Source organism: Prionailurus bengalensis, chromosome X (assembly GCF_016509475.1).
Source record: "Prionailurus bengalensis isolate Pbe53 chromosome X, Fcat_Pben_1.1_paternal_pri, whole genome shotgun sequence".
NCBI lineage: Eukaryota > Metazoa > Chordata > Mammalia > Carnivora > Felidae > Prionailurus > Prionailurus bengalensis.
Window position 1 is genome coordinate 57,607,491 of NC_057361.1, and position 67,730 is coordinate 57,675,220.

General features: G+C 42.9%; 1 protein-coding gene across 1 annotated transcript; it reads left to right on the forward strand.

Moving 5' to 3' along the window:
* The first annotated feature begins 22,509 nt into the window (after positions 1 to 22,509).
* IGBP1 (immunoglobulin binding protein 1) lies at positions 22,510 to 56,604 on the forward strand. The gene is made up of 6 exons (XM_043570223.1): positions 22,510 to 23,273; positions 23,657 to 23,950; positions 32,103 to 32,298; positions 39,881 to 39,960; positions 40,634 to 40,746; positions 56,113 to 56,604. The coding sequence occupies exons 1-6, from the start codon at positions 23,083 to 23,085 to the stop codon at positions 56,256 to 56,258; spliced, it is 1,020 nt and encodes a 339-aa protein (XP_043426158.1). The 5' UTR covers positions 22,510 to 23,082; the 3' UTR covers positions 56,259 to 56,604.
* Positions 56,605 to 67,730: the final 11,126 nt, after the last annotated feature.

Genomic DNA, 67,730 nt, shown 5'->3' on the forward strand with positions numbered 1-67,730 from the left:
ATATTTAATATACTAGGGAGTGGATGTTGGGGAGCACTCTAAGTATCCCATAGGACCCAGGAATTGATTGGCTCCATGTGTGTCTCTCCCTTTTAGCTATCATCACCTCCCTTTCCAGACTGCCTACAACATCGGATACATTTCTCTAGCTCTGTTTTCTTGCTGTCTCTGAAACAAACTCATAGGTATTTTAGGATTTAGAATATAGAGTCACTGATGGAAGGTGACAAAACACGAAACAAGTAATCCAGAGGCCCAAGAACTCTGCCCAGGTTCCCATGGCCATTGTCCATGGTCTATTAAACAAGTGCTTCTCAAACTTCAATGTGAATTGAATCACCTGAGGATCTTGTTAAACTGCAGATTCTGATTCAGGAGCCTGAGATTCTGCATTTAAACAAGCTTCCGGGTGCTATTGATGCTGCTGGTCCACAGATCAAAATCCTTATACAAATATCAGGGTTGTTGCTATGTTTGCAGTTATCACATTGTTCCATGGCAGAGTTGTAATAAGGGTTGCAAACTCAAATGCTTGTCAGGATTAATATAAATGGGCGAGGGAAGCCACTAACACAGTGAATTCTGAGCTGTTCGGATTGAGACCCAACCTAACAGCAAATACAGAGGGTAGACACCAGCAGCCACCAGTCTGGGAGCTCTATGAGTCTACATCCACACTGTGTGTATGTGTATATGTATTTAATTCTTTGTGAGAAGCCCCTCATCTTGATCTCAATTTGGCAAAGGCCCTAGGGGTTCTGAGAGGAGAATAAAAGGATAAACCATTTGCTCTTCAGGTGCCTCTGGACTCCTGGAACCTAGACATACCCCCTCATTTGTCCAAGTGAAGGTTTCTTGAGCACTTTCCTCAAATTTCTCTCATTGAAACAAAGGACTCATTTATCTTCATTCAACACAATTAGCAATGGGTATCTCTATTTCAAACTCCCCCCTCCCCTGTACGCACATGTTAAACAGAAGGTTTGCTGTGGTCAATTTTGGCCAGTAGACTATAGAACAGACCCCAGGTCAGAGGGGTAAGAAGTGAATTAGGTTAGGACTCTGAGCCACAGGAGAATCCTGCACATTAGTTCTCCCTCCAGAAAAGGGGGAAATATGAAAAGAGAGTGGTTGTAATGATGTGGACACTTGGTGATGGGAAAACATATTTTGCCAAGAGACTGTGTTCTAATTTTAGAAATCCAGTCCCAAGCCCAGTACTCTGTGTCTAGGTTTGGGGAGAGAAACTCATTTGAGAAGGGAAAAGATGGTTTCTCAAGCTGTCACTCAAGTCGGATCAAAGGATCACCGTGAACATTTGCCTTTGCTCTGATTTTTGTGACAACTTTGACTCTTCTTTAAACAAGCTTGTGATCTCTTTGGAAGAGATCTTAGAGTATGGCTTTTAGTCCAGTGTACCACTGTCCCCTCCCACTCAGCAACGCCCCAATGTCTTCTGTGTTCCTCAGGTGGCTTTTTTGAGTTGGCATTTATTTTCCCAAGTGATCTTTCTCCCCCAGACAAGAATTTTACCTGCCAGGGAAGCACTGTTCTTGGGCTCAGTTCATGGGTATGGGTCAATCTTCAATAAGCACAAGCCCTTTATTTCAGGGTCCATTATTTACTGTCAGAGTCAGGTGCTAGAAGTCACAATGCTAAGTGAAAGCACTGTTCTTCCACAAGAAACACATCCAATAAGAAAAATGACAGTAGGGAAAAAAGCCCAGGTATAATCACTGATAGGAAAGCCTACCTCAACTCCCTTGGGACCCTTGGGAAGTGGCATTAGAGAGTAAAACCCAGCTCACTCTACAGAAGAGATAGGATGTTGTGCTGTATTTTCTCAAACCTCTTTCATAATAAAAACACAAATACCTCCCCAAAAATTGTGCTAACTTTTAAAAGTGGGCAGTCCAACATTGCGCACAACCTGGGCACAGAGCCAGATGAGCCAGGAGTGGGAAACACCAAGGATCCCAAGGAGTGGAAAGGACTCCAAGAACACACTGTCTCCTCTGAGGGAAGGAGGAGCTGCTGGCAAGTCTCCAGAGCATTATCCCTTTCACACTATGCTCTGGACACGTGGAGGGAGTCTCACCACCCCCCCCAGAGACATCAAATGATATCCTTACAAGCCTTTGTCTTGGCACACTCCCTGGCAGATTGCACCTCTGTGCTAGATCAAGCCTGATTAGAATTTGAGGAGCCAAGTTCTCTGGCAGCTGGTCCTTCACAGGTGTGATGAGAATGGTGATGGCACCTCCAGCTGGGCTTGAAGTTAGGCCTCAGGATGGACAGCTAACAGGACCTAGTGAGGTCTGCTCCCAGATAAACTTCTGCTTGGTGGAACATCACAGCTGTCGCAGGGCCTGTCGAACTGCAGGAAAAGCTTGCTCTGAGAATCAATCCCATCAGGTTGGAGTTCCAACTCCCCCACTTTCTTTTCTTTTTTAAATGTTTATCTCTTTATTTTCAGAGAGAGAGAGAGAGAGAGAGAGAGAGACAGTGCATACAAGGGAGAGGCAGAGAGAGGGAGAGAGAGAAGCCGAAGCAGGCTCTGCACTGTCAGCACAGAGCCCGACATGGGACTCAATCTCACAAACCGTGAGATCATGACCTGAGCCAAAGTCAGGAGTCAGACAACCGACTGAGCCACTTGGGCACCTCTCAACATCCCCGCTTTCTAGTCCTGTGACCTTGGGCAAGTTACTTCACTACTCTGTGCCTCAGTTTCCCTACCCACAAAAACAAAGAGGTACTTACCTCTTAAGTGCACTGTGCGGATTTAATGAGGTATTTGTAAAGATAATTGACACAGAGCACGTGCTTAGTAAGTGTTCCTTACTTCCCCGTGGCTTGGCAGAATATGTTTACTAGGGTAAATTGAGATACACAAAGGCCAGCCTTATCCCCTGGAGTGGTGCCAGCTTGGAGGCTTCTAGGTGCTATGCCTAGGAAAGAAAAACAAGGTTAGAAAAAGGTTAGGTAAAGCTGCTCTCCACCTACCTGCCAGCTTGACAGTGTACTGTCCATCAGATACGTAGCTGATGTTCCTGAGCCATGGGCTTGCTTAGGCAGGGGATCATGTCTCTACACCAGGCTCACTGCAGTCTGGTCTTCTTGTGACTAAAAGCAGTTATTTGCAAGACAGTTTTTCTATGCGAAGCTAATCAGTCTGTGAAGTACTTTGAACTTCACTCCCTTCTACGATGAGCCCTTACAAATTCCCATCCCCTACCCTTCTTTCTCCTGGATAACTTCTCCTCCTACTAGCCTCGACCTTAATTATTAATTCTGCAGGGAAGTCTTCCAGACTAGTAAACTAGGCCAAGTACATGTACTTTGCCTGAACACTTTACACACCTGCAAATAATGAAATGATTGTGCATTTGTGTATCAAGGCTGTAATCCCCACTGCACTGGAAGCTCCTGAGAGAGGGACAAAGCTCTATAACCCCAGCACCTGGCACAGTGCCTGGCACATGGTACATGCTCAAATATTTGGTGACTGACTAGACGATCCCTGCAGTCCTCTCAGCCTTAGGATTCTAGGATCACCTAGGCAGGCTGTTCCTCTATAACCACCAATGGCATGGGCACAGCTGACCAGCCAGAGTCTAGTGTGAAAAGGGTTTGGGACACCCTGAAATGTGACACCTCTTTTTTTCTCTCCTTTCCTCTCCTCTCTCTTAATCTTGAGCAGCCATTCAGTCTCCACCACAGTGAAGAGAGAGAATTAGCCTGCAATCCCAGCAGCTCTTTTGGGTTCTGACAAAGAAGAACAAACCAGGATGAACATAGCGCCAGATCTGGGTGTTTCAGATCCCAGAACAAGGTCTTAAATCCTGGGTGACAAAGACTAACTGCCTCAGCCTGGAATACAGTCTGAGGCTGGCAGATGTGTAAGAGAGGCCTAGATCAGGGAGTCACGATAACTCAGACTCTGACTGCCAGCAGAAATGCGGTTTCTGTAGTCAGAGGTCAAGAAGCTTCCCTCCTGCTGAGTGCCGGAGAAGAGTCCCAGAATGAACGGGAAGTGCAAAGAGAGAGTCAGCCCTGAAGGAACCATCCATCAGAGGCTCAGATTGCAACTGCTCTTCTGTGCGTTGGCTTAAAAATCAAATTCCATTCTAGACAAATTTCCTTATTGCATGCAAGCTGCTCTAATTTCAAGAATGTCAAATACGCGGCCAAATGCAATTACATTTTAAGCACAGCACTCACTTGAAATATAGCACAAATTTCTAAACCAATTTTAATCACATTACAGAGAGGGCAGACATGCTCAGCAATCTGAAATTCCACCTTATCTAGAGAGCCTTTCCTGATTAGTTAGAAGAGAGGCCAATTTGCTGGCTCTGCCCTGCCTGTTCACACTCTGCTGTCAGGTATTCATTTATCCTTATTCTTGTACATAATGTAGATGTGTTTGTCGATTATTCATTCTGCCTCGCTTACCTGTTCACTCAGTTTATCACATGTCTTTTATGCCTGAAAAGTGCTTTGGCTATTTTCTTTCTGGGACCCCTTTGTGAGCATAGGCCTGGCCTTGGATTCCTCTCATGCAGGGCTCATCCCCACCCCACTCCTGTCCAGGTGCTTAATATGGGTCCTTTGAGAATGAAAGCTCAGGGAGCCATAGGCCAAGCCACTTGATTGTAGGGACAATATGTGGCAAGGAGTCCAAGCTCTCCCGGACTTCAGGCACAAGGGATATTTTTGTCTGGTCGGTGGGTCTAAGTGCCACAGTTTCACTCTGGTCTGGGAAACTGGCGTACTTTTTGCAGGCCAGCCTCACCAGAGATGCCTGCATGTATATTCTTGCCTTGGGGTGGCCGGAGAAAGGACTGTCTGACTGTTCCCTGTGATGCCCAGTCTATTGACCAAGACCTGAGGGAACTGCATTCAGGACGCAGCTGATAGGAGGGAGACAAGAATGTGGCTAGTTATAGGGTCTGGCCTTTGGAGTTTTTCTGGTTGGAAAATCTAGGAGCCTGATTATCTTTTCCCAAGAGGCTTCAGGGCCATCATTTGGGTGGGAAAGGGTTCCCGGTTCCACACATAGACAGCCTGAATCCCATGCTCACTTGCCCTTGGTGACTTAAGTGTCTCTCTCTCCCTTTCTCTCCGTCTCACTCATTTGCTCTTTTTGTATCTGACTATATATGTGTCTCAGTCTCCCTCTCCACTGTCTACATTTCTTTCTTTGCTCTTTCTCTCTCTCTGTGTGTGTGTGTGTGTGTCTTTCCCCTCTCTGGCTCTCTCTGTTTCTGTGTGTGTACATGTGTCTCTTTTTGTTTCTCTCTGCGGCTGTCTGTCTCTCTTCTGTCTCCCTCTCTCTGCCACCCCCACTCACTACTCCTCTTTCACTCACTCATCACTGCTCACTCCACATACCCAGACACAGAAACACCCATTTTGTCCCTTTGGCAAACACACATTTAAAAAGGTAATTAGAAATGAAGGGAAAGGAAGTGGCCCAGAGCACAGATGTCTGCTTCAGTCAGGATGCTCAACCAAGCCCCTTGACTATTCCTTTGGTGTGTGTTGAGGTCACAGGGCTCCAACCCCCCAAGGAACTATTGTCCTCCCAGAAACTGGTTCACTGGGATATCCGTGAGATGGATGACAACTTGCTGGGGCCTGTAGCATCAGATGGAGGAGCTGGGGGATGAATGAAGGTGGACTCCATGGAGTAGATTAATGACTTTTAAGGTCTGTCCCCGATGTGAGATTCTAGGATTCTGAGATTTTACACTTGTGATTTACTTGACCCTGAAATGACTAGACGGGGGTCAGTTCTAGGCTTCTTACATTAAGTATTACAAACTACATTTAAAGGAGAGTGAGTAGAATGGAACAAGGACTAGAGACCACATCACTGTCTCACAGCCAACATAAAATTAAATGCCTCTGTGTGCCAGACACTGGACAAAGCATTGGCCATATGGAGATTAATAAGGCACAGTCTTTTTGACTTCAAAGAGTGATCAAATCTAGACATACAAGTTTAATGATAATAACCCACATTTACTGAGTGCTTATAAATGTGCCACATACTGGTCTAAGTTTTTTCCATGTGTTATCTGGTTTAGTCCCCATTTTACAGATGAGGAAACTGACACACAGGTTACATTTGGTGACACTTCAGTACCATAAGGATTGATTGAAAGAGCTAGGGCTGCCTAGCCTGGAGGAGAGAGGATTCAAGGGAACGTGGGTCTTTTGTCTTCAGACTTCCATCAGAGTCCGAGAGAACAGACGTATTTGGAGGAGTTGCGACAAGATGGCGGCTTAGGAGGACGCTGGGCTCACCGCACGTCCTACTGATCACTTAGATTCCATCTACACCTGCCTAAATAACCCAGAAAACCGCCAGAGGATTAGCAGAACGGAGTCGCCGGAGCCAAACGCAGACGAGAGGCCCATGGAAGAGGGTAGGAAGGGCGGCGAGGCAGTGCGCGCTCCACGGACTGGCGGGAGGGAGCCGGAGCGGAGGGGCAGCTCGCCGGCCAAGCAGAGCCCCCGAGTCTGGCTGGCAAAAGCGGAGGGGCCTGACGGACTGTGTTCCCACAACAAGCGCGACTTAGCGTCTGGGAGGTCATAAGTTAACAGCTCTGCTCGGAAAGCGGGAAGGCTGGAGGACAAAGGGAGGGAGAGCTGCTGAGCCCCCTGACAACAGAGCTCAGTTTGGTGGGGAACAAAGGCGCTCGCCAGCGCCATCTCCCCCGCCCATCCCCCAGCCGAAATCCCAAAGGGAACCGGTTCCTGCCAGGGAACTTGCTCGCTCCACGCAAACACCCAACTCTGCGCTTCTGCGGAGCCAAACCTCCGGCAGCGGATCTGACTCCCTCCCGCTGCCACAGGGCCCCTCCTGAAGTGGATCACCTAAGGAGAAGCGATCTAAGCCTGCCCCTCCTGCCCCCGAGCACCTTGCCTACCCACCCCAGCTAATACGCCAGATCCCCAGCATCACAAGCCTGGCAGGGTGCAAGTAGCCCAGACGAGCCACACCACCCCACAGTGAATCCCACCCCTAGGAGAGGGGAAGAGAAGGCACACACCAGTCTGACTGTGGCCCCGGCGGTGGGCTGGGGGCAGACATCAGGTCCGATTGCGGCCCCAACAACCAACTCCAGTTATACACCACAGCACAGGGGAAGTGCCCTGCAGGTCCTCACCACGCCAGGGACTATCCAAAATGACCAAGCGGAAGAATTCCCCTCAGAAGAATCTCCAGGAAATAACAACAGCTAATGAGCTGATCAAAAAGGACTTAAATAACATAACAGAAAGTGAATTTAGAATAATAGTCATAAAATTAATCGCTGGGCTTGAAAACAGTATACAGGACAGCAGAGAATCTCTTGCTACAGAGATCAAGGGACTAAGGAACAGTCACGAGGAGCTGAAAAACGCTTTAAACGAAATGCATAACAAAATGGAAACCACCACAGCTCGGCTTGAAGAGGCAGAGGAGAGAATAGGTGAACTAGAAGATAAAGTTATGGAAAAAGAGGAAGCTGAGAAAAAGAGAGATAAAAAAATCCAGGAGTATGAGGGGAAAATTAGAGAACTAAGTGATACACTAAAAAGAAATAATATACGCATAATTGGTATCCCAGAGGAGGAAGAGAGAGGGAAAGGGGCTGAAGGGGTACTTGAAGAAATCATAGCTGAGAACTTCCCTGAACTGGGGAAGGAAAAAGGCATTGAAATCCAAGAGGCACAGAGAACTCCCTTCAGACGTAACTTGAATCGATCTTCTGCACGACATATCATAGTGAAACTGGCAAAATACAAGGATAAAGAGAAAATTCTGAAAGCAGCAAGGGGTAAACGTGCCCTCACATATAAAGGGAGACCTATAAGACTCGTGACTGATCTCTCTTTTGAAACTTGGCAGGCCAGAAAGAATTGGCACGAGATTTTCAGGGTGCTAGACAGAAAAAACATGCAGCCAAGAATCCTCTATCCAGCAAGTCTGTCATTTAGAATAGAAGGAGAGATAAAGGTCTTCCCAAACAAACAAAAACTGAAGGAATTTGTCACCACTAAACCAGCCCTACAAGAGATCCTAAGGGGGACCCTGTGAGACAAAGTCCCAGAGACATCACTACAAGCATAAAACATACAGACATCACAATGACTCTAAACCCGTATCTTTCTATAATAACACTGAATGTAAATGGATTAAATGCGCCAACCAAAAGACATAGGGTATCAGAATGGATAAAAAAACAAGACCCATCTATTTGCTGTCTACAAGAGACTCATTTTAGACCTGAGGACACCTTTAGATTGAGAGTGAGGGGATGGAAAACTATTTATCATGCGACTGGAAGCCAAAAGAAAGCTGGAGTAGCCATACTTATATCAGACAAACTAGACTTTAAATTAAAGGCTGTAACAAGAGATGAAGAAGGACATTATATAATAGTTACAGGGTCTATCCATCAGGAAGAGCTAACAATTATAAATGTCTATGCACCGAATACCGGAGCCCCCAAATATATAAAACAATTACTCATAAACACAAGCAACCTTATTGATAAGAATGTGGTAATTGCAGGGGACTTTAATACACCACTTACAGAAATGGATAGATCATCTAGACACACGGTCAATAAAGAAACAAGGGCCCTGAATGAGACATTGGATCAGATGGACTTGACAGATATATTTAGAACTCTGCATCCCAAAGCAACAGAATATACTTTCTTCTCGAGTGCACATGGAACATTCTCCAAGATAGATCATATACTGGGTCACAAAACAGCCCTTCATAAGTTTACAAGAATTGAAATTATACCATGCTTACTTTCAGACCACAATGCTATGAAGCTTGAAATCAACCACAGGAAAAAGTCTGGAAAACCTCCAAAAGCATGGAGGTTAAAGAACACCCTACTAACGAATGAGTGGGTCAACCAGGCAATTAGAGAAGAAATTAAAAAATATATGGAAACAAACGAAAATGAAAATACAACAATCCAAACGCTTTGGGACGCAGCAAAGGCAGTCCTGAGAGGAAAATACATTGCAATCCAGGCCTATCTCAAGAAACAAGAAAAATCCCAAATACAAAATCTAACAGCACACCTAAAGGAACTAGAAGCAGAACAGCAAAGGCAGCCTAAGCCCAGCAGAAGAAGAGAAATAATAAAGATCAGAGCAGAAATAAACAATATAGAAACTAAAAAAACTGTAGAGCAGATCAACGAAACCAAGAGTTGGTTTTTTGAAAAAATAAACAAAATTGACAAACCTCTAGCCAGGCTTCTCAAAAAGAAAAGGGAGATGACCCAAATAGATAAAATCATGAATGAAAATGGAATGATTACAACCAATCCCTCAGAGATACAAACAATTATCAGGGAATACTATGAAAAATTATATGCCAACAAATTGGACAACCTGGAAGAAATGGACAAATTCCTGAACACCCACACTCTTCCAAAACTCAATCAGGAGGAAATAGAAAGCTTGAACAGACCCATAACCAGCGAAGAAATTGAATCGGTTATCAAAAATCTCCCAACAAATAAGAGTCCAGGACCAGATGGCTTCCCAGGGGAGTTCTACCAGACGTTTAAAGCAGAGATAATACCTATCCTTCTCAAGCTATTCCAAGAAATAGAAAGGGAAGGAAAACTTCCAGACTCATTCTATGAAGCCAGTATTACTTTGATTCCTAAACCAGACAGAGACCCAGTAAAAAAAGAGAACTACAGGCCAATATCCCTGATGAATATGGATGCAAAAATTCTCAATAAGATACTAGCAAATCGAATTCAACAGCATATAAAAAGAATTATTCACCATGATCAAGTGGGATTCATTCCTGGGATGCAGGGCTGGTTCAACATTCGCAAATCAATCAACGTGATACATCACATTAACAAAAAAAAAGAGAAGAACCATATGATCCTGTCAATCGATGCAGAAAAGGCCTTCGACAAAATCCAGCACCCTTTCTTAATAAAAACCCTTGAGAAAGTTGGGATAGAAGGAACATACTTAAAGATCATAAAAGCCATTTATGAAAAGCCCACAGCTAACATCATCCTCAATGGGGAAAAACTGAGAGCTTTTTCCCTGAGATCAGGAACACGACAAGGATGCCCACTCTCACCGCTGCTGTTTAACATAGTGCTGGAAGTTCTAGCATCAGCAATCAGACAACAAAAGGAAATCAAAGGCATCAAAATTGGCAAAGATGAAGTCAAGCTTTCGCTTTTTGCAGATGACATGATATTATACATGGAAAATCCGATAGACTCCACCAAAAGTCTGCTAGAACTGATACAGGAATTCAGCAAAGTTGCAGGATACAAAATCAATGTACAGAAATCAGTTGCATTCTTATACACTAACAATGAAGCAACAGAAAGACAAATAAAGAAACTGATCCCATTCACAATTGCACCAAGAAGCATAAAATACCTAGGAATAAATCTAACCAAAGATGTAAAGGATCTGTATGCTGAAAACTATAGAAAGCTTATGAAGGAAATTGAAGAAGATTTAAAGAAATGGAAAGACATTCCCTGCTCATGGATTGGAAAAATAAATATTGTCAAAATGTCAATACTACCCAAAGCTATCTACACATTCAATGCAATCCCAATCAAAATTGCACCAGCATTCTTCTCGAAACTAGAACAAGCAATCCTAAAATTCATATGGAACCACAAAAGGCCCCGAATAGCCAAAGGAATTTTGAAGAAGAAGACCAAAGCAGGAGGCATCACAATCCCAGACTTTAGCCTCTACTACAAAGCTGTCATCATCAAGACAGCATGGTATTGGCACCAAAACAGACACATAGACCAATGGAATAGAATAGAAACCCCAGAACTAGACCCACAAACGTATGGCCAACTCATCTTTGACAAAGCAGGAAAGAACATCCAATGGAAAAAAGACAGCCTCTTTAACAAATGGTGCTGGGAGAACTGGACAGCAACATGCAGAAGGTTGAAACTAGACCACTTTCTCACACCATTCACAAAAATAAACTCAAAATGGATAAAGGACCTAAATGTGAGACAGGAAACCATCAAAACCTTAGAGGAGAAAGCAGGAAAAGACCTCTCTGACCTCAGCCGTAGCAATCTCTTACTCGACACATCCCCAAAGGCAAGGGAATTAAAAGCAAAAGTGAATTACTGGGACCTTATGAAGATAAAAAGCTTCTGCACAGCAAAGGAAACAACCAACAAAACTAAAAGGCAACCAACGGAATGGGAAAAGATATTCGCAAATGACATATCGGACAAAGGGCTAGTATCCAAAATCTATAAAGAGCTCACCAAACTCCACACCCGAAAAACAAATAACCCAGTGAAGAAATGGGCAGAAAACATGAATAGACACTTCTCTAAAGAAGACATCCGGATGGCCAACAGGCACATGAAAAGATGTTCAGCGTCGCTCCTTATCAGGGAAATACAAATCAAAACCACACTCAGGTATCACCTCACGCCAGTCAGAGTGGCCAAAATGAACAAATCAGGAGACTATAGATGCTGGAGAGGATGTGGAGAAACGGGAACCCTCTTGCACTGTTGGTGGGAATGCAAATTGGTGCAGCCGCTCTGGAAAGCAGTGTGGAGGTTCCTCAAAAAATTAAAAATAGACCTACCCTATGACCCAGCAATAGCACTGCTAGGAATTTATCCAAGGGATACAGGAGCACTGATGCATAGGGCCACTTGTACCCCAATGTTCATAGCAGCACTCTCAACAATAGCCAAATTATGGAAAGAGCCTAAATGTCCATCAACTGATGAATGGATAAAGAAATTGTGGTTTCTATACACAATGGAATATTACATGGCAATGAGAAAAAATGAAATATGGCCTTTTTTTTTTTTTTTTTTTTTTTTTTTTTTTTTTTAATTTTTTTTTAACGTTTATTTATTTTTGAGACAGAGAGAGACAGAGCATGAACGGGGGAGGGTCAGAGAGAGAGGGAGACACAGAATCTGAAACAGGCTCCAGGCTCTGAGCAGTCAGCACAGAGCCCGATGCGGGGCTTGAACTCACGGACCGCGAGATCATGACCTGAGCCGAAGTCGGACGCTTAACCGACTGAGCCACCCAGGCGCCCCGAAATATGGCCTTTTGTAGCAACGTGGATGGAACTGGAGAGTGTGATGCTAAGTGAAATAAGCCATACAGAGAAAGACAGATACCATATGGTTTCACTCTTATGTGGATCCTGAGAAACTGAACAGGAACCCATGGGGGAGGGGAAAAAAAAAAGAGGTTAGAGTGGGAGAGAGCCAAAGCATAAGAGACTGTTAAAAACTGAGAACAAACTGAGGGTTGATGGGGGGTGGGAGGGAGGAGAGGGTGGGTGATGGGTATTGAGGAGGGCACCTTTTGGGATGAGCACTGGGTGTTGTATGGAAACCAATTTGTCAATAAATTTCATTAAAAAAAAGTCCCTTGTTATCTATGGCAACAGGAAATGTGTTTCTATCCACGAATGAATCAGGGGATCCTACACTCAGTACAGTCGTTGAGTGTTAGAGCTGCAGGAGGCCTTAGAGACCAAGAACCAACAATTCTCATAAGGCAGAGAACTTGGGGATGGGGATGAAGGCCTTTGAAAGTGAAAAGGAAATAGAGGACAGTTGCCAGGCTTTTCTAACATCTTGAGGTGCCAGGAAATGAGCAACATGGGATCCCTTCCCTGACTGGCCTATGTTTTCCTCAGCTCTATGGGGCTGTCATAGGGAAATTCCTTCAGAGGAAGGGAAATTGAAGCTCTGAGTAAATTGCCCAGCCTCTCAGCCGCTGTATCATGGGACTCTGGCTCAGAGACGAGAAGAAAGTCTGAGGGTGGTGGCCAGGTTGGATCTGGGATAGCACCACTTAGTAGGTGTTGTGCTGGGTGCCTTCCACCCACTCACTCAATTCATTTATGCCAAGCTCCGTGGGGGGTAGAAGAGCCTCAAGTCTCACATGTATTAAAACATAACAACTGTTCTATGACATCCTTCTCTGGCCCTAGCTCTCCTTCCCTTTTCAGGCAAGCTCTTAGAAAAAATTGATTGCTGATTTCTTCTTCTGAAGAACAGTCCTTGGACTTTATCCCTTGGTCTCCATCTCTAATACTTCTCTCACCTGCCCCTAGTCTCTTGGCTCCTTCACAGCAGCTGGACCGCCAAACCGGCAATTACGACCATCTACTTCCTTGCTTTAAGCTCTTTGATGACTCCCCACTGTCCACCAGATCAAGTGCCCCCTCCTTCACCTGGCACATGACACCCTTTGTGATCTGGCCCCTGCTTATCTGTCCTTATTTCTTGTCACTCTCCCACAAGAAACATGCATTTTAGTCATACTTAACTAATTACAGTTACTGGAATGTGCCCACACTTTTTGATACCTCTCTCTGTTTGCACATACCATTCTTTCTCCTTGGAATGCTCTTTCCAGCTTGACTGTCTGGCAGTTTGACTTTCCTATAAGCTGCAGCTGAAACGTGTTTTCTCTCCTGAAGCCTTCCTTGATCTTCTTTTTTTTTTCTTTGCTTCAGGCTCCTTGTCACCTAGGTGGCACCCTCCTCATACTACCTGGCCAGTTCTTGTCACATCTGGTCTCGTTTATCTCCACCCCAGCCCGTAATTGTTTTTCTCGTGAGCTTTATTCTATACCAGGCACTCTGGTAACAATGTACACATTTATCCCATTGAATCTTCACATAACCCTGTGAGTTTGGTACCATTATCATCCTTGTTTTACAGCTAAGAAAACTAAGGCTTGAAGAATCTAGGTCACTTACCCAACATCACCCAGGATATGGGGTTAATAAATAGCACAGTGGAGATCCAAATGCAGGCTGACTCAAAAGGCTTGACCCTGGCACTAAAGTATCTAGTCTTTATTCCTTCAACTTGTGTAATAATACTGGGAGAGGCTTGCTGAGGCTGGGCAGAAGCAGAGATGAAATTCTTTAGGTCCATGTGTCCTGATGTCCTAGAGGTTACAGAAGTGACCTTGGGGCAGCCTAATGGCCAGAATCTGAGACAGAGAGCAGGGTGAAGAAAGAAACCAGGAGAAAAAGATGCAAAGCTTGAGGTACTGACGCTGTTCAACAACTCACACAGTATCCCCTGGCCATGCCTAGACAGAGAAGGTCAAACAGTCCTGAGCAAGACTGACAGGTGGCTAGGAGAAGGGGTGGGGAGGAGCAAATGAAGCTAGAGTTCAGGCTCCAACTGCCACCTGGTGGTCAGCCTTAGAGAGACAAGTAGATGGGGCTAGGGTCCAGTCTTGGCACAAGCCAAAGGGCAGAGAGGCTGCTCAAGTGAGCTGGGCCCTGGTTCACAGCATTCATTCAGTCATTCATCCATCCATCTTTCCACTCATGTCTTCATTCAACAAAGGTGTATTAATACCAGGCACAGTCCAGGCACTAGGAATACAGCAGCGAATAGTACAAAAATGCCTGCTGTCACTGAGCTCATATTCTTGCCGTGGAAGCAGACAAAAAATAAGTAGATGACATAGTGTGTTAGATGGTGATGAATACTATGGAGGAAAATCAGGGAAAGGGGAGCGGCAGAGGCTTTGCCATTTTAAATACAGCCTCACCGAGAAGGGAAAATTTGAGAAAATACCTGAAGGAGGTGAGAAAGTTAGCCATGGAGATGTCTGTGGGAAGAGGATTCTACGATAAGGAAACAGCCCAGGAAAGACCCTAAGGTAGGAGCACATGTGATTGAGGAACAGTCAGGAGGCCAGTGTGGCTGGAGCAGAGTGAGTAAGGGGTGGGATAATAGGAAATAAGCACAGAGAGGTAGGCAGCAGTTAGATCGTGTGGGGCTCTGAAGGCCTGTTTTCTGTACTGAGTTACATGGGGAGCTATGGGAGAGTACCTTGCTCAGGGTCACCCAAGCTGGCAAGTGGTACTAGGCATTCTGTCTCAAAAGCCTATCCTCTGCAATACTGATAGGATAGACACATAGACCAGAACAGGAATGAGAACCCAGAAATAGCCCCACACAAATCTGCCCAAGTGAGTTTTGACAAAGGCACAAAAGCAGTTCAGTAGAGGAAGGATAGTCTTTCCAACAGATGGTGCTGGAGCAGTCGGACAGCCATAGGCAAAAAAAAAATAATCCTTGACCTAAACCTCACACCTTATACAAAACAGAACCCACGATGGATCGGTTACGGATGACTTCAAATATAAAATGCATTACCTAAATGTAAAACACAAAATTGTAAAACTCTTAGAAAAAATTAGGAGAACATCTTTGGGACCTGGGGCTAGGGAAAGGATTTTTATGCTTTTTTAAATGCTTTTTTATGCTTGACACCAAAAGCATAATTCACAAAAAGAAAAATTGATACATTGGACCTCATCAAAAGTAAAAACTTCTGCTCTGTGAAAGACATCTTTTGTTCACAACACACCAAAATAAAAAACAAAACTATCAGCTTTGTTTATGATAGCACCAAGATGTCCTTCATCAGGTGAATGGTTAAACAAACTGGTACATTCATGGAATACTACTCAGCAATGAAAAGTATGAACTATTGATACAGGCAACAACTTGCATGAATCTCCAGGGAACTATGCTGAGTGAAAAAAGCCAATCCCAAAAGGATACATACAATATGATTCCATTCGTGTAACAATCTTGAAGAAACAAAATTATAGATAGGAAAACAGATACATGGTTGCCAGGGACTAGCGATGAGGGGAAGGAAGTAGGTGAATGTGGTTATAAAAAAGACAACAGGAAGACTCCTTGTGAATGCTGAGCAGTACTGTACCTTGACTGGGGCTGTGATGCATGGACCTCCCCGTGTGACAAAACTGCACAGAACTCCACACACACACCCAAATAAGTTCATGTAAAACTGGTGCAATCTGAATAAGCTCCGTGGAATGTCTCTCTGTCAGTCAACTGGTTGTGATACTGTCATACAGTCATACAAGATGCCAACATTGGCAGAAGTGGGGTGAAGGATGCACAAGACTGGGACCCTGCAGCTTCCTATGAATTACTTCAAAATAGAAATTTTGAAACAAAACCAAAAGCCCTAGAAGAAACCATGAGAGACTCTAAACAAAAACTTGGAGTGTTTTGAGCAAAAAAGTTTGGAGACCTCCACTGTGACAGTTTAAAAAACAACAAAAACACCTTAAAAGATTTTCCAGTGTTCATACCTGAAAAATCAATGAAAAAAATCAGAACTATTATGACCTGACATTAATAAGGGGGATATTCAAGATGACAATTTGTACAACAGTCTTATTTTACAGATGGGGAAAGTGAGGCATGGAGACGGGAAGCTACTTGTCCAAGGTCATATATAGCAAAGGAGAATGTTGGAAGTAAAATCCTCTTGGTGCCCAGTTTCAGTGAGGATGATAAGGGGCTTGGTGGGGGCAACAAGGCCAAGTGCCTTCATCTTTGTGAGCTTCTCTTCCTTAAGCTCTGTAAAATGGCTGGTTATGAGTTTAAGTACCTAGCCCAGTGCCTGGCACCTAATTAACTGATACTCTGTAAACTGTAATTTCCTAACCCCCTTTGTTTGAAAGAGGGGTCACCATGCCTTCAAAGCTGGGAAAGACAGAGACTGAAGCCACAGCAAGGAGTCACCCTTACCTTCCTTCCAGCCCTCTCTGAGTTCTAGACCTCTACTAGAGATTGATCCTGGTACTGTCCTGGGGGTAGGGCTGAGGGTCACCATGGAGATGAGTGAGGAAGGGGGATGAATGAGGCTTTTAGTTTCTTTTCTTTTTTTTTAATGAAATTTATTGTCAAATTGGTTTCCATACAACACCCAGTGCTCATCCCAACAGGTGCCCTCCTCAATGCCCATCACCCACTTTCCCCTCCCCCCCACCCCCATCAACCCTCAGTTTGTTCTCAGAGGCTTTTAGTTTCTATGGAGACAGCTTGAGAAGTGGGGATGTGATTTGGAAGAAAGGTTGGGGAGTGTGGAGTTCTTTCCATGAAGATGGGGAGGGGGCTTTCTGAGGCTCACCTAGGGGTGGAGGAGGGGAATTGGAGAAATGAAGCCTCTCATCTCCATGGCGACAGATGGGGGTGGAGTGGAGTCACCTAGGGAACCGTGGGAAGTGAAGCTTTCTATCTCTGGTGCTTAGAGGGCTACTAGGGGTTCACTTAGACCTATTGAAATGTTTTCCGTGTTCTTCTGTGTACCACCTAAATTCGTCTGTCACATCACCTGTATGCCTCCATACTTTGGGAAAGGCTGGACAAGTATATCTACTGTAGTCTCTCAGAGCTACTATGGAGCTCAGTTAAGACATTGTTTATCTAAGTTCTTAGAATTAAGGGTTATACAAATGAGCATGGAGTAGCCCCTGCTTGCTTTTCGTGATCCATGAGGACAGGGGTTTTGTCTGTCTTGTTCATTCCAGTGCCTAGAACAGTGTCTTACATATAGCAGGCATTCAGTAAATACATCGTGAATAAATTAATCACCTATCTGCTGTTGCCTCTGACTGTATGTTCCAATAATAACAGAATGGTTCAAGCTCCCCTACACATGCTGTCACCATTCAAGACTCAAGTTTCAGCATCATCTCCTTTGAGAGTCCTTCTGTGAACCCCCCTGGCTAGGCTTCCTTCCTGGGTGTTTCCATCATGCCGTCCATGTGTCACTATAAAGGCATTTACTACATTACACCGAAATCATTTGTTGTCTTTCTCTCCTTCACCTTAGCTGTTGGAGCCTCGAGAGCAAAGACAATGCAAATTCATATCCCAGTAGCTAGCACAGTGGCTGGCATGTAATAGGTTCTCAATAAATGTTTAATTGAACCAAATGCCTTCCTATTGTTTATACCACATCTACACTCCCCTGGCTGACTATATGTTCTCCATAATGCGGACCAGCCTACTGATTTGATCTTACTTCCTTTTACTGTTAACACAAGTCTGTTACATGTTCATGTCCTCATGTTCAGGCCTAGGTCTGTCATGTCATGTTCAGGCCTAGGTCTGTAAATTGTTCTTCACTAGGTCTGTAAATCCCCCCCCCTTTTCTATAGTACAATATAGTAGTTAAGAGCTTGAGCTCTAAAATCGGATCTCAATTCAATGAGTTGGGTTCAAATCCCAGTATAAGCCAACACCATTAGGCCAGTTACTTCAGCGTCTCTGAGCCACAGTTTCCTCTTCTGTAAAACCAGGTTGTAATATCAGCTTCTTAATGGAAGTTGTGAGAATCTGTTGAGAAAATGCATGTGAAGAACTCTGCATGGTCACCTGGCAGTAGTGAGTGCTTGGAGAAGGTTAAGTGTTGTTGTTATGGAACATTTTTCCTTTAACACTGAGTCCCTGCTGAACAGGTGTGAAGTGCTATGCTGAGGTAAACAAAGACTAATAAGACACTCTACCTGGCCTCAAGGAGCTCTCAGTCTAGTGAAAGACAGCTGTGGATAGAGAAAACCATTACCCAGTACTACCTATCATAGGGAGATGAGTGAAGTGTTGTAGGAGCTTAGAGGAGGGTGTCTCACCTACAGGTGAAAGATCAGGAAATACATCCTGAAAGAAGGGATTCTTGAGTTAGGTCATGAGTAATGAATAGAAATTTGCCAGGCAGACAAGGGAGAGAAGGACATTCCAGGCAGAAGGCACAGCCCCTATCAATGCATGAAGGCCTAAGGTAGCACGATAGGTGTTGGAGAACAAGGAGTTTGCTAAAGGTAGAGCTTAGGGTCCATGGAGGAAGAGAATGAAAAAGATGTCAGTATTAGATCAGAAAGGATCTTGTAAGTCAGGTATAGAGTTTGACCTATATGGGAATGCCCCCCCCCCTCAGGGCCAAAGTTATTCCCTCCATTCTTACCCAATCATTATTTGGTTATTTGTTTACAAGTCTCTTCCATTGAACTATGGGCCCCTTAAGGGCTCAAACCCTGTTTCCTCGCTCTTTGAATTCCCAGTGCCTAACATTGTGGTAGCACACAAAGAATGTAGAAAGAAGGATGGAAGGGGCTTCTGCAAAGTCATACAGTTACTCAGTAGCAGAGGAGGTGGAACACAAATCTGAGTGTCCAGAGTATTTTTATAACTGCAGAACCACATTCCTAAAAGTTAGATATAGAAGTAGGAACTGAAATCTTTGATTTAATGCAGTCTTTGTTGTTTTGGAGTTTTTCCTTTCATGGCTCAGTAAGCTTCTTGCCATTAGTCAGACAAATTCTAATCTCAAAAACAATTGGTGAAGGGGCGTCTGGCTGGCTCAGTTGGTAGGGCATGTGACTCTTGACCTTGGGGTCATAAGGTCAAGCCCCACGTTGGACATAGAGATTACTTAAAAAAACTTGCTGAAGATAATTTAAACACTAAGAATGAGAAAGTAATTATTTCACAAATAATTTTTGGCCAGTTACAGCCTGCTCTTGGCTTTGCCCCCTACACAAGTAGATCTCATCTAGTGCTGTTGCTGGCATTACAGGTACAATTATCAGTAGAATGTTACTCACTCAGGACAAAACAGCAGTTGATCCTCTAAAGCAGACTGGAGAAGGTCTAAGCTGCCAAGCACACCAATTCAGATAGGCAGGAAAAGGTCTGCTTTAACATTTCTCTTGAATCACACAACTGGTTTACTAAGTTGACAAATTTGTGTTAAGAATCAAACATGACAGGGGTACCTGGATGGCATAGTCGGTTGAGCATCCATCTTCAGCTCGGGTCATGATCTCACGGTTTGTGGGTTGGTGAGTTCAAGCCCTGCACTGGGCTCTGTGCTGACAGCTCCGACCTTGGAGCCTGCTTCGGATTCTGTATCTCCCTCACTCTGCCCCCACCCACTCGTGCTCTGTCTCTCTCTCTCAAAAATAAATAAACATCAAAAAAATTTTTTAAAAAGAGTCAAACATGACAAGTGAATATCTGTCATGTCTATCAGGGAGTCACATCAGAAAATACTTGAAAACTCATCTCATTTCTGCAGTCATATATAGATTACTTAAAATGCTTTCTACTATTCTCCTGGACTCTAGTTTCTCCTCATCCCAACTCGCTCTGTATACTGTTGCTTAGTCAGTTGTCTCAGCTCTGTGACCTTGGACAAATCACCAAACCTCTCGGTCTGTTTCGTTATCTGCTAAATGAAGTGGCTGTGCTAGATTAGCGTCCTTTCTACTGTGTTAGTTAGAGTCCTCGAATCCCACAGAGGTACCTTGGTGCCTTTGGTGCCACTGAGCAGGTTGGAGGAAAGGTGGGCCAGAGGCTGAGTTGGCAGGCCTCTGTGTATCCATTCAAACACAGCAGCCCTTTTAGAAATTATAGGCCTGGGACGCCTGGGTAGCTCAGTCGGTTGAGTGTCTGACTTCGGCTAAGGTCATAATCTCACAGTTTGTGGGTTTGAGCCCCATGTCGGGCTCTGTGCTGACAGCTCAGAGCCTGGAGTCTGCTTCGTATTCTGTGTCTCCCTCTCTCTCTCTGATCCTCCCCACTCACACTGTCTCTCTCTCTCTCAGAAATAAACATTAAAAAAAAATTTTTTTAAAGAAAAAGAAGTTATGGGCCTGCCTAAAACCTGGTTTGGAAAGCCAGTTCTGCTATTTCAAAAAGTTTATTTCCATGATTTCCAAGGGCCCTTCTTGTTCCCTTAAACTAGGACAAAATTAAAATCACTAGGATGTTTTAATGTGATAGTGTTTACACACAGAAACACAATAAACAACTCATTTTTATTGTTGCTTTTTTTTCTAACCACTTTTTAATCTGGGGATCACCTCAGAATAGGATGCAGTGCACTACTTAGCACAACAATTTGAATATGCACTCTGAATGCAATTGGCAACTCCCATAAAGACTATTATTTTGAAAGCCATAGAAAAAGGGCTTACAAAGTTGAGGAGCAAATTCAATTTCTGCATACTTTTTTTTTTCTCTGAGGCAACAGCAGAGCTGTGTCTTAATCCAAGCAAATGCACAGAAACACATTATCTGTAGTCCCACAATTACCGAGTTTCCAAGTCTCCTCCACAAGTACTATCTTCTTTGTATCTTCTTTGTATTCCTGTAGTCACTGACCCTGAAAGTTCAGTTTACTAGAGTAATTAGAGGTGCCAGACAAATCAAATAAGTAATTTTCCAGAGCCACCTTTCTTCCTCAGCTTCTAAAGCTGGGGGGTTGTCAGGGGAGGTTTCTTAGAATCATCTGGGAAGCCTTTCCAACCTACACTTAGTGCGCCCCACACCCCTCTCCCTCCTGCAAAGCGCTGTTTTAGCTTGGGGCTTCATGGAGTCCCACTTAGAAGGGCCTGTCCATCTTTTTAAATCCTACTCGATCTAAGATAGATGTAGGTTAAAAACAAGTGAACATAGAAGACACTGGCTTTGTCACAACTGGTTGGGCAAGTCACTTCTTTCTGGTCTCAGTTTTTTCCTCTGCTCTTTGAGGTCCCCTTCCAGCTTTGAAATTCTCAGACTGCATATCCTGTCTAAGAAGCTTTCTGAAGTACTCTTAGCATAGAATGACTTGTCATTTCTTAGTTTTCCAACAGCCTGTGCAATACAGCATATCCCCTAGTTCTGTACTGTCCTATGTTGCCCTCTAGTTGTTTTCACATGAATTTTTTTTCTTCTCAACCAAAGTTAGTTTAAAATATATTTAGTTGAAGAACTTATTTTCCAGGTAGGCAGTGTGCATTCTGCTTAACTTAAATCCCCTAGGGCAACTTGTGGTGTGTCCGAAGGCAATCAGTATATTGATTCATTCAAAGCAATGACATCCCTTCTTTCAAAGACCTGGAGTTCTGTTTTTACATCATTGCTGTCCAGTAGAAATATAATGTGATCCCGATATGTAATTTTAAGTTTTCTAGTGGGCACGTTAAAAAAGTGAAAAGACACAAGTGAAATTAATTGTAACCCTATCTTTAACCCAAACATATACAAAATATTAGCACTTTAACATATCAGTGTGAAAATCGAGATATTTTATATTCCTTTTTCGTAGTAAGTTTTCGAAATTGGTTGTGTATTTTACGCCTACAGCACATTTCGTTTCAAAATAGCCACATCCGCGGGCTCAGTAGCCCCATGTAGCTAGAGGCTACCCTGTTGAACACCGCAGTTCTGCATGATTGGGTTGCTTTCCAAACCGACCACTTTTTTTTTCTATTCTTAGGACACTGAGCACTAGGTTAGCTGGAAGGGTGTAAAACTTAATCGGACTCATTCTTGTAAGGGAAATAGAGTTGTAAATCGCTAGCTGTAATCCATTGTCGTTGGTGTCTTGACAGATTCACAGAAAGTGAAAATTTTCAGTGGCTTGGGGGGGTATAAAAGAAGGTTTCACAAAATAAGTAACTTTTGAAAGGAAACTGTGGAGTGACTAGAGTTGCAGGTTACCAGGGGTGTGTGAGGGAGGGGTGGGTGCGTGTAGGAGCCCCGCCGATAGGTCGCAGGGGTGCGGGGGAGGGGTGTAGAGTGTGCATGCGTGTGTGCGTGTGTGTGTGTGTGTAGGAGGGTGACGTGAATGGGAAGAGGGCGGGCCCCAGAATTGGCTGGGAGAAGGCTGGGGCTCCCGAGGCTGGATGCATGGAAGCCGCAGGGGGGCGCCCTTTGCACATCGCACTCTAGCGCACAGACGACCAAACCTAGGGAGCGAGGGGGCGCCTGGAGCCCCTGTCTGCCCCGGCCCCTCAACAAAGGGAGCGCCTCGTGAGGTGAGGCGTGCGCCTGGCCTGCCCCCGCAGTGAATTCAGCCTTGTCCGGCCGGGGCTAAGCTCAGAGCCCACGGAACATCCCGGCTAGGCGTCGGCCACGAGGAGCAAACCGTAAAACAGCACCCAGGGATGTGCCTGTTTGCTTGTTTTTAGCAGATCCCTACTACTTGTGATAGGCAGCAGCCTGCAAAAATAAGCCTATGGAACCGGTGGCTAGTGTCTGCAACCAGTGGCTTCCGGAAGTTCTTTGACGCTTTGGTAACGACGGAGCGACTGGACCAATACGGCGCTCTTTCCGGTCTCGTTCACACTCGCCGAGTTCTCCTTTTCCAAGATTGCCTTTGACCCCGGAAGTGAGGTTTTCCGCGTACCTTCCTCCCACCAAGATGGCAACAGCCGAAGACGAGTTACTGCCACCGCGGCTTCCCGAGCTGTTTGAAACCAGCAAGCAGCTTCTGGACGAAGTCGAAGTAGCGACTGAGCCCACCGGTTCCCGGATAATCCAAGATAAGGTGTTCAAGGGACTAGACCTCCTTAAGAAGGCTGTTGAAATGTTAGCACAGCTCGACTTGTTCAGGTATGGGGGACAGGGTAATAATGGCTAAGAACGGAGGTAATAATGGTTACCAAGGGTGGAGTCATTGAGTGTGGGTAGAGGAGACCCTTTTAAAAAGGACTAGGAACCTTTCATTCCCACCTCCCGCTGCGATCTTGTGTACCTTGTTTACGTTCTCCACCTGGCTTCGAGATAGTTGATATCCCGCGACTCTGCTCCCTAGTGTCGACTCTTTGCAAAGGCATTGGGTATGAGCCGTCAGCCACCTTCATTCAAGAAAACCGGCCACTGTTCCTCGGGCCTTCTCCCTTCGCACACCCACCGCCCTCCCCTCCCCCAGGCAGCAAGGGGCTACAGTGTGATTGCCCATCCAGGCTTCACAGCCTCCTCTTTGCTCTTTCCAGCCGAAATGAAGATTTGGAAGAGATTGCTTCCACCGACCTGAAGTACCTGCTGGTGCCAGCATTTCAAGGAGCGCTCGCCATGAAACAAGTCAACCCCAGCAAGCGTCTAGATCATTTGCAGTGGGCTCGAGAACACTTTTTAAACTACTTAACTCAGTGCCAATACTATCATGTGGCAGAGTTTGAGCTGCCCAAAACGAAGAACAACTCACCTGATAATAATACTGCTAGTTCCTCCATGGCCTATCCTAGCCTCGTTGCAATGGCATCTCAAAGACAGGCTAAAATAAAGAGGTGGGTCAATAGCTATAATTTGAGGACTGCCCAATGGCAGTGCTATTGTGGGGGTGTGTGTGCATGTTTTTGGGAGGGAGGGGAACAGTGGTGTCTGTCACTCTTTTGGTTCCTGTTGAGCATTAGGCCTGGTGAGAGGAAGTTCTCCTGAGTTTTTCAAGAAGCTTCTGCCTTTGTTGAGATGGTCATACCTGTCGGACCTCTGCTACCCTGTGGTTGCCAACAGCAGAACATTCTTTAGCATAGCGTCTCCCAATCATATCCCACAGCACAGCACAGCAATATTCATATGGTACAATGGGGTAGATATCTCTGAAGGGCACAGTGTCTTGTAGCTATAATCCATTTATGGTCCACTGAGTGAGAAGTTCTGTTCTGAGTAATGGCTCAGGTGTGTAACATCCTGAGCTAATGTTAGTCCTGCACAGCTTCATCTTGAAGCTGCTTGAAGTTGCTTACTCTAAGTTTAGTGTAAAAAACCATTTGATGAGTGCTCACAGTGTCCAGGATCTATGCTAGGCACTGGGGGTACAAACTGAGTGTGTTTGTAGGAATATGGGTGGTCTCCACCTTGGAGGAGTTTACAGTATGGTGAGGAAAAGAGGCATAGAAACAGAGTAGCAATATAAAAGGATGTGATGGAGAAATGCACAGGTACTGTGAGAACAGACAGGAAGGGCACCTAACCAAAGAAGGAGCAGGAGAGACAGAAGTCTCCCTGGAGGAGGTGACTCCTGTGATGAGTTGTTTAAGGATGGATAGGAGTATCATCTAGAGGAAGAGGAAACACTATTTCCAGCAGAGGAAATAGTGTTAGTAAAGCTACAGGGGCATGAAAGAGCACAGTGCTGGGCTTGGAATGTATGTGGGGAACTACTGTAAGCAATCAGATGATGCTAGAACATGAAAGGGGTGAGGGAAAAGGGGAAGGAGCGATGCTGAAGAATGTTGTGGGGTCCAGACCAAGGAGACTTGGGGTGTGAGGAAGGTGAAGGAACAGCCCTACTGCTAAGAACGTGGGGAGGGGTTTTAGTCTCAGTTCCACCATTTAATCACTCTGGCTTGGGGTAAGTTGCTTAATCACTTGTGCCTTAATTTCCCCAGCTGTAAAATTGGATAACAATAGGTCTTTCTTCATAAAGTAGTTTTGAAGATGAAAAGAGAAATACACAAAAAGCGCTTAGCACAGTGTCTGATACAGTAAATACTCAAAGTCAGCTACTGTTATATCTTAGTAGCTGAGTACAGGTTGTGGAGTCAGAGTGGGGTTTGAGACCCAGCTTTACCTGTAAGCCATTGGACTTTGGGTAACTTATATAACCTGTCTGAGCCTCAGGGTTCCTCATGTGAAATCATGTAAAAATAATAATTGTACCTGTTTTATAGGATTAAGAAACATAAATAAGAGCACATAAAACAGCTAGCACAGTATTTGGCACATAGTCACTAGTCTATAAATGTCACTTACCAGTAGGCCATGCTAAAGAACCTAAACTTCAGTTGCTGACTGGGATTCACTGGAAGTTTTGGGTTTTTTTTAAAGAGTATCACGATCATATTTGCATTTTACCTAGCATACACTGGTAGCAGTTAGGAAGCAGTGTGAGGGAGAATATTAGATCCAGTTAGGTCACAAGTAATGAGGCCTCACTACAGCAGTGGCAGAAGAGATGGGATAGATTTATTTAGAAGGGTTGAATCGGCAGAAAACTTGGTGATCAGTTAGTTCTGAGAGGTGGGGTAGATGGAAGCAACACAAGGAAGATGTCCATGTTTGTGTGATAGGTAGATGGCTTGTGGAACTCATTAAGATGGGAAATAGAGGAGGAAGAACAAATCAGGGGATAGGGAAGTGTAAAAATTTTGTATTGAGACATTTAAGGTGTTTAGGAGTCCTCCAGATAGAGGTATCTGGTAGTATGTAGCTCAGAGGAGAGGCCTGGTCTAGAGAGGTGAAAATTGATTCATTCACTTGGCCAATATGTATTGAGCCTTTCTTGTGCACCAGGAACTGTTCTAGGTAATGGAGAACCAGATGAAGTCAATGGCCTCATGAAGCTTTTATTTTGGTGGAGGAGAGAGACAATAAGCTAGTAAATAATAATATAATTTCAGGTGGTATATATAGTTCAGGGTTAGTGACAGTGAATAATTTTTGAGGAAATGGGATAAACTGATAGGAAGTGGAATTCAGCATCATGTCTTTTGTAAGAAGGTGGGGGCAGCTCATTGGCACGTAACAGGTAGTTTAAGCAGTGAGTTTGGTATCCAAATAATTATACTTTACCCCAAAAAGGACTATAAATGCCATAGAGATACAGTGTTGTAGAGAAAGACCAAGGAGTGAGCACATCTGGTTGGAGGGATGAGGATGAAGTTTCAGGATGCAATGCACTTGAGAAGAGCCTTGAATTATGGTCAAGAATGGAAACTACAGATTTTCCTGAATGTAAAAGAAATAATACTGATTGTAGAAAATTGGAAAACCAATATTTTTTGAATTAAAAAAAAGGCCTTAATCCTGGCACTCAAAGATGATCTTTGTTAACTTCCTGATGTATTTGCTTCCAGATATATAGTTACTTTAGTTAATAAATGTGGAATAATACTGTATATATAGCTTTTTTATCCTCTTCAAGCCTAACATCATATTGTGAGCATTTCCCTGTGTCTTTTGAAACCATGATATTTAATGGTTACATAATATTCCATCCTATAGGTGTGCCACAATTATTTAATCTTTTATCGTCAAATATTTAGACTATGTATAGATTGGGGGGGCTCGTTTGTTTCTTTTGGTTTTGTTCTTGTAAGTAGTGGTATGAACAGACATCTTTAACTGCATCTGTCACTGTTTCATTAGGATAGATTTCTAGAAGGACCAGTGACTAGATCAAAGGGTTTGAATATTTTAAGACTTGATGGTAGCAACATTGCTTTCCACAATAACAAAGTTTTAGAATATGCCCCACCACACTGGGCTTGCACGTTAACACTTAGAAAATCCAGTTGGGAAAACCAAAAAAGGTATCTCATTGTTTTTACTTGCATTTCTTTGGCTGGAAAGCTTGGTCTTTGAACATTTTTTAAAAATGTTTACCAGACAAGATAACAACGTTATCTTTATGCTAATGGCTCCCACATTTATGTCATGAACCCAGACCTTTCCTGACCTTCAGACTCACAGACATCTAAGATTTAACATGGCCTAAGTTGAACCCTTGGTTTTTTAACTCCCTATGTGCCCCCACACCCAGGTCTTCATCTCATTGAGTGCACCACCATTCACTTAGGAGTTAGCTTCACTTCCTCCCTTCTGAATCTCTACATCCCATCCACCAGCCAGGCCTGCCAGTTCTAGCTACAAAACGAATCTTCTGTTCTTCTGTTTCTCTGGGTCTCCACTATCATACCTTAGTGTAGGCCAATAGCACTTCACCTGAAATAGCCAAACCACTAACTATGAGGCCCTGCACAGTCTGGCACCTGCTTCTCTTCAGGCTTACCCTCTCCGCTAGGTTCCAGCCCCAGTTGCCTTTTCTTTCAGTTCTTTGCACAAACCCAGTTCCTTCCTACTACAGTCTTTGTATGTGTTCTCCTTGCATGACATGCTCCTCACTTTTCTGTCGTCCTGGGCTTTGTCTTTCTCCTCTACTCTAGAATGTGTACTCCTTGAGGGCAGAAGCTATTTCTCTCTTATTCACTGTGGTATGCCTAGCACAGGGCCTGGCAAAGAGGAGGTGCTCAAGAAATATTGTTGACAAGCAGGGGGAACAACATGAGCAGAAGCCCAAGGCGCTTGAGGTATGTACAGGGAATGCAGAATGGTCCAGTTAGGCAGAAGCTAAAAGTACTGTGGTCGGAGGTCTGCACAAGGAAGTAATGTGTGTATAGAATCCTGAAAGTGAGAGGCAGAAAGACAAATTGACATGTTATAATAGTATTTCAGCTGGGAAGAAGAGATAAAAATGAAGTTACAGCTATCAAAGACATTAGTTTTGCAGGAAACATTTGTATGATTAGAAAACACATTGTTGAGATCCTTGTTTATTTTCTGTAAGTCTTCCCTCTTTACCTACTGAGGCCATCCTACATAAAACACCTAAATGGTATATCCTCTCTCTCAAAACCTGTTTCTTCACATATCCTCTCTACTGATTCTCACCTTTGACAGTAAGTATGAGTCTGGTTTGATTATCTGCACCTCCATTCTTGTGACAGAAATAGAGAAGTAGAAGCTAGGTAAGTAATGGATGGGTCTAGTGTTGATTCACTGAACTTAGATTCCGAAGTGCCAGCTGGGCAGCCATGTCCATAGACAGAGGGCAATGTAACTAAAACTGGGAAGAGACTGTTTGGTGGCTAGTGCTAAAACTTTAGGAGCTTTTGGTGGGTATGGATAGTTTACCAAGGAAAAACGTTCAGAGAGGGAAAAAATGCCAAGGATAAAACCTTGGGGCAAATTAAGGGAGCAGAAAGAGGCGGGAAAGAGCAATCAGAAGTAAGACACTCAGCAAAGTATAGATAGAAGTGCTTTTAGAAGCCTGAGAAAGAGAGAGAGCAAATGTTAAGTACTCTTTGAAGCTTCTCCCTGCCAAGCTCCCCTCCTAAATACTGTAACATTTAGTTTTTGTTACTTATCACAGTGTAACTATCTGTCATTCTGTAAACTGCAAACTCCTAAAGGTCAGAGACCTTGACTAATTGTATCTTTAGTATCATAATTGTATCACTGTATCCCTAGAGCCCAAGACAACAAGAGGATTATAGTAAGTACATGAAATTTCTGTGGGAGGAACAGTTACACGGTAGTCATAAGACAAATTGAAGCAATACAGTATTGCACATAAAGCCTGGACTTGGAGTGACCAATCTGATTTCCTCCACTTAATAAGTGGGGCATCATCTAGCCCCTCCTGGCCTCCATTTTCCCATCCTTTAACAATATTCGTATTCTGTTGCTGCTTATGAAGTACTTTCATGTGTATTGTTCCATTTGATTCTGTTAACAACCCCAGGAAATGTAGCTTATTATCTCTATTTTAGAGATAAGGAAATGGGATATGAGAATTTGTTTGTCCAGAGTTACCTCATAAGTGTTCGGGCTAGGATTTAAACGCAGATCTTCAAATTCCCAGTTCTCGTGCTCATTCCAGCAAGGCACAGAAAGAGAAGAATGGTCATTTGAAAGGATAGACTGTGGATTGAAGGAAGGTGTTTCTAGGATGGGGGAAAGGCACCAGTAGAGTGAAAAATTGTAACTGCTGATGCCAGGATGTTTGATAGCGTGAGTCCTGGGAAAATGTGGGTAGTGACAGGTTTGATAGCAAAAGTGGAATGGTAAAGACATCGCCCTGGTAAAAACAGCATTAGCTCCTTAAAGACGAGGGAAGGAGAAAAGGTGAAACTACAGAGATTTTAAGGGAAAGAAGGAGATCGATGGCCATTGTCTGGCCATCTGGCACGTGTGATGGTGGCATGGAATCCACAAAAGATGAACAAAAAGAGATGAGCAAGAGTGACCGCTTGGCCAAAGTTTGATCATTTGAATTTGTTGTTGACTCATTTGACACAAATCTGTAATTCATGAGCTCTCTGCAGCAGCCTGAGACCAGAAAAAGAGAATGGGGAAAGTTGTCCAGAGTCAGAAGGGTGACAGGCATCGGGGATCCTAGGGTGGTAGGGAGTGTTTCCATGTAATGGCTCACCATGGGAAATCTAGAACAGTGCTGAAGGTCTAGGATGGTGATTTTCAATCTGTCCCTTGGAGCTGTAAGATTCCACCACAGTGCCTGGGTAAGGGGGGATGTTGGGAGCCCTCCTCTATTTTAACTAGGGTGGATTTTTATCTGTTTATTACTTACGGAGTTCCAAATAAACTCTCACAAGAAGAAAGGGTTCTTGGAGTGCCTAGGTGGCTCAGTCGGTTAAGGGTCCGACTCTTGATCTCAGCTCAGGTCTTGATCTCAGGGTCGTGAGTTCAAGCCCCACATTGGGCTCCGCGCTGGGTGTGAAGCCTACTTTAAAGAAGAAGGAGAAGGAGAGGAAGGAGAGGAAGAAGAAAGGGTTCTTTTACTAAGACAAAACGGTTTTAAAAACGCTGGCCAAAAAAGCAGGAGTGGAAGAGCTAGAAGTTTCAAAGATGACAAGGAGTGAAATTGTAGGAGTGAGGAAGTGAAGAAGCAGCTGGAGAGCACGGTTACACTGCATTCAGATAATGGGAGAGGAAGCACAAGAACGTTACTCAGAGGACCAGTAAACTGACCCAGAATTTACCCTGGATTGTATACATTCTAAGGCCCTGGTATGTTTTTTCCTGATGTAGGTACATCCAGGAAAGAGGGTGGGGGTAGGATTGGGACCAGAATGAAATGTTCTCAAGCAATGTCTGTAATAGCATTCATGAACTAGGAATTGACCTTTGTGCTGTTTTGCTCAGAAGCTGCCAATGACGATGCTGTGACAGTTATTTGTAACATATAAACTGCCCCATTTTTTGGGTAAAAGGATCAGAAGATCCTAAAAGTTCGTATAATAAAGAATGTCTCCAAAGCAGTGGTTCTTGATTTTACATGGGTCATGGACCTTGTTGATAATCTGATAAGAACTACAGATCTCTCCCAGGCCAAAAAATTTTTAAAATAAAAAGGTAGAATTCTATATTAAATTTCAGGGAATTCAAGGACCTCCTCCCCTCAAACTCTATCCATGGACCTCAGGTTAAGAACTCCAGATTCTTTTCCTTGACTTTTCTCTCTCAAGCCCTTACATCCAATAAATCTGTTTTCTATTTTAAATACATCCACATCTCTCCACCTCCCTGTTTCAAGTCACTGTCTCATTTAGATTGTGGCAATATCCTCTTAATTGATGTCCCTGCTTCCATCCTTGCCTCCCACCTCCCGCCCCACATTCTATACTCAGTACAGCAGCCAGACTGGCCCTTATAAAAAAAATTTTCATGTCACTCTATTTATGTCATGTGTTCTCTTCAAAAGCCTCCCGTGGCTTTCCTATCTCAAAATATCCTGGTGTTTAATATTTGGGGTCTTGGAGCACACAGGGTTCTACAAATTGTGGTCCTGGCTATCTCTCTTACCTCATTTACTGTCATTCTTCTTCACGCCAGCCACACCGGCCTCCTATCTGTTTTGCAAACATGTCAAGTCAGGCTCTCTCCCACTCCAGGACCTTCGTATTGCTTTTCCACCTTAGAATACTTTTTTGGATATTGGCATGGCTTGCTTCCTTAGTGAAGTCTTTGCTCAGATGTCACCTCTTCCTGATCACCTTGTATATAATAGCAGTTCTACTTCTATGCCATCATTCTGTTCACCTTACCTTGCTTTTTGCTGCTGCTTCATGGCACTTATCACAACCTGACTCATCATCTCTTTTTGTCTGCTTCCACTAGAATGAAAGCTTCAGGAGAGCAAGGACTTTGTTGTATACACTGCTGTATATCCAGCACTGAGAAGAGTGCCTGTCACACAATAGGTACTCAGTAAATATTTTTCAGATGAATGATAGATGACATGTAGAATGTATCCTGAAAAAGGCAAGCAGGATGGTTGTGAGTCTTTATATTAGGCACCTGGCTGGGTCAGATGGTGAGTTTAAGCTCCATGTTAAGCATAAAGCTTACCTTTTAAAAAATGTGATAGTGTAAATAAAAGTACTTAGTGTAGCACCTTGTACTTGAGAAAAATATAATAGAGTATTTCCTTGGTTCAAACCATATGATTCCCTTAGCAAAAGGATGAGCCAGAAGAGCTGGGACTGTTTTGCAATCTGTGACTCCTTGAAGTGGTACTTCCCAAGTGGACATTGTTTGATACTAAGTAATTAACCTAGTAAGCCTTGAGCTTCCACCTGCAAGATGATGGGAGGAGTTGCTCAGATCAGGTTATATCTGTAATTTTCCAGCTTTAGAATGTATTTCTGAGCCCCTATTCATCCATTCCTTGCCTTGCAGTCTTGAGGGAACTGCCCTGGTGGTGAGTTCTGGGGTATAGAATCTGTATTTTTGCCAAAGGGGAAACCGGCATACTCACTGCCTGGTCATCAGCAAAGGTAAACTCTTATTGTGGCCTCCTTTGATGGAATAGCGCTCTATTTTTGAGTTCATGGGTAATGCTTTTCTGTGCAACAGATACAAGCAGAAGAAGGAGGTGGAGCATAGGTTGTCCGCACTGAAATCTGCTGTGGAAAGTGGTCAAGCAGATGATGAGCGTGTTCGTGAATATTACCTCCTTCACCTTCAAAGGTGGATTGGTATCAGCTTAGAAGAGATTGAGAGCATTGACCAGGAGATGAAGATCCTGAGAGAAAAAGACTCCTCAAAACAGGTAAGCCTGGTCACTGCCCATATAGCTCAAAAAGCTGTTAGAGATTTGGACGTTCTACAGGAGAGTAATCGAATTAAAATCCTTTTAAGTCTCCATAAAATCATTGTTCTTCTTAAGATTAGTGGAGAAGGCTGAAGATTCACTAGGCGTAGCCTTCTCTCTAGCTTACAGTGTTGTTTCCCAGGGATTTCTAACCTGTAAAACACTTCTAGCCATTTGTAATTTTGTGACATGCCACAGGTAGGGAGACTTCTTTAAAGTAAAAATTGGTTTTGGCCATGAGAGGTCATGACTGCCTAAGGAATGCACAGGGAGGTGGGCCTTTAAAATCTGTGTCTGACTGTAATAAACAAATCAGAAGAGGGATGGGATGGGAACTGAGAAGGAAAGTAGCACTGGAGGAGAGAAAGAAAAGTGTAGGAAGAAGATCAAAGGAAAGACCAGGAATATATTTAGGTTTGGGGAGGAATCCAAATTTAACCTTAGACAATGATGCTCTCTTACACCCTTAGATCTCCCAAGTAGGAGACACAGAAGGACATTTCCATGCACAAAATACTGGGTGTAGTGATAAAACCTGATGTAAGGCAGCTTTGGCCAACTTTGAAGATCATCACCGTGTTTTAGAGCTGCTGCTTCAAAAGATTAGGCTCCTCTGCCACTTACTTTTTGGTTCAAGATACAAGCATGGATTGAGTTGAATTTATCAGCTAGTCGCAAGCATTTATTTCGGTCCTCAGAGAAACCTCTTCCAAATTGAATTTGTGCTAATTATTAGCCCAGGAGCTTATGCCTCCAGGTAACATCAACCTAGTTCCTCATGTTAAACGATCAAAGAATAAACAATATTCTAAGACCAGGAGGCCCCTTGAGCATCTCTAGATGAATGGTTTTCAAGCATTTTGAGGCTGGACTCTTCTGGATCCTCTCCTGCCCCCTTCTTTGTTGTTGTTGTTGTTGTTGTTGTTGTTGTTGTTGTTGTTAAACACTCCCTTATTTGGTGTTGGGATCAGCTCTGGAAGTGATGGACGTAAACCCAAGTGAACACCTTTTCTCTGACCATACTTTGTTTCAGTATGCTCGGTACAGCTGAGGTTCCCTGAAACATTGTTATACGACACTGTATGAAAGTTACTAACACAGTCTTCCCCCCTTGCATTTAGGAACACCGTCTTCTAAAAACCTGGAAGTTCTTGACAGTTAATTGCATAGTTACATTGGAAAGGGTCTTAATCATTCAACTTTAGCACTGAAGGCCAGGCTGAGTAAAGGGACTTCAAAGTCAGCTTGAGGGATTTATCTGGAACATGGAAAAAGCCTTTGGAATCTCCTTCTTTAGAGGGAAATATTTTTTTTAATAATGCAAATCATTTTATTTTTTTTTCAGTTTCTTTCCTTTTTTTTCAATATATGAAGTTTATTGTCAAATTGGTTTCCATACAACACCCAGTGCTCATCCCAAAAGGTGCCCTCCTCAATACCCATCACCCACCCTCCCCTCCCTCCCACAACCCATCAACCCTCAGTTTGTTCTCAGTTTTTAACAGTCTCTTATGCTTTGGCTCTCTCCCACTCTAACCTCTTTTTTTTCCCTTCCCCTCCCCTATGGGTTTCTGTTAAGTTTCTCAGGATCCACATAGGAGTGAAAACATATGGTATCTGTCTTTCTCTGTATGGCTTATTTCACTTAGCATAACACTCTCCAATTCGATCCATGTTGCTACAAAGGGCCATATTTCATTCTTTCTCATTGCCACGTAGTACTCCATTGTGTATATAAACCACAATTCCTTTATCCATTCATCAGTTGATGGACATTTAGACTCTTTCCATAATTTGGCTATTGTTCAGAGTGCTGCTATAAACACTGGGGTACAAGTGCCCCTATGCATCAGCACTCCTGTATCCCTTGGGTAAATTCCTAGCAGTGCTATTGCTGGGTCATAGGGTAGGTCTATTTATACTTTTTTGAGGAACCTCCACACTGTTTTCCAGAGTGGCTGCACCAATTTGCATTCCCACCAACAGTACAAGAGGGTTCCCGTTTCTCCACATCCTCTCCAGCATCTATAGTCTCCTGATTTGTTCATTTTGGCCACTCTGACTGGCGTGAGGTGATATCTGAGTGTGGTTTTGATTTGTATTTCCCTGATGAGGAGCGACATTGAGCATCTTTTCATGTGCCTGTTGGCCATCCGGATGTCTTCTTTAGAGAAGTGTCTATTCATGTTTTCTGCCCATTTCTTCACTGGGTTATTTGTTTTCTGGGTGTGGAGTTTGGTGAGCTCTTTATAGATTTTGGATACTAGCCCTTTGTCTGATATGTCATCTGCAAATATCTTTTCCCATTCCATTGGTTGCCTTTTAGTTTTGTTGGTTGTTTCCTTTGCTGTGCAGAAGCTTTTTATCTTCATAAGGTCCCAGTAGTTCATTTTTGCTTTTAATTCCCTTGCCTTTGGGGATGTGTCAGGTTAAAAATTGCTACGGCTGAGGTCAGAGAGGTCTTTTCCTGCTTTCTCCTCTAAGGTTTTGATGGTTTCCTGTCTCACATTCAGGTCCTTTATCCATTTTGAGTTTATTTTTGTGAATGGTGTCAGAAAGTGGTCTAGTTTCAACCTTCTGCATGTTGCTGTCCAGTCCTCCCAGCACCATTTGTTAAAGAGACTGTCTTTTTTCCATTGGATGTTGTTTCCTGCTTTGTCAAAGATGAGTTGGCCATACGTTTGTGGGTCTAGTTCTGGGGTTTCTATTCTATTCCATTGGTCTATGTGTCTGTTTTGGTGCCAATACCATGCTGTCTTGATGATGACAGCTTTGTAGTAGAGGCTAAAGTCTGGGATTGTGATGCCTCCTGCTTTGGTCTTCTTCTTCAAAATTCCTTTGGCTATTCGGGGCCTTTTGTGGTTCCATATGAATTTTAGGATTACTTGTTCTAGTTTCGAGAAGAATGCTGGTGCAATTTTGCTTGGGATTGCATTGAATGTGTAGATAGCTTTGGGTAGTATTGACATTTTGACAATATTTATTCTTCCAATCCATGAGCAGGGAATGTCTTTCCATTTCTTTAAATCTTCTTCAATTTCCTTCATAAGCTTTCTATAGTTTTCAGCATACAGATCCTTTAGATCTTTGGTTAGATTTATTCCTAGGTATTTTATGCTTCTTGGTGCAATTGTGAATGGGATCCGTTTCTTTATTTGTCTTTCTGTTGCTTCATTGTTAGTGTATAAGAATGAAACTGATTTCTGTACATTGATTTTGTATCCTGCAACTTTGCTGAATGCATGTATCAGTTCTAGCAGACTTTTGGTGGAGTCTATCGGATTTTCCATGTATAATATCATGTCATCTGCAAAAAGTGAAAGCTTAACTTCATCTTTGCCAATTTTGATGCCTTTGAGTTCCTTTTGTTGTCTGATTGCTGATGCTAGAACTTCCAGCACTATGTTAAACAACAGCGGTGAGAGTGGACATCCCTGTCGTGTTCCTGATCTCAGGGAAAAAGCTCTCAGTTTTTCCCCATTGAGGATGATGTTAGCTGTGGGCTTTTCATAAATGGATTTTATGATCTTTAAGTATGTTCCTTCTATCCCGACTCTCTCAAGGGTTTTTATTAAGAAAGGTTGCTGAACTTTGTCAAAAGCCTTTTCTGCATCGATTGACAGGATCATATGGTTCTTATCTTTTCTTTTATTAATGTGATGTATCACGTTGATTGATTTGCGAATGTTGAACCAGCCCTGCATCCCAGGAATGAATCCCACTTGATCATGGTGAATAATTCTTTTTATAAGCTGTTGAAATTGATTTGCTAGTATCTTATTGAGAATTTTTGCATCCATATTCATCAGAGATATTGGCCTGTAGTTCTCTTTTTTTACTGGTTCTGTCTGGTTTGGGAATCAAAGGAATGCTGGATCATAGAATGAGTCTGGAAGTTTTCCTTCCCTTTCTACTTTGTGGAATAGTTTGAGAAGGATAGGTATTATCTCTGCTTTAAACGTCTGGTAGAACTCCCCTGGGAAGCCATCTGGTCCTGGACTCTTATTTGTTGGGAGATTTTTGATGACTGATTCAGTTTCTTCGCTGGTTATGGGTCTGTTCAAGCTTTCTATTTCCTCCTGATTGAGTTTTGGAAGGTGTGGGTGTTTAGGAATCTGTCCATTTCTTCCAGGTTGTCCAGTTTGTTGGCATATAATTTTTCATAGTATTCCCTGATAATTGCTTGTATCTCTGAGGGATTGGTTGTAATAATTCCATTTTCATTCATGATTTTATCTATTTGGGTCATCTCCCTTTTCTTTTTGAGAAGCCTGGCTAGAGGTTTGTCAATTTTGTTTATTTTTTCAAAAAACCAACTCTTGGTTTCGTTGATCTGCTCTAGTTTTTTTCGATTCTATGTTTATTTCTGCTCTGATCTTTATTATTTCTCTTCTTCTGCTGGGTTTAGGCTGCCTTTGCTGTTCTGCTTCTAGTTCCTTTAGGTGTGCTGTTAGATTTTGTATTTGGGATTTTTCTTGTTTCTTGAGATAGGCCTGGATTGCAATGTATTTTCCTCTCAGGACTGCCTTTGCTGCATCCCAAAGCATTTGGATTGTGGTGTTTTCATTTTCATTTGTTTCCATATATTTTTTAATTTCTTCTCTAATTGCCTGGATGACCCACTCATTCGTTAGTAGGGTGTTCTTTAACCTCCATGCTTTTGGAGGTTTTCCAGACTTTTTCCTGTGGTTGATTTCAAGCTTCATAGCATTGTGGTCTGAAAGTATGCATGGTATGATTTCAATTCTTGTATACTTATGAAGGGCTGTTTTGTGACCCAGTATGTGATCTATGTTGGAGAATGTTCCATGTGCACTCGAGAAGAAAGTATATTCTGTTGCTTTGGGATGCAGAGTTCTAAATAGATCTGTCAAGTCCATGTGATCCAATGTATCATTCAGGGCCCTTGTTTCTTTATTGACCGTGTGTCTAGATGATCTATCCATTTCTGTAAGTGGAGTGTTAAAGTCCCCTGCAATTACCACATTCTTATCAATAAGGTTGCTTATGTTTGTGAGTAATTGTTTTATATATTTGGGGCTCCTGTATTCAGCGCATAGACATTTATAATTGTTAGCTCTTCCTGCTGGATAGACCCTGTGATTATTATATAATGCCCTTCTTCATCTCTTGTTACAGCCTTTAATTAATTAATTAATTAATTTTACGTTTATTTTTGAGACAGAGACAGAGCATGAACGGGGGAAGGGCAGACAGAGAGGGAGACACAGAACCGGAAGCAGGCTCCAGACTCTGAGCCATCAGCCCAGAGCCTGGTGCGGGGCTCGAACTCACGGTCTGTGAGATCGTGACCTGAGCCGAAGTTGGACGCCCAACCGACTGAGCCACCCAGGCACCCCGACAGCCTTTAATTTAAAGTCCAGTTTGTCTGATATAAGTACGGCTACTCCAGCTTTCTTTTGACTTCCAGTGGCATGATAAATAGTTCTCCATCCCCTCACTCTCAATCTGAAGGTGTCCTCAGGTCTAAAATGAGTCTCTTGTAGACAGCAAATAGATGGGTCTTGTTTTTTTATCCATTCTGATACCCTATGTCTTTTGGTTGGCACATTTAGTCCATTTGCATTCAGTGTTCTTATAGAAAGATATGGGTTTAGAGTCATTGTGATGTCCGTAGGTTTCATGCTTGTAGCGATGTCTCTGGTACTTTGTCTCACAGGATCCCCCTTAGGATCTCTTGTAGGGCGGGTTTAGTGGTGATGAATTCCTTTAGTTTTTGTTTGTTTGGGAAGACCTTTATCTCTCCTTCTATTCTAAATGACAGACTTGCTGGATAAAGGGTTCTCGGCTGCATATTTTTTCTGTTCATCACATTGAAGATCTCCTGCCATTCCTTTCTGGCCTGCCAAGTTTCAGAAGAGAGATCAGTCACGAGTCTTATAGGTCTCCCTTTATATGTTAGAGCACGTTTATCTCTAGCTGCTTTCAGAATTTTCTCTTTATCCTTGTATTTTGCCAGTTTCACTATGATATGTCGTGCAGAAGATCGATTCAAGTTACGTCTGAAGGGAGTTCTCTGTGCCTCTTGGATTTCAATGCCTTTTTCCTTCCCCAGTTCAGGGAAGTTTTCAGCTATGATTTCTTCAAGTACCCCTTCAGCACCTTTCCCTCTCTCTTCCTCCTCTGGGATACCAATTATGCGTATATTATTTCTTTTTAGTGTATCACTTAGTTCTCTAATTTTCCCCTCATACTCCTGGATTTTTTTATCTCTCTTTTTCTCAGCTTCCTTTTTTTCCATAATTTTATCTTCCAGTTCACCTATTCTCTCCTCTGCCTCTTCAATCCAAGCTGTGGTTGTGTCCATTTTATTTTGCAGCTCATTAATAGCATTTTTTTAGCTCCTCCTGGCTGTTCCTTAGTCCCTTCATCTCTGTAGCAATAGATTCTCTGCTGTCCTTTATACTATTTTCAAGCCCAGCAATTAATTTTTGACTATTATTCTAAATTCACTTTCTGTTATATTGTTTAAATCATTTTTGATCAGTTCGTTAGCTGTTGTTATTTCCTGGACGTTTTTCTGAGGGGAATTCTTCTGTTTCGTCATTTTGGATAGTCCCTGGAGTGGTGCGGAACTTCACCGCACTTCCCCTGTGCTGTGGTGTATAACTGGAGTTGGTGGGCGGGGCCGCAGTCAGACCTGATGTCTGCCCCCAGCCCACCGCTGGGGCCACAGTCAGACTGGTGTGTGCCTTCTCTTCCCCTCTCCTGGGGGGGGATTCACTGTGGGGTGGCGTGGCCCGTCTGGGGTACTTGCACACTGCCAGGCTTGTGGTGCTGGGGATCTGGCGTATTAGCTGGGGTGGATAGGCCAGGTGCACGGGGGCAGGAGGGGCAGGCTTAGCTCGCTTCTCCTTAGGTGATCCACTTCAGGAGGGGCCCTGTGGCAGCAGGAGGGAGTCAGACCCGCTGCCGCCGGAGGGGTGGCTCCGCAGAAGCACAGCGTTGGGTATTTGCAAGGATGGAGCAAGTTCCCTGGCAGGAGCTGGTTCCCTTTGGGATTTTGGCTGGGGGATGGGCGAGGGAGATGGCGCTGGTGAGAGCCTTTGTTTCCCGCCAAGCTGCACTCTGTCGTCCGGGCTCAACAACTCTCCCTCCCGTTGTCCTCCAGACCTCCCGTTCTCTGAGCAGAGCTGTTAGCTTATAACCTCCCAGATGTTAAGTCCCGCTTGCTGTCAGAACACACTCCGTCCGGCCCCTCCACTTTGCAAGCCAGACTCGTGGCCTCTGCTTGGCCAGCGGGCCGCCCTAGAGGGGAATATTTTAAAGACAAATGATTTTTTACTTTTGGCGAGATGATTTCTGGGAGAACTTTCTTTTCCTCTCTTTTCAGCAAGGTACTCAGGGGAGCTAAACAGCCTCCACCATTAGTATTCTACTATTGTATCTTAGAGACTGATAAATAGGCAGTGGGCAACATTTGAATCCACGGCTTTTCAGGCACTTGAAGCCTTAAGAGCCTGTATCATGGGGTAAGCAGAATGGCAAATGTGTTTCTGATAATGAATTTCCTTTCCAGGTACCAACTTCTTACTCACCTCGTCAGGACAGGCCTCCAATGAAACCCTTCATTCTCACTCGGAACATGACCCAAGCCAAGTAGGTAGTACTAAAAAGTGGGTTGCCTTTGTAGGCACCCTGCTTTTATGGTTCAATTACAGTGCATGTTAAAAGACCATGTCCTCATCTGTGGTGGCTGTTCTTTCATCAATGCGATGTTACCTCTAATATTTTCTACATGTCTGTCTTCATCAGACATATCACTCAAACTCAAGCTTAAAAGTAGGCTCAAAAGAAAACTAACAAAAATAAAACAGAGGAAAGGAATCTGGTGGAGAATTGTACACTTCAATTGTTTCCCATTGCCTTCAGCTACAGTTTTCAAAAGGACATATTGGCCTGTTTCGGATTTAATTCTGAGTTCTTGAAAGAAGACACTCTTCCATTGGGTGGCAGGAAAGTCTCCTTTCCTCTGTGTACTGTGCAGACCCACCAACTATAAATACAAAGCATATGCTTTGTGGACACTGGCCTCTGGGATTGCTTTCTGAGTGATGATCCTGAGCTATTTATCTTCTCGTGAAAGCTCTTGACTATAATGCCCCTTCCTGGATGCTTCTTGTTACATATCCTCCAGTTTACATAGCTCCTCAGAAGATAGCTGGGCAGGGGAGCCAGGATGAAATAAACGCAGCCTTTGTCACTAAAGAGAAGAGGCTTTTTAGTAGTGCTGTGCGTGTTTAGTTTTCTAAATGTGGTGTGATTCTTGCAGAGTATTTGGAGCTGGTTATCCAAGCCTGGCATCTATGACAGTGAATGACTGGTATGATCAGCATCGGAAATATGGAGCATTACCAGATCAGGGCATAGCCGTGACAACACCAGGTATGAAGGGGTAGGAGGAAAGCAGTTATACTATTATTGGTCCCTTACTCCCTAGCAGTTAAATTCAGACCAAGTATTATTGCCCTTTAGGAGCAGAAGGAATCTGAACAGAGATTCTAGGCAATATTTTATGTTATTTATTATTAAGATAAATAGCAGATGATTTGGGAAAGATGTAGGGAGCAGCTGTATGATTCTGGAATCTTTCCAGATGTCGTGGCATAAAAACAGACTGAGCTCTAGATAGCAAAACCAAAAATCCATGGACTGCATTTGCACCTCTGGTAATGGCAGAGTAGGTTGTATCAGGCCAATCCCTCCCACAGATAATAATTACAAACTGAAGGAAATAAAACCTCTACCTAAAGGAACTAGAGAGTGACCAAAAGCAGACATAGACTGGAGAGTAGTCAACACTTAGAAGAAGGGAATGGTACTTGGAATTTCTTGAAGACAGGGAGTTTGACTTACTGTATTCTTGGTGTCCAACTCGGTAATTAGATCACAGTACATACTTGGAGTCATCTTTGGAAGGGAGAGTGGAGACGGGTGTCCCTATAAAGATGGAAGCAACATGGTATATTAGAAAAAGTGTGGACAAACCTGGGGTAACCAATTACTCCTGCTACTTAATAGATAGGACATCACCTAGCCCCTCTGAGCCTGTTTCTTATATCATTTGATCCTCTTAACAACGCTATGAAGCAAACATCCTTATCCCCGTTTTAGGATGAGGAAATGGTGTCTGAGAACTGACGTACCCAAATGCAACATAGCTAGAAAGTGGCCAGGCTAGGATTTGAATTCAGGTCTTAAAACCCCCAGTTCCAGTGCTATTTCCACTATAGCACAGAGAAGAGAAGAGAAGAGAAGAGAAGAGAAGAGAAGAGAAGAGAAGAGAAGTCATTTGAAAGGGTTTCCTGTTTCTTACATCTTCTCACCCACTGGCAGTCTGCAGTTACTGTGATGTGGGGGTAGGTGAAACTTGGATAGAAACTTACAGCCTTACTGGTTGAGGAATGAGAGAAATGACTTCAAGGTGACCATAGCAACTGAAAAATGAGATGATATCTCATAAAGGAGAGAACCTCAGAGGAGGAGCCCTGATTCTCTGTATAAACCTTGCCCAAATCTCAGGCTTACACCTAAGCTATGTGTGCCCAGGATAGATTCCAAGCGCTCTAGATAAGGCTAAAGTAACAATGGAGGATTCAGCTGCTGCCCAGTGCAGAGGAAATAGAATTTGGAATTTTGGTTCTAGACAAATGAAGTGCCTGCTAAAATGAAACAGAACTCAGAATCTCTACAACATACCATTCACAAAGTCTGGGATTTAATTCCAAACTATTATACATAGAGAGAAACAGGAAAATGGGACTTCTGCTCAAGAGGAAAAGCAATCAGTGGAGACAAACCCCAGATGACACAGATGCTGAAATTAGCAGACAGGGACTTTAAAGCAGCTTATTTACATGTTCAAGAACAGGGGAAAATATGCTTGTAATAAGTGAGAAGATAAGAAGTCTTAGTAGATAATATCTATTATCCACTAACTTTGTATTTACAAACAGTACCTGCTACCCAGAGACAAGTATTAATGTAGCCCATATGGACTCTTGAACCCTCTTGAGATTACAACATACATGCTCCTAAATCATTGTGGTTGGATTTTCAAGTATCCTAACTTGTTCCTGGACATGTAACATGTTGATAAACCTCTCAATTTTTAGCAACATATAGAAACACCTCCAATCAAAAACACTTCACAAGTTCTACTTTGTGTCAGCCATTGCTGACATTCTGTCCCTAGAGAATACAGTGATATCTGGTGTGTTGCAAGCTTTCAAGATAGCCTGAACTTTAAAAAGTTGGTCCATTTAGTTGTATCCAATGGATGTAGATTTGCCTCCTAGTTCACTTTGTGTCAGGAGCTAAAACTGTGAACCTAACTTTCTGTTATTGGTGAGTAATAACTAAAAATAAAGATTTTATTTTCATGCTCAAAAAAAAGAAAAGAAAGGAAAGAACTCTCAGTGGAGAAGTGTGAACTATACACAAATTCTGAAACTGAAAAATACAGTATCTGAAGTTTACAAACATTGGATAAGCTTAATAATAGCAAATTGGCAGTGACAGAAGAAAGTGTCAGTGAATTTGACAATAGATTAATTCCAATTAGTCTGACAAACAACAAATTGGAAAAAAAAAAAAGGTGAACAGAGCCTCTGTGACCTGTGGAACAAGGTTAAAAGGTCCACGATATGTACAGTTGAAATACCATGAGGAAAGGAGAGAGACAGAGAAGGGGCCAGGAAAAAAATTTTTTGAAGAAATGATGGCTGAAATGTTCCCTAAATCAATGAAACACAAATTTACAGATTCAGAAATTGTATCAAGCCCCAAGCAAGTTAAATACAAAGAAAGCCACACATAGGCACATCATTGTCAAACGGCTGAAAACCAAAGGAAAAGAGAAAATCTTGAAAGCAGCCAGGGATAAAGTACACATTACATTTAGAAGAACAACAGTAGGAGTTGTTTCTGACTTCCCATTAGAAGCAGTGGGAGCCAGAGACAGTGGAGCAACATCTGTAAAGTTTTGGGGGAAGAGGAAGACCTGTCACTCCAGAATTTTATACCCAGTGAAAATATACATCAAAATGAAGGCATAATTAAGGCATTTTCAGATAAGGCTGAAGGAATTCTTCACCAGGAAACTGGCATTATGAGAAATTCTGAAGGAAGTTCTTTAGGCTAAAGGGAATGATACCAGATGGAAACTTGGATATTCAAGGATAAGGTGCAGCAGAAATGGTAATTATGTGGGTAAATACAAAGGACTATCTCCCTCCCAACTTTTTGAAAGGGCTTTTTGAAAAAAGGCTTCCTTAAGGCAAAAATTATAATAGTGTCCTGTGGGGATTATAATGTATGTAGATGGAATACATATGATGGCTATAGCAAAAAGAACAGAGTAAATGGGATCTTGTTTTGTGAGATTCTTCTGTTTTATGTGAAGTGGTACATATTATCTATTGCTGTGTAACAGGTTACTGCAAAATGTAGCAACTTAAAATAATAAACATTTATTGTCTCACATATTTTCTGAGGGTGAGGAATCCAGGATCAACTTTACTGGGTGACTCTGACTTAGGATCTCTTGAGGTTGCAGTCAGGGTGTCAGCTGACACGTAAGCTATACAGTCTTCTGAAAGCTTGACTGAGGCTGGAGGATCTGCTTCCCACTCATGGACTCATCATTCATGTGGCTATTGGCAGGGGGCCTCCCCTTGTGGTTCTCTGAGGTTGCTCACAGCTAAGAGCTTCCTTTCCCCAAAGCAAATGATCTGAGTGAGAATGACCAGGACAGAAGCCTCAGTATCTTATATAACCTAACATTGGAAGTGACATACCATGACTTCTGCCATGTTCTGTGGGTCACATAGTATGGGAGGGGACTACAGAAAAGCGTGAATACCAGAAGGCTGAGACAGATAGAGTCCATCTTTGAGGCTGTCTCTGACATGGTTCGGTATTAACTCCAAGTACACTGGGAAGTTAGGAAGGAATATTGTATTACCTAGAGCAACCACTTAAAAAATAATGGATCAAGAGAATGAGAAGACAAGACACAGACTGGCAGAAAATATTTGCAAAAGACAAATCGGATAAAAGACTCTTCTCCAAAACATACAAAGAATTCTTAAAACTCAACAATAAGGAAACAAATACCCAATTAAAAAATAGGCAGAAGACCTGAATAGACACCTCACCAGAGAAGATCTACAGAGGACAAATAAGTATATGAAAAGCTCAACATCATATGTCATTAGGGCATTGCAAATTAAAACAACAGTGATACCACTACACCCCTAGAAGAATGGCCAAAATCCAAAACACTGACAACACCAAAAGCTGACATGGGTATGGAACAACGGGGACTTATTCACTACTGATGAGGATGCCAAGTGGTACAGCCACCTGGGAAGACCATTTCTTACAAAACTTAAACATGCTCTTACCAGACATTCCAGCAATCCTGCTCCTTGGTATTTACCCAAATGAGTTGAAAATTTAGGTCTACATAAAACCCTGCACACAAGTGGTTATGGCAGCTTTATTCATAATTGCCAAACTTGGAAGCAACCAAGATGTCCTCAGTAGCTTGAAAGGATAAAGTGTGGTACATCCAGACAATAGAATAGTATTCATTGCTACAAAAAAAAAAATGAGCTTATCAAGCCATAGAAAGACTTGGAAAAACCTTAAATAACATATTACTAAGTGAAAGAAGCTGGTCTGAAAAGGCTACATGCTAATCCAATTCCAACTATATGACTTTCTGGAAAAGACAAAACTGGAGAGACAGTAAAAGGATCAGTGGTTGCCAGGAGTTAGAGGAGGAAGGATGAACAGGTGGAGCACAGAGGATTTTTAGGGCAGTGAAACTATTGCATGTATACTAGTGGATACATGTCATTGTATACATTTTTCCAAACCCACAGAAGGTACAACACCAAGAATGAACTCTAACATAAATTATGGACTTGGATGATACTGATGTGTCTGTGTAGATTTGCTGATTGTAACAAGTATTTTACTCTGGTGCAAGATGCTGATAGTGGGGGAAGCTATGCCTCTGTGGGGGCAGGAAGTATATGGCAACACTGTGTATTGTTTGTTTTTAAAAATAATGCAGATAGACAAAGCTATAAAGTCAGTGGAGAAATTAAAAGAGAAGAAAGCAAAAAAGAACAAATAGAGAAACAAACAAGAAAAATAGATGTGGTGAACAGAAAACCAATAGCAGAATAATAGATCCCATTCCAGTAATATCAGTAATTAGTCTTACTTTAAATGGAATAAACCTCCAAATTAGAAATCAGAAATTGATTTCAGATTCAGCCACACGCTGTCTACAAGAGATGCATTTGATTTTATTAAATGTTTATTTATTTTGAGAGAGCAAGAGTGAACACATGTGGGGGAGGGGTAAAGAGAGAGGGAGAGAGAGAATCCCAAGCAGGCTCTGCACTGTCAGCACAGAGCCCGACACAGGGCTTGGTCTCACAGTTCGTGAGATCACAGATCATCAGATCATGACCTGAGCCGAAATCAAGAGTCAGACAATCAACCAACTGAGCCACCCAGGCACCTCAAGAGATGCATTTTTTAAAAATTTTTTTTTAACATTTATTTATTTTTGAGACAGAGAGAGAGAGAGAGAGCATGAAGAGGGGAGGGTCAGAGAAAGAGGGAGACACAGAATCTGAAACAGGCTCCAGGCTCTGAGCTGTCAGCACAGAGCCCGACGTGGGGCTCGAACTCACGGACTGTGAGATCATGACCTGAGCCGAAGTCGGCCGCTTAACTGACTGAGCCACCCAGGCACCCCAAGAGATGCATTTTAAATGTAAAGGCACAGATTGGTTAAAAGTGAAAAGATGAAAAAGAATATACCATGCTGACAGTAAGCATAAGAAAGCTGTAGTAGCTACAGTAAAGTCAGATAAAGTAGACTTCAAGACAAAAGGTGTTACTGGATGTAAACAAGAACATTTCATACCAATAAAAGGGGAAATTTATCAGGAAGATCTAGCAGTAATAAACATCTTCATGTCTAATAACAGGCTTTAAATTACAAGAATTAAAAATTGTCAGACCAAAATGGAGAAATAGACAAATCTACACTCATAGTTGGAGATTTTAATACTTCTCTGTAACTAATTGAAAGAATTACTAGACAGAAAATCAGTAAGGATGTAGATGATCTGGACAACACTAGCAGCCACCTTAACCTGTTTTATATTTACAGAACAATAAATCCAACAATTGCAAAATACACCATTTTTCAAATGCACATGGTACATTCACCAAGAGATGATATTCTGGGCCATCAAATAAGTCTCAATATGTTTTAAGGATTGAAATCACACTAAATATGTTCTCTGACACAATGGAATTATCAATAACAATATACCTAGGAAGTCTTCAAATATTTTTAGACTATAGTTGTTTTTTTTTCTTAATTTACATCCAAGTTAGTTAGCATATAGTGCAACAATGATTTCAGGAGTGGATTCCTTAATGCCCCTTACCCATTTAGCCCATCCCCCCTCCCACAACTCCTTCAGCAACTCTCTGTTTCTTTATATTTAATATATATAAATTATAAAATATAAATCTATATTTAATGTGTATATATATCTTAAGATCTTATATATATCTTATATATATTTGTATATATATAAACAAAAAGTAATGTTTTTATATTATTTTTGCTTCCCTTATGTTCATCTGTTTTGTATCTTAAATTCCTCATATGAGTGAAGTCATATATTTGTCTTTCTATGACTAATTTCACTTAGTATGATACTCTCTAGTTCCATCCACGTAGTTGCAAATGGCAAGATTTCATTCTTTTTGATTGCTGAGTAGTATTCCATTATATTATATTATATTATATATACCACATCTTTATCCATTCATCCATTGATGGACATTTGGGCTCATTCCATATTTTGGCTATTGTCAATAGCGCTGCTATAAACATCGGGGTGCATGTGCCCCTTTGAATCCACACACCTGTATCCCTTGGATAAATACCTAGTAGTGCAATTGCTGGGTCGTGGGGTAGTTCTGTTTTTAATTTTTTGAGGAACCTCCATACTGTTTTCCAGAGTGGCTGCACCAATTTGCATTCCCAAGAATATAGGGGTTTTTTTTTAATGCTTATTTTATTTTTGAGAAAGTGAACACGATGTGGGAGGGGCAGAGAGGGGGGACAGAGGATCCAAAGTGGACTCTGTGCTGACAGCAGAGAGCCTGGTGTGGGGCTCAAACCCACAAAATACGAGATCATGACCTGAGCCAAAGTCAGACACTTAACAGACTGAGCCACCCAGGCACGCTCCAAATATTTTTTTTTAATATTTATTCATTTTTGAGAGAGACAGACAGACAGACAGCATGAGCAGGGGAGGGGCAGAGAGAGACAGAGAGACACAGAATCCAAAGTAGGTTCCAGGCTCTGAGCTGTCAGCACAGAGCCCAACACGGGGCTCAAACTCACGAACTGTGTGTGAGATAATGACCTGAGCTGAAGTTGGATGCTTAACCGACTGAGTCACCCTGGCGCCCCTCCAAATACTTTTTTTTAATTTTTTTTAATGTTTATTTTTGAGAGAGAGAGAAACAGAGCATGAGTGGGGGAGAGGCAGAGAGAGAGGGAGACACAATGTGATGCAGGCTCCAGGCTCTGAGCTGTCAGCACAGAGCCCAAAGTGGAGCTCGAACTCACAAACTGAGATCATGACCTGAGCCGAAGTCAGAAGCTCAGCTGACTGAGACCACCCAGGTGCCCCTACCCCTCCAAATATTTTTAAATTAAAAAGCATGCTTCTACATAACTCATGGGTCAAAAAAGAAATCACAAAGAAAGTGAGAAAATATTTTTAACTGAGTAACAATGAAAATACATTACAATTTGTGGCATACAACTAAAGCAGTGCTGACTGGGAAATGTAGGACTTTTAGTGCTTATGTTAGGAAAAAGAGAAAGATAAAATTAATCACTTATGGTTCTACATTAAGAAGTTGGGAAAAACAAGAACAAAAGAAACCCAAAGTACATAGAAGAAAAGAAAAAATAAAGACGTGGAGAATCTAGAGGTGGTGGTGGTGATGCACAAAGGTCGCCCGTATGTGTACCCTCATGGCCTGGCGGTTTTGCTCATAGGTACATACCTGAGAGTAATGAGACTGTATGTCCACAAAAGGCTTGTGCAAGAATGTTCATAGCAGCATTATTTGTGATACCCCAAGCTGGATACTTCTCAAATGCCTTTACATAATAGAATGGATAAAGAAATTCTGGTGTGTTGACATAACAAAATATTGTTTAGCAAAAGTTAAACTAACTCTAGTTTTTGAGGTATCAGTGGCAAATATGGCAGAATTTTGCAAATGTAATTATGAGTGAGACAAGCCGGACACAAAACAGGATATACTATAGGATTCCATTCATATAAAGTACACAGGCAGGTGAAACTTGTATATGCTGGTCAAAGGCCAGCATAATGTTTACCCTTAGTGGGGGATCATGAGTGGAATTGGACCTAAGGGGGACTTCTGTGGAGTTAGTGTTTGCATCTAATCTGAGTACCGATTACATGGATGTGTTCAGATGTGAAAATTTTTTGGGCAATGCTATGTTTGTGTCTATGTGTACATGTATGTTTCAATAATAACACACCAAAAAAACCTCATGAGCAACATTTTCAATAAGCCAGGCGACAGCACATCCCCATGAACTTCACAAGAAAAACAGTAAGGGCGAGTCACTCATAACCACAAGATGAGCATGTGATTGGCATCTGTGTAGGAGAAAGCAGGAAGCATTGACAGATCATCTGAAAGAGCTGACAAACAGCAGAATCCCCAAACAGCAAACAAGTACTCACTAAGCATGTGGCAGTCCAGTTTAAGGACAGCAGTTGAAATGGGAGGGGTTTTTCACTCCAACAAAAACTGGGTAGAAATAAGCCATACAGAGAAAGACAGATACCATATGGTTTCACTCTTATGTGGATCCTGAGAAACTCAACAGAAACCCATGGAGGAGGGGAAGGAAAAAAAAAAAAAAGAGGTTAGAGTGGGAGACAGCCAAAGCATAAGAGACTGTTAAAAACTGAGAACTGAGGGTTGATGGGGGGTGGGAGGGAGGGGAGGGTGGGTGATGGGTATTGAGGAGGGCACCTTTTGGGATGAGCACTGGGTGTTGTATGGAAACCAATTTGTCAATAAATTTCATAAAAATAAAATAAAATAAAATAGGAAAAAAAAACTAAAATTAAAAAAAAAATTTTAAAAACTGGGTAAATACAAAGGACCAGAGGGTCCGAAAGATATGGAGAAGTCTAATCTTCCATGAACTCTTGAAAATGACCCAGCAGATCTTGCTTCCAAGACAAGGTCCCACACTAAGGAGAAATTGCTGACAGTAACATTGAAACTGAGTAGAACAGGGACCATAAAGAAGGAAAGAGAGGGGCACCTGGGTGGCTCAGTCGGTTAAGCATCCAACTTCAGCTCAGGTCATGATCTCACGGCTTGTGAGTTTGAGCCCTGTGTCGGGCTCTGTGCTGATAGCTCAGGGCCTGGAGCCTGCTTCAGACTCTGTATGTGTGTGTGTGTGTGTGTGTGTGTGTGTGTGTCTGCCCTCCCCTCCCCCACTCACACTCTGTCTCTCAAAAATAAACATTAAAAAAATTTTTTAAAAAAAGGAAAGAGAAGGGGCGCCTGGGTGGCGCAGTCGGTTAAGCGTCCGACTTCAGCCAGGTCACGATCTCGCGGTCTGTGAGTTCGAGCCCCGCGTCGGGCTCTGGGCTGATGGCTCAGAGCCTGGAGCCTGCTTCCCATTCTGTGTCTCCCTCTCTCTCTGCCCCTCCCTCGTTCATGCTCTGTCTCTCTCTGTCCCAAAAATAAATAAACGTTGAAAAAAAAATTTAAAAAAAAAAAAAAAGGAAAGAGAAGGGTCAGATGAAAGTGGGAGAGAGGACTGGAGCCAAGAACTCCAATGAAGCAAGAGTCATCTTATCTCTTTAACGTACATACAAATAGCAGAAAGGGAGCCTCCATGAAGTGAGAAAAGCTACCCTGAACCATACTTTCTGAAAGTTCAGGAAAGCTTATTACACGTAAGAATGAACAACAGATGGTGGTGATGGTTGCACAGCTCTGAATATCCTCAAACCACTGAACTGTACACTTTAAATGGCTGAGGTTTATGGTATGTGAAATCTGTCTCAATAAAGCTGTAAAAAATTTGAACACAAAATTATCAAGGTCAGATCCCACACAAAATTATTATAAAGTTGGGGGGGGGGGTAGAATCAAAAGCATTCCATAAAGACACACTCAAAAAAACAACAAATCTAAAATATATGCTGTTTTTAAACATTTAATATATTTTTACTGCTAAAAAATATATACTGTTTGAAAATTAGTTGGAAGGCATTAGGAAAACTGTATAAGACATAGGAGAACCATACAAATCAGGATTCATAAAACACAGAAATGCGGTGACAACTTGGGAGACGTAAGAATTATTTCAGAAGTAAAAGCTAGACCGGAAACAAGCAAGAATGGGTGAACAAATGCCTTACTAAGGTAAAAAGAAAATGTTTTACATAAAAAACAAAGATAAACAGGACTGGGGGTTGGGGGAAAGTGGCCAGTGTTAAAGATAGCAGAGAAGACCTGGCTTATGGGTAATAGGATTATCTACAGAAGAAAACCAAAGCAAGGAGAAAGAATAAATGCCAAAAACTAATGTTAAGGAAACTTTCCTGGTGGTAAAAAAAAAAAAAAGATACAATTTGATAAAGCACACTGTGTACCTGAGACTGACAAGAAGACATGTTATAATAAAATTACTAGACTTTAAAGAAGAGGAAAAAATGCCTTAGACATTTCAGCAAAAATAGCCTGTGATTTTAAAGTCTTGTGACACCAGCGCTTTTATGCCAGAATAAAATGGAGTAACATATGTTTAACATACTCAAGGGGAAGAATATGAGCCAAGGACACTATATCAGGTAAAACTGTTAGGTATAAAGGGTACAGACATTTATCAACATAGAGGAGCTCAGGAAATACTTACTGTTCCCAGGATCCCTTCCTAAGGAATTTACTAGAGAATGAGCTTCAGATAGCCAAAATGATGAGAAAGACCTCAACTAAGTACTGGTGGTGAACACTAGTTACTTGTAGAACCAAGACTAAATAGGGGTTAACAGGGAGACAGTAGAGTATGTAATGTTTATATGTTCAGTGCTCAGATAATGTAGATACAGTACAACTATTTTTTTTAATGGAGAATTGGGGAAAGCATATGCAAAAAATAATGAACTGTTCTCAGCAATTACATTGGTGACAACATTCTAAGACTGTGTGTGAAATAATGTGAGTAGTTATGAGATAGTCTAATTCTATCATCTTCTGTCTTTGAAAAGTAAGACTTTTAGTGTGGAAGAACACAGATGAAATTCAAAAAAGTTTAAGTTAGAAATAAAGTGCTGAATAGGAGCTCATGAGAAATTTTATTTATAAGTAAATACAAGCATACAGCTTGCGGTCTTGAAATACCATTCTCATTAAAAGAAACCATGATGTTTTAGAGAAATAGCTAATTCCAAGTCTGGGGCAGGAAATGTACAAGATGAGCTGGAAGCATCTTGTTAGAAAGATAGGGAAGAGGGGCGCCTGGGTGGCTCAGTCGGTTAAGTATCTGACTCTTAATTTCGGCTCCAGTTGCGATCTCACAGTTCGTGAGTTCAGGCTGTGTGCTGATGGTGGGGAGCCTGCTTGGGAATTTCTCTCTCTCCCTCTCCGCCTTTTCTCCCTACTGCCTCTAAATACATACACACATGCATGCATGCATACATACATACATACATCCTTAAAAAAAAAAAGACACGGAAGACATTTTGAAAGACAACTAGGCTCCTATCAAAAGGACTCAGAAGCCAATTTGAAAGTTTCCACTAGCCAGAGACAGTTTGGCTTCAAAAGGGTAATTGTCAGTAGCAACAAGCACAACCAGGGCACAAATTTGGGTTTCTAATATCATTCTCTAATTTTAAAAAACCGGAGCCCAGGGCGCCTGCGTGGCTCAGTCAGTTAGGCGTCCGACTTCGGCTCAGGTCATGATCTCACAGTCAGTGAGTTCGAGCCCCGCGTCTGGCTCTGTGCTGACAGCTCAGAGCTTGGAGCCTATTTCAGATTCTGTGTCTCCCTCTCTCTCTGCCCCTCCCCTGTTCATGCTCTGTCTCTCAAAAATAAATAAACGTTAAAAAAATTTTTTTAAACCAGAGCGCATTAGAGAAATGGCTGCTTCTAGGCTGAGGCAGAGAATAAACAAGATGACCCTGAAGAATCTTTTAGTACTAGAAAATGAAGAAGGACTCAAAAAACAAAACAATTTAAGTATGTTAATGGACACAAGGGCCAGCTGAAAGAACTCTTGCTGGCCAAAACTGGAAGAATTTGAGCGGGAAAATAACAGTATTGGATTACCAAAAAAATATATAAATATCCTTAAGTCTATAGCAATAGAAATAAATGATGACATAAATAAATGGAGAAGAGACAGGAAAGTGCTACATAATTTGTGTATATACTCCTGTCTCAAAGACATGGAGCACAACTCCCTCTCCCCTTTAAGTATGGGCTGTTTAGTGACTTCCAAAGACTACAGTGTGGAAGGGGACTGAGAGACTTCACAGTTAGGAACCTTACAAATGCTGTCTTATTCAGATGATCCAGGTTAATTAATATCAACAGTGAGAAGTCATGTTGATGGTTGTGTAGCCTAGATTTGATGTGATGAGAAGGGTGCTTCAGCCTTTATGATATTCTCTTCCAAAACCCATAACCTCAGTCTAATTAGGAGAAAAACATCAGGTACCCCTAAATTGAGGGACATTCTGCAAAATATCTGATCAGCACTCACCAAAACTGCTCGGGTCCTCAAAAACAAGGAATATCTGAGAAATTGTCACAGCCAAGATGAGACTAAAGAGACAGAGGACTAAATGTAATGTGGCGCTCTGGATGGGATCCTGGGGCCAAAAAAGGACACTAGATAAAACCTCAGGGAAAAAGTAGTGTAAGATGCTAATCATAGGGGAAATTGGGTACAGATGTATAGGAATTCCATACTATCTTCTAAATTTTTCTGTAAATATAAAACTATTCTATTAAAAGCTTATTTACTTATTTTGTAAGAAATCATTGCAGTGGGTTAAAACCCATCAAATATGTTGGGGCGCCTGGGTGGCTCAGTCGGTTAAGCATTCAACTCTTGATCTCAGCTCAGGTCATGATCTCAGGGTCGTGAGTTCAGACCCCACATTGGGCTCCGCACAGGGCATGAAGCCTACTTAAAAAATATATATATATTTATATATATATATATATATATGGATTTAAATATATATATTTAAATCCATGAGTCATAATTATATTTTAAAGTAGAAATTGTTCAATTTCAGAAGATGATAAGGAACCAATTGATTACCTTCGCAAGTGGTAAACAAAGTGAAAGAAGCATTTACATTGTCTTTTTTTCTTGAGTAACTACATAGGAGATGAGGGGAAGCCTGTCTTCATAAAAGCATTCTAGTTAATAAAAAAGAAATGTTAAAATGAGGAGTATCAACTTTTTGAAACCTCCAGAAAGTCAGTGAGTCCAGGCATCAAGTGTCAATTGCTAACATCACCACACATGAGCTATAGATGTTATGCGCCACCTGATGAGGGAATACAGCACCAGCTGGAGTCATGTGGAAGGGCTCAACCCTGAGTCAGATCAAGCCTCTGTATCCACTTGCCAATGTGCAGAAATACAGAAGACCCTGTTGAACTGCAGCACAAGTACACAGCAAAATCCAGATTTGGGGAAACTATACAGGTCAGATGCCCCAGTTTCTTCAATAGATAACTTGTAAGGAAAGAAAAGGATGGAATTGGTGCCTGTAGATTAAGAAGATCACAAAACATTTTTATTTTTTTGACTGCGTATTTTTTTAATGTTTTTATTTTTTATTCTTGAAAGAAAGAGTGTGAGTGGGAGAGGAGCAGAGAGAGAGGGAGACACAGAATCCAAAGCAGGCTCCAGGCTCTGAGCTGTCAACACAGAACCCGACGAGGGGCTTGAACTCACGAGCTGTGAGATCATGACCCAAGCCAAAGTTGGATGCTTAACTAACTGAGCCACCCAGGTGCCCTGATGGGAAAACATGTTTAAATAAGACTAACCTTAAAAACATTACGCTTAAGCAAAAGAAGGCAGACACAAACACCGTATAGTGTTTGATCCCGTTTATGTGAAATTTCCAAAATAGGCACATCTATAGAGACAGAAAGTAGATTGCTGGCGGCCAGGGGCTATGGGGAGGGAAGGAAAGGGAATCAACAGAACGTGGGCACAAGGGATCTTTTTGAGGTAAAGGAAATCATTTCTCGCTGATAGTTTCACAACTCTGTACTAAAGATCATTGAGCACAAAAATGTACAAGTGGACAACTCTGGTGTCTAGGGATGCACACTTGGGTAGTAAAGCTATAATAAACTCCAGGAAGTTATTACTATAAAAGTTGGTTTAGTGGTTACCTTTTGGGAGGAGAAAGGGGGCATTCCTATTTGGAAGATGCTCCTGAAGAAGCTTTTGGGATAAGTACAGAAGCTCTATTTCTTTTCTCTTTTAAATGTTTTTATTTTTGAGAGAGAGAGAGCATGAGCAGGGGAGGGGCAGAGAGAGAGGGAGACAGAATCTGAAGCAGGCTCCAGGCTCTGAGCGGTCAGCACAGAGCTCAGTGCAGGGCTTCAACTCACGAACTGTGAGATCATGACCTGAGCTGAAGTCGGATGCTTAATTGACTGAGCCACCCAGGTGCCCCCAGAAGCTCTATTTCTTGGCCCAAGTGGAGGCTACAAAGGTATAGCCTCCCTATAAAAACTTAAAGTTATATATATTTTTGTGTGATTTCCAGTATCTTTTATTTTACAATAAAAAGTGTTAAAAAAAAAACATAGATCAGATTGGAAGAGATTAGATTCCCATGTATTTCATTTGTTATCATAGTAATGAGCATCTTTCTCGTGGGCGAAGTCAGGGTAGCCAAGAAACGCTCCTTTACCTCGCAAAGAGAAAACACAATTAATGCAAAAGAGGGATGTAGCAGTTGGTTTAATTTCTTTTGGGTGTGCCTTTTGGATTTCAGACCCTGTTCCAAACAAGTGTCAAATAGCACAGATACTCGTTTCTGGTAGGTTCAACTGCCCTGTGATTCACAATTTGACACACACACGCACACACACACACACACACACAGAACTGTAGAACTGTAATAAACTGGATGGAGGAGAAAAAGTCACCTGCAGTCCCTCCTTCCAGACATACCATAAATCAGTAAATCATAAATATTTTTTACTTTAGTGTTTTTGGCTTGCTGGGGTTCTGTTGGGCAGTTGGTGTTTTTTGGAGTGTGTGTGTGTGTGTAAGGGGTGGTGTTTGGCCTTTTCAGCAAGAATTCTTTCCCAATATAGAACTGATTTTGAGAATTCAACTGTTATGTTTTTGCCTTCTTGTGAAAACCACTCAGTGCACCGTTTCTTATCTATCATTTAACATGTCACTAATTAAGTAATAGAAGTATCCTCCGAGACTCTGCTGGCCCTGGGGTAGGCAGCTAGGTACTAGTCCTTGTTCTCATTTTGGGCAGCTGTGTTCAGCGTGGAGCCGAGGCTCCTGACATTCCCTCAGTTCCTCACCCCTGCTTTCCCATTTTTCCACTCTGGCAGAGCTCAAAAGAACTGCTCAGGAACATGAAGATCAGGAACAAAAGGAGGAAGAAGATGATGAACACACACTCCACAGAGCTCGGGAGTGGGATGACTGGAAGGACACCCATCCCAGAGGGTATGGCAACCGACAGAACATGGGTTAGTCTTCCCACAACAAGACGGGACTACAGGGACTCACACCTTCTGCAACAAGGAAAGCCGTGTTGTCTTCCTCTCCCTGGACTCCTGCTTCATCTGTGTTCAATGAAGGAAAAGATGCTTAATCTTGCTTTGTGTTCAATAAAGTGTCAGCCAATTTAAGTATGTATTTGTACTTTAGGTGATGAGCCAGCAATCTTGTTTTGGCATTATCATCCTCATCATGGTGTATTTCCAATTTCTTAAGTAGAAAGACAAAAGTACTGAGAAATTGCTCTGTATAATCAATGGCTGTATGAATTATCTTTAAAAAAAATAAAGTCCCTTCTATTACAGGAGCCTGTGCAGAAATTGAGGTATCAGGTTTTTTTGTTTTTTGTTTTTTGTTTTTTTTTTTTGAGGGGGAGAGAGTCAACTGTGGGTCCCCGGGCTTCTGAAGGGGATCCTGGTCATCTTTGACGTGGGCAGTGACTTTCCCAGCATCAAAACCACCCAGATGAGCTGGCACTTGCTTTCTCCTTCCTACCGTAGCACTGTGAAATAACCCAACATGGCTTGACAAGGGGCAGGTGTGAAAGCTGGGACTTTCCCTGCCTGAGACACAGCACTGTGTTCAGGAATTATTAGAGCTGTAAATGAATGGGCCATAACAGTCCTGTCTACCTAGTCTTCCTTGCCTTGACTGGTAGAAATGAGGGAAGCAGATAAGGTGCTGTGAGAGTCATCCTTGTGTACACGGCTGGTGCCGGGGCCTTTACTCTCCTGGAACTATTTGCCGGAACCCTTAGGGTAAAGAGCAGCTCAGGCTGTAGCCCAGCTCTTAAGTGGGCTGTCTTAATGATGAGGGAGCATAAGGCAAACTGAGGGCAAAGTACAAGCTAGCATACCGCACCCCCCCCCCCAGGTGGGATATGTGTGATATTCCTCAGTCACTCCCGGCTGCCCAAGAACAAAGGAGAGGAAAGGAAACAAATGGTTAACTGATAGAGATCACAGTCATGCAGGACATGAATCTCCATCAGTTTACAAATACCTTAGTAAATTATAAGAAAAAGGCAATCTTACAAATAGCCTAATCTCCAGAAACTTCTACACTCAATTTCCTGGATCCCATAATATCGCCTTCCCCTATGTAGTGATGTGGGGAAACAAGGCAAGGAAATGGCAGGTAAAATTAAATTTCTTTATCACCTGCTGCCCATTGACAAATACTTGAGGCAAATACAGAGTATAACATGTCTCCAAGAACCCCCTACTGTCCTAACATTAATGCCTTACTAGAGGAAAAACAACCTTAGCTTGACAACAGCAGGGCCTCTAAGGAGTCTTCTTTAGCAGATCAAAGTCCTTCTGGAGGCCTCCTTTTGCCTTTACCTCCTCAACTCCACTGTATACAGCCAGTCACTCTTCACAACCCCAGTGCAGCTCTTTCTGCTCACAGGTCCTGTCCCAGTGCTTTAATAAAATCACATTTTTGCACCAAAGACTTCTGGAGAATTCTTTCTTGGCCATCAGCTCTGAACCCCCACCACTCCAGAACCTCATCAAGAAGACCATTTGGTGGGTAAGGGGCATTAAGGAAGACACTTGTTGGGATGAGACTGGGGTCTATACATCCCCTATACATAGGGGATGAAACACTGGAATCTACTCTTTGAACCATTATTGCACTATATGCTAACTAGGATGTAAATTAAAAACTAAATAAAATTTTAAAAAAAGGGATACATGTACCCCAGCATTTATAGAAGCATTACCAATAATAGCAAAATTATAGAAAGAGCCCAAACTTCCGTCAAATGATGAATGGATAAAGAAGATGTAGTATAATGGAACATAGCCACAAGAAAAAAAGCTTGCCATTTGCAATGACATGGATAGAGTTAGAGACTATTATGCTAAGTGAAATAAGCCAGTTAAAGACAAATGCCATATGATTTCACTCATATGTGGAATTTAAGAAATGAAACAAGCATGGGCGGGGGCGGGGAGGCAAACCATAAAACAGATGCTTAACTACAGTTAAGAGAACACACCAAGGGTTGATGGAGGGAGGCAGGTGGGGTTTGGGCTAGATGGGTGATGGGTATTAAGGAGGGCACTTGTTGCGATGAGCACTGGGTGTTATATGTAATTGATGAATCACTAAATTCTCCTGAAACTAATATTACACTGTGTGTTAACTAACTGGAATTTAAATAAAGACTTGAAAAAAAAAAGACCATTTGGGCTCTCCTTGTCTGTGCTGTGCGATGCTGTGCTGGCACAGTCTGCCATGGTAAATGTGCCATGGCAGTCACTGTGCTGTTGGTGAGGTGCCTGCAGCCATGTCAGTAAGTGGGTGTGGAGGAAGGACAATGGCTCAGATGACATGGAAGGGTACCTACTTTCTGTTGTGGAAGTCCTCAGCTCTTGGGTTAATACAGGAAAAAAAAGCAGCCATGTGTCAAGGCATGATCTGTATAGAAAACATACTTTTGTTCTATGTGGCTTAGGTACACTTACGTTTTCTTTCAAGAGGGAGATGACTCGGCCTTCCTATTCTAGCTTCTGCCATCTAACTTAGGAGAAGGATTTGAACAGGAGACTCACGTCCCTCTTATTTATGGAGTGGTAAGTGGAGGGCTGTCAGACGAGAAATAGGTTTGTGTTTAGTGGGAGCAGACAGAAGACTACCAATAATATATTTGTATACTGTTTTTAAAATATGTTTTTTAAAGTTTATTTATTTTGAGATTTAAGGCAGGGGAGGGGCAGAGAGAGAGAATCCCAAGCAGGCTGGAACTGCCAGCATAGAGCCTGATGTGGCACTCGAACTCACAAACCACGAGATCAAGACCTGAGCTGAAATCAAGAGTCAAACGCTTAACCGACTGACGACCTGAACCACCCACCCAGGTGCCCCATTTGTATACTGTTTAATAAAGGACTGACCTCACCCTCACAACATAAGCTCCTGAAACTGGGAGAGCACAGATTGAGTTCCCCAAGAATTTGGGAAGCAAACATTTGTTTTTATTTTTTTTAATGTTTATTTTTTGAGAGAGAGCAGGTGCGGGGGAGGGGCAGAGAGAGAGAGGGAGACAGAGGATGGGAAGCAGGCTTCGTCTAGACAGCAGAGTCTGATATGGGGCTCAAACTCACAAACCAACAGTGAGATCATGACGTGAGCTGAAGTCAGGCATTCAACCAACTGAGCCACCCAGGTGCCCTGCAAACATTTGTTTTTAGCTCTCTTTCAATTACTACCCAGTTTCCTGTAGTAATGGCCCATTTCCTGCTCTTGAAACTCCACCCAGAGTTCATTCTCAAAATGGACCAGGTTGTTCTGAGTCTATCTAAAGATGGGCCTCCTAGAAGATCCAGCTTGATTAACCCCTTCACACATTCTGATACCTAAGAGGTAAATTAGACGAGGTGAGTTTGAATCCTGGCTTTACAAATCGCAAGCTATGTGATCTCGGGTGATAAAATTTCTCTGAACTGCTCCTGTTTCCTGGATGTCTAGACATGAGCTGTATCATGGGGATGTTCAATAGTGGCAGCCATTATAATACACTCGAGCAGCTGAAGAGTAAATGCTTTCTGTTTGTCTGAGCTCCATGATTATAGTCTGTTCACTAGGAAGGGAAAGGAGACAGACAAGTATTGGGCACTGAACCCAGCGCTTTCACATACTATTAATACAATGGCACTGCAAAATAGGTAGCACTGGCTCCAGAATACTGATTTCCCCAAGTTCACACTATTAAGCTGTGCTTCTGTCATTTTCCATAAGCTTCCCAGTTGCTTGTGCTTTTTTGTGTCTTAAAGCTGATTAAAAAGAGGGAGCAGCTTTAAAAACCCAACCCCAAACCACCACTTATACATTATTGGAGCTCTAGAAATTCCTTCTTAGCTGACTCACCAAGGAAAAGGTTATGTCAGCTCCCCTGCTATTTCTCCCCCAGCTGGGGGATATGAAGACAGAGGCAGTGAGCAAGCCCAGCTTCCTCCATTTTCCTCCTCGCCACAGTCAGCCCCCAAAAAGAACCACCTTCTCTACTCCCACCACAGCTGGCCCTTTCAGGGTCCTAGAGAGAGCTGGGTTTGATGTACTCCCGGAGGTGAGTTCACCAGATAGTAATACTGCATCATGGTTTACCAAATGCTTTCACACAGACTGCTTATTTCATTCTAACAACCTGTCAGGAAGGAGATGATATCTTTGTTTTACAAAGAAGGAAACGGGTTCAGGAAAAACGGCTCAGTCACACAGCTAATAAGTAGAAAGTGCAAACCTATCAGTGTAGCCAAAATGTTTGCCCTCAGTAGCTCTCACATGGAGGCCAGATTATTTTTTAAGTTTATTTATTTATTTTGAGAGGGAGTGAGTAGAGGAGGGGCAGAGAGAGAGAATCCCCAGCAGGCTCCACACTGTCACAGCCTAATGGGGAGCTCCAACTCATGAACTGAGAGATCATGACCTGAACCAAAATCAAGAGTCCAACCCTTAACTGAGCCACCCAGGTGCCTGGAGGCCAATGGGATTTTTAAAAGGTGAATGCTGAGGGGCACCTGCATGGTTCACTCAGTTAAGCGTGAGACTCTTGATCTCATGGTTCCTGGGATGGAGCCCAGCCTCACCCTCTTCCCTCTTCTCTGACAGCCTGCTTGGGATCCTCCCTCTTCCTTTCTCTCTGTTCTTCCCTTACATTCTCGTGCTCTCTCTCTCTCTCTCTCTTTCTCTCTCTCTCTCTCTCTCTCAATAAATAAGCTTAAAAAAATAAAAGATGAGTGATGAGCACTGTCTTTTCGTGCCATTCTGCAGTGATCTGTCCCTTCCACTCTTGTTCCTCTGGATGTGCCTGTGAGAAAGATGGGGCAGAGGACTGAATGAGCTGATTTCAAGACCAAGAGGTTGGTGTTAAGAGTACTGAGCTAGGGTCTCAATCTGCCACTCCCTAGCAGAATCACCCCAGGCCACCCTGGTCACTCAGGTCACTTCTGTCATTTAAAACAAGTTGCAAAGGGTGGGGGAACTTCTGGAACTAAATCCACCTCTCTGTATCACCTAAACACCACAGTCCTCCTCTGCTTACTCTGGGCCTTGCAGTTTGCTTATCAGCACCACAGACACCTTGCCACCCATTTCTGTTGGATGCCCTACAGCAAGATAGTATTGTTACCATTATCTCCTTGCCCAAACAGCCCTACAACACCTGCGCATCATTTCCTCACAGTTTGTTTTTAACCCATTCATTGAAGGTACAGCTTAACTCACATTCCACAACAAGGAGACGTGGGTTCTAATCCCATCTGTGTCATTGCCTTAGCCCCATCCAGATGCAGACAACATCTGCCCTACTTACCTCACAGGCAGAAGTGAGGGGCAAATGAAATCAAATATGTGAGCACACTTCAGTGACAAAGTATGGCACAAGAGTGAGGAATAAGAGTGGTAGGCTGCTGGTAAGCTAGGGGGACAGAGGAGGGGATGAATTTTTTTATTAAGTCTTTCACAACTTTATTGTAACCCCTGCCCCTCTAATGCTTTCTCAATCTGTTGTCTATATATCACCACCAGCAAAAGGGTTTGTGAAATGCTCTGCTTTGTGGGCTGAAATGACCAGCCCAAGAGAGCACGGTTATGTGCAGTGGAACCTGAGAACCAGTTTTAACACATCTGTTCACCAGGCTACCTTTGACAGATGTATGTGTAGGATGGTGAACAAAGTCTTAGATTTCAGTTCCTTTTCACAACGTGGCAATAAATCCCTCAAAGACAGGATGACTCAGCAATAACTTAGGCTAGCCTACTCCCGTGTGGTAACACCAATAAAAATAATAGTTGCTATGCTATGCTATGCTATACTATACTATATACCAGGAGATTTACATTATTCCTAATCCTCACAAACAACAGCCCAAATAAGATATTATAACCTCAATTTAGAAGTGAGGAGACTGAAGGGTGCCTGGGTGACTCAGGCAGTTAAGAAACTCTTGGTTTCAGCTCAGGTCATGATCTCACAGTTCATGGGTTCGAGCGCCGCCATCGGGCTCTGTGCTGACAGCTTGGAGTCTGCTTGGGATTCTCTTTTCTCCTTCTCTCTGCACCTCTCCTTCTTGCTCACTCTCTCTCTCAAAGTAAATAAATAAACATTAAATAAAAATGAGGAGATTGAGACTCAGAGAAGTGATTTCCCAAAGATCACTCAGCCCTAAGTGGTATAGGTAGGCCTGGATTCCAGGTTGGCCTGACTCCAAAGGCCACACCCTTCTAGTCAGCCTCAGTGCCTCCCTAGAAAGCACAAAGCACAGGGGACCTATGCAGGTGGGCAATAACACCCTGGTGGCACACTGCTCTGGGAGTAACCCTTTCCCTTTCTCTAAGTTTTGGGCAACAATTCTATCAGTTTTGCCCGATAGGCACTCCAGGGCACATCTGAGACCTGCTTAGTGGGGGAAACACCCCCCTCCTAGAAACCTCCCCTTCCTGGGGTCCCCACATCCCGCAGTCTGTTGGGGGAGGGAACATTCCTACTCCCAATGCCAGGCCCATCTGCTCTCCCCTTCCAGTCCTATCTGATCTTTAATCTTTTAAACCCTCTACCCCAGGGGCACCTGGGTGGCTCAGTTGGTTAAGCATCTGACTTCAGCTCAGGTCGCCATCTCATGTTTCATGGGTTTGAGCCTCACATTGGGCCCTGTGCTGAGAGCTCAGAGCCTGGAGCCTGCTTCAGATTCTGTGTCTCCCTCTCTCTCTGCCCCTCCCCCAGTCATGCTCTGTCTCTGTCTCTCTCTCTGTCTCACTCTCTCTCTCAAAAATAAATAAGCATTAAAAAAATTTAAACCCTCTACCCTAGCCTCTGGCTTAGGGACTTCTACATATTTTTAAGCCTGTCAAAGCCCCCCTTGGTCCAAGGCCTTCCTAAACAATTGAAACCAGACCCAGGCCATAAGTGCAAGAGGCTTAGAGGCCAGGTGCTGGCAGGAAGGATTTCTTTCCTGGACTCTGGGCCTTTGAACACTCAGCAACAGATACCACCTCTTCTATCCTGGTGCCCTTGGTCCTGGCTCAGACACATTGAGAGGTTTGCAGAATGACCTATCACCAGCTTTATGTAACCTGTCTTCTCCTTACCTGTCTACCTTCTCCCTGGGTGAGCTCCACCCACCTCCAGCTTCCCTGACCACAGGTACCCTGATGGCTAGCGCTAGCCACAACCTTTCTGCTGAGCTCCCAGAGCTAGATCCTACCATCTACTACACAGCCTCTCTTGACAAACAAACACAACTCAGATTCAACAGTCTTGAAATGAAATCATCACATTCCCACCCCTCTCACTCCATCAGAGCTTCTTAGGTGCCCACAGACTACTTAGTGCTCATCCCAAGAAGCTCCACATTGTTTCACGCTCTTTCCTCCTGACAAAGCAAGCCGTCAGTGTTTGTGGAATGAATTACTGAGTGAATGAGTCCCATCATGAATCACACTTCTTCATCAGTCAGATTCATAATAATCCAGCCTCTCTCTTTTCATATTCAAACAACTTGACATAAAAGACAACCCAGAATCTCTTCACCTTACAGCAGGGTTCATTTTTCTCTCTCAGATATCCTTTCATCCTATCACTGAAGAGACCACATTTGTACAAAGTGCATTCAACAAAGAGTTCTGCTTTATATTCTGCTTTTACAGCATAACATATCGCATACTACAGAGTCTGTCTTACAGTAATTTTAGTGACTTTTAATGATTGCAGGTTTGTCTGTAATGTTGCTATATAATAGCTTACTTAGCCAGCTCCAGATCGTGAGCATTTGAATTATTTCCGGGTTTTACTGGTTTGCTCCTGTATTCATTTAACAAAGTAAATTACCTTATTTGCCTTGTGCTCATGAAATATCCCTGGAGGGGAAACAGTGTTGGGTGCTTAGAGGCCAGGAGTGGGAAGGAGATTTTTCACTGAATTCCTTATAGTCCCTTTTGAATTTTGAATCACATGAATATAGTAACTATTCAAAATATATACACCAAAAGCCTACCAAGCATTGTACTAGAAGCTGGGTGTAGAGGTAGGGTCCACAATCCCTGACTAACTCCCTGATATATACTCTCCCCAAAATAGGTGTAATGTACCCTGGGAATCCAGAGGGGAGAGCAGGGTAGAGATAGCAAGGGTAGGAGTTAGTCAAGCTGGTAAGGCCCAGAAGAGGAGAGGGCACTTCCTGTTTGGGGAAGGAGGCTGTATTTAATGGGTTGTGAAAGTGATGGGAAATGAGACTCTCAAGGGAGGCAGAGACCAGTGTAGAAAGGGCTCTGGATGCCAGGCTCTAGGGTTCCAACTTGATCCCGAAGACCATGGGAGACCTTGGAGGGTTTGAAACAGGACAGATGCAAAGAACTGTATTTGACAGACATCCTCTAGCAGCAGCATGGAGATTGAAAAGAATGGGAGACCTGCAGAAGCTAAAGTCCAGGAGACAGTGACAATCAATTGAACTAGGGGACCAACCGCCTGGTTTGCCTAAGACCATCCTGGGTTTAACATTGAAAATCCCACATCCTCAGTGCCTGGCAAACAGACATGGCTGGTCACCTTAGCCTGAACAAGGTACCAGATGCCATTGTACTCCAAGGCCTGCCTGCCCTGAGAAGTGATCCACTGACATTCATGAGATTTTGAAATACCCACCCTATTCTGCCCTACCCTCCACCTTTGCAGGCCCTTCCTTGGAACCACCTCTCCAGGATCTACTTTCACTAGATTCTAGACCCCCTGACCTCCAGACGTGAAGAGATTTGTAAGAAAAACATCCCATGTATGATTTACAGCCTTCTGTCCTCTTCCCTTCCACGAACCTGAGACTCCAGTCAAACTAAACCAGTCCCTGTGCCAAAGCAAAACCCTCCAGACTTTTGTGTATACTGGGCACCACAGGAAGGATCATATTCCCTACTTCTCTGCCTGTTGGAGCCCACTGCAAACACCACCTCCCTACAGCTGAATACCGGTCCTATCAAGCAGTTCCTGGGTGTCAGACACTGCCCAAGGAGCTTTTCAAACATCACTAATCGTCACAGTGAATAAATATGATTAGTCCTTTTTTTACCAGATTAGGAAACTGACACTTGGAGAAGTATCTTGTCCAAGGTCACTAGCCTTTCCCTCTGTCTTTGTAATTTTCCGATGGCCCTAATACTTGTATTGATGACCTATGCACTTCTTTTACTCTCTGCCTCTCTTCCCTGACACACCACACATGCACAGTTGTCAGCCTAGAACAATACCAGGCTTATAACCAGACCTCAATAAAAATTTGGTGAATGAAGGACTATGTGTGTACCTTCTATAGTACCTAGTCTGGTGCCTGCCATTAAATAGGTTCTCCATATGTACTTTTAATTGAACTGAAATTGCAACACTTAACCCAATAAGAATATGGCAGAAGGTGGGGGAAGGGGGAGCCTGGGTGGCTCAGTTGGTTGAGCATCCGACTCTTGATTTCGGCTCAGGTCATGATCTTATGGTTTGTGAGTTTGAGCCCCCTGTCAGGCTCTGTGCTGACAGCATGGAGGCTGCTTGGGATTCTCTTTCTCCCTCTGTTTCTGCCCCTCCCCCCTCTCTCTTTCTCTCTTTCTCTCAAAAAATAAACTTAGGAAAAAAGTATGGCAGAAGGGGAAAGATCAGAGGATAGAGCACTATGGTAAAACCTCAGCTATCCAAAGCTTTCTGGAAACGAGTCATTCTGAAGGCTGAGGGTGGACCTTTGAATCCAGGAAGAAGAATCCTGGGACTGCTTCTTTCTCAGAGCTTCCCTCACTTCCACCATTCCTTTTGAACCACCCAGTCCCCTTGACCTTCTCTTCCTTCCATTTTTCTCCTGTCTTTGTTTTTCTGTTGCTCCTTAGACACTCCTTAGCTTGCCAGCTTATCCCAGAACCCCATTCCTGTTGGTTTGAGAAACTAATTGCAGTCTTTCCTGGACTGTCCTTCATGCCTTTTGTGCCTAGTCTGTTTCCCTTCACTGCAGCACTTCCTCTTCCATAAAGTCCTCCCTTATCTTCTCAGGCTAGTAGGCGCTTCTCTCTTCTGTGCACCTCATAGTACCCCAGATGTGTTGGTGATTATGTCTACCTCACATCCTGGACTGTGACTTTCTTGAGGGGTAGAATCATGTCAGCCTTAAATGTTTGTGAATGAAATTGGCAGACCTTTGTGCTTCTTGGCCACCTTTATTTTGGTACTGCTTACTCTGAGACAGCTAAGCTTTTGTTTGTTGGTTGAATGAACTGTAATTGGGAAATCATGAGTGCTGACTGTTCAGGGTTTGTCTGCTGGCCTACTTCACTTTGTCCTGCCTTTTCTGCATTCCCTGGTATTTATGTTACACTTGTCCACTTGGCTCTAGAAAGCTCCAGCTCCAAAGCATGATTTCTGCTTTGGGGAGAAAAGGGTGACCAATCAGGGGCTTGACCTATCCCTGCCTGTCCACCTTGCTTGATGAACCAGGAGACCAGATCTCCTTCATTTGTTCCACAAACATTTACTTGAGTATCCACTCTGTACCAGGCCCTGAGCTGGACATTAGGGAGAGAGAAATGGAAACTGATCTGTCCTTGCCCTGCCTTGGACACCCTGTGTGACTTTGAGTCCTTTCTAGGCCTCTTCCATTTACCCATCTGAAGGTGAAGGAGGGTAGAGACATTGTGGATCTTGTCCATTCTGGATACTCCAACCTTCTACATCTGCGCTTTCCCCTAGAAGACCGAGGCCCACCTAACTTAACTCTCTCCCTCCTCTTGTGAAAATTCTGAGTGGACATGCTCCAATACATCTCACCCTGTATGTGGCCAAGTAGCCCCAATAAGCAGATTGAGAACCCCAGGAAGCCAGGGGAAGAAAAGAAAGAGGAATTAGACAAAATGGGGTGACATGCTTGGTGACCATCTAGAGTACATTGGGGAATGAAATCACACCACCCTCACAACATACCAAAAATGTTCCCTAAGCTTAACTCTGCAAAATCTTAGTCTAATCAGGCAGGTGAAAACCAGAGTGGAGTTTAGGGAGGAAGACAGAATTCTGCTAATCTGCATGGAAAAGCCTAAAGAATCTATTTCCTTGCACTTGTAAGATACTTGATACCATTTTTGTATTTGATTTTCCTAGCAGCCTTTTGATTACATTCAAAATGTTTTTTGAGCACCTTCTATATCCAAGGCCTTATGCTGACAATACTGGCCTTTTTGTTTAAGACACTTACCACAAATTCAAGTGCATAGACACTTTTATGATTTTCTTTTGCTTAATGTCTGTCTCCCCCACTGGACTGTAAGGTCAATGAAGGCAGAAATCATGTCCATGTTCTTCCCCACTGAATTTTCAGCATCTACAGCAGTGCCTGGCAAACAGTAGTCACTCCATAGATAGTTGCAGAAAAAAATTATAAATCCAGAGTTCTGGGACCTGGGAACAATCTTTAATTTT

What these genes read in the sequence shown, in the direction of transcription:
- IGBP1 (XM_043570223.1), top strand. Translation starts at nt 23,083, where the DNA reads ATGGCAACAGCCGAAGACGAGTTACTGCCACCGCGGCTTCCCGAGCTG. An exon ending in GCACAGCTCGACTTGTTCAG is followed by an intron (nt 23,274 to 23,656) that starts GTATGGGGGACA and finishes TGCTCTTTCCAG; the next exon opens with CCGAAATGAAGATTTGGAAG. An exon ending in AAAAAGACTCCTCAAAACAG is followed by an intron (nt 32,299 to 39,880) that starts GTAAGCCTGGTC and finishes TTTCCTTTCCAG; the next exon opens with GTACCAACTTCTTACTCACC.